At 44.3% G+C, this 72,089-nt stretch overlaps 1 protein-coding gene across 2 annotated transcripts; it reads right to left on the reverse strand.

The window, feature by feature from the left end:
- Positions 1-6,569: 6,569 nt before the first annotated feature.
- Positions 6,570-54,327, reverse strand: CLK3 (CDC like kinase 3). Of its 2 annotated transcripts, none has more exons than XM_073652822.1 (14): positions 51,868-52,221; positions 50,878-50,948; positions 49,320-49,465; positions 41,903-42,083; positions 39,437-39,530; positions 37,446-37,512; positions 36,965-37,081; positions 28,934-29,100; positions 21,789-21,883; positions 19,148-19,277; positions 18,535-18,617; positions 18,061-18,140; positions 17,094-17,184; positions 6,570-7,409 (listed from the first exon to the last, which is right to left on the reverse strand). In XM_073652822.1, exons 3-14 carry the CDS (start codon positions 49,463-49,465, stop codon positions 7,227-7,229), a joined length of 1,434 nt encoding a protein of 477 aa, XP_073508923.1. In that variant the 5' UTR covers positions 50,878-50,948; positions 51,868-52,221; the 3' UTR covers positions 6,570-7,226. The 2 variants fall into 2 exon arrangements, with proteins under 2 accessions (XP_073508923.1, XP_073508922.1); XM_073652821.1 differs by lacking the exon at positions 51,868-52,221 and adding an exon at positions 54,042-54,327 and having other exon boundaries at positions 6,572-7,409.
- Between the last annotated feature and the right edge of the window lie 17,762 nt (positions 54,328-72,089).

Genomic DNA, 72,089 nt, shown 5'->3' on the forward strand with positions numbered 1-72,089 from the left:
TGCGCTGTGTTGTGCACACACTGCAGCTGGCAATAAGAGAGAGTCTGCAAGAGAAGAGGGACATGCTGGAAATCTGATTTGTTATTGCCGCCAGAACCCCTAAAATTGATTCCATCTTGAAGAGACGTGCTGGGAAAGGGACAATTGTCGATCAAGCCACTCGGTGGGGCAGCACTTATTTAATGATTGAGCGATTGCTTGAACTAAAACAGTTTCTTATAGATATGGCGAACCCTCAGGTAACCCTAAATGAAGGTCAATGGACACAGGTGGCTGAATTGAAGGAATTGCTTAATCACCCATTTACCGTGACTAAAAAACTACAAGATGAGGATTTAACTCCTGGTATTTTCATAAGGGAGTGGAAGAACTTGCCATTTTGCCTGTCCCAAAGAGGAGGTTTAATCGCAGATGGCATTTCTGCTTGAATGAAACGGAGAGAGACACAGCTATTGGAAAATAATTTTTTTCTGGCAGCTGTTTATTTGGACCCAAGTCATCGTATACTGCTGGATGATCAACAGCTTACTAAAGGAAAGGAAGCTCTGACTGAGGTAGCAGTTAGGATGAGTGGCCTACAGGAGGACTGCCAGGCACAAGAGGACTTGGGTCCTGACAGTGCTACTGCTGCCATATCTTCATCCTCATCAGAAGAGGAGTTTGACTTTGAATTTAAAGATAATAAGGCCTACACCTTTCCAGTGATTAGAAATACAAGGACCACTGATATTGACCCTTCTTCTTCGGAAACTGAGGTATCGGAAACTGAGGGGAAGGGTAAAAATCACAAAATTAGGGGGAGAGGTAGAGGATTTAATCAGGGGAGGAGCTCCAGTAAGAGATCACCACAGAGGAGCAATTTTTTAGACCCACAATATCCTCTCAGAAGCAGATTCAACAACCCCAACTAGAGCTTCAGATTATTAATCTCTCTAAAAGACAGTTGTTAGAAAACGAAATGTGTGTCCTCAGCAAGGGCCTATCCTTCGTCCCTACTACCGATTTTGATGCTTTTGAAGTGGTTAAGGATTTACATTTGTTTGTTCGTAAATTAAAATGGAAAAAGCACTTTATTAGGGAAGGCAAGAAAAGTAGTAGGGACTTGGGGATTGAAGAAGATCTACTGGAGGACGTTAGACTTCTGTACCACTTGGGAGATTTAAACCCCAATATTGATGGAAAAGGCCCATTTACGGCCTTAAAGAATAGGAGTCAGAAGATACCACCATCATTTGGTGACATTTGCTCTATAGACGTATTTTTAAATCTAGTGACAAAAGACTTGGTTGACCTTGAATACGGTAGAAACGATCGAAGCCATAATCTATCTAAGGGGGAAATGGAATGTTTGCTGAGATTGGAAGGGGACAAAAATATTGTAATAAAACCGTCTGACAAAGGCGGGAATTTAGTCATCATGGATACTGACCATTATCGTGCAATGTGTTTGGGGTTACTCGAACAGAAGGAGGGTTATCGGAGACTATCACATAACCCAACTAAGGATTTACATAACAAACTTAGGGAGTTGGTACAGGAAGGTTTCATTAACAAAGTGATTGATAAAAATGAAAAGGACTATCTGGTCCCAGCCTACCCGATCACAGCGACTTTTTATGGTCTTCCTAAAGTCCATAAAGGTCTGGAACCACTAAAAGCAAGACCCATTGTGTCTGGAATTAACAGCCTCATACATAAGGCAGGCACATATATTGATAAAATTCTGAGACCATTTGTGATAGCTTTAAATTCGTATGTGCGTGACACAGCGGACCTCTTGAGGAAACTCGAGGGTGTTGTATTGGAGCAAGACATGATTTTGGGGAGTGTGGATGTAGAAGCCTTATACTCCTCGATCCCCCATGAATTTGGTTTAAGAGCCGTTGACTACTACCTAAGATCAAGGGGTAGACAATTCACTATGCATAATGAGTTCACCTTGAAACTCCTTGAATTTTGTCTCAATAACAACGTCTTCACGTTCGATGGGGAATATTTCCACCAGCTCAGGGGCACAGCAATGGGGAGCCCATGTGCTCCCTCTTATGCTAATTTGCTCCTGGGCTGGTGGGAAGAAACCATGGTTTTTAATGAGTGTGACCTAGCCAACGGGGTTGTCATGTGGCTGCGATTTATTGACGATGTTTTTGTGATATGGAACGGAACACCGGATAGTTTCCGTGAATTCGTCGTAAGACTTAATGACAACCCGATTGGTCTACTATTTACATCGGAAGTGAATAGAACAAAATTGGCCTTTTTAGATGTATTGGTTCACAGAGAGGCTAATGGCGAATTAAGGACAGAAACCTATAGAAAACCAACAGCAACTAATACCCTCCTGAGATGGGAAAGCAATCATCCAGTCCCACTCAAGAGAGGTATCCCAAAGGGTCAATTTTTAAGGCTCAGGAGGAATTGCTCTGATGTTAATGACTATGAAAGACAAGCTTGGGACTTGAGAAACAGATTTCTAGATAGAGGATACCCTAAAAAGGTTCTGAATCAGGCCTATAGAGAGTCTTTGGTGAGAGAGAGAAGTGAGCTATTGGTTCCAAAAGCCAAACATCAAGAAGAGTCTACAATTAGATTCATAACACGATTCTGTAATAAATCTCAACAGGTCAAACAGATTTTTAAGAAACATTGGGGTATCCTTCGTATGGATGAGGACGTTGGAGATAAATTGGCCTCACAACCACAAATTACCTATCGTAGAGGGAGGTCCCTTAGGGATCGTCTCGTCCATAGTCATTTTATGTCTGAGCGTAGTCCCACATGGTTGGATCGAGGGGTTTCTGGCTGCTATCGGTGTAATAACTGCAAGGCATGTTCTGCCATGACCCAGGGTAATACTTTCAGGAGCTTTGTCAAGGGGAGGGAGTTCAAGATTAGGGAACTCATAAATTGTCGATCAAAGGGAGTGATATACAAAGCGACTTGTATATGCAAATTGGAATATATTGGGAAGACACGAAGGGAGTTTAAGAAAAGGATATTAGAACACTTACGTGATATAAAAAACAAGAAAGATACCCCAATAGCTAATCATGTAAACACTATGCACCAGGGGGATGCCAATGTCATTAAATTTATGGGCATTGAAAAGGTGACACCTTCGATAAGAGGAGGAAACTGGGATTTACGCATTTTACAAAAGGAAACTCGTTGGATCTTTACCCTGGGCACCACTACCCCACTTGGTATGAATGAGATTCTTTCCTTTGCCCCATTCCTTCCAGAATAGGGACAGAATAGGGTTAAGTAGATAGGGAAAGCCACCGTAGAGTGGGGGCGCCATTTGCGCAGGATTTGTAGGGTGCCAACCTCCACGTAGGTAGGGTAAGCAGATTAGTTATCACTATAGTTGTTTCATTAGGGCCTCCCCCCCACTTTTTCTTCTGTTTCTCTTGAGAGGTCCGCTGTGGCTTTGGTGATTGATTAATATATTATTCTTTGAAACTATTTGTCCCACGGGAACCCCCATGTAACATACCGAAGCATTGCACTTATATGGTCTTTTCTATCTCGATAAAAACCTTTTTAATCCATGATCTATTTGTATAAATTTATGGAGAGAACTGTACGTGTTTACTTAGACAATTAGGCAGTTTTTCTGGTGACTAACAGATAGAGCCTTCTTACACATTATTATTATTTGGGGTATTTGTTTTGATAGAGATGTGGACAACGGAGGGTGGCCTTTTCCCGCTGTTGAAAATCCTTTATCCCACTTAATATGATTGCTGGATCGCATGGGGGAGGAACCTGTGGGTTCCAGCATGGCGTGAGGCGGCACCACGTATTGGTAAGGTGATGCGTGTTTCCTAGCAGCACGCTTGCGTTCCATATCCATGGGAACGCGTGACGTTGACTTCCGGTAACGGGGTATTCTGGGACCGGAAGTGCGTTCCATGCCCATGGTAACGCGTGATGTTTACTTCCGGCAGTGTGGTATTCTGGGACCGGAAACACGTCACGGTCAGCGCGGTAATTATGAAGGAGCGCGGCTTAACGCACGCATATAAAGCAGGGCATAATGTGTACCCACTTGAGGCATTAGGATATGATTAAGGAACCAATGCAGGAATGAGGAATGATATACCCTTAATGAAGAGGAACTATATACCCCTGATGAAGGATTGAAACGCGTCGGAATGTTCCGTGGACAAACTGATCACCTATAATGTAAAGGGGGAGCAGACATAAAAAGACCCCGGGTGAGATGTTTCCATGTTCTATGAGGATTTAAATGCCTGGATGGTAATAGAAGGCTCCTCATAGTTCTATTTCTGTATACATACCTACCATTTAATAATGGCTTGTTATGTCTATGGGTATATGCAGATATAGGTATGATCACCGTATATATTGCTATATGGGTATTTGGTGAGGTATACCTCGGCTTGGGATGTTCCATGGATTAACTCATCACCTGGAATGTAAAGGGGGAGCAGATATATATAAAAAGACCCCGGGTGAGATGTTTCCATGTTTTATGAGGATTGAGTGCCTGGATGATAATAGAAGGCCCCTCATAGCTCTATTTGATTGTATACTTATTTACCATTTAATAATGGCTGGTTTTGTCTATGGGTATACACAGATATAGGTATAATCACCGTCTATATTGCTATATGGGCATTTGGTGAGATATACCTTGTTTTTTTGCGTATCTGTGGGGTTCTCTTTTTGGACTTCATAGCTTGAATACCTTCATTATTCTTACTTATGCTGGACCTAATAGGGCCTGATATTCTGTCCAGCTATATCGTAGATATTTATATCTTTTTACTTATGATACACCATATGGGCATCATGTTATAAATTTCTTTTTAGACTTTTCATTAATAAAAGTTATATTTTATGTACTTATTTGCTATATCGAGTTTGACTTTGACAAGTATTTGGATGACATGGAGCAGGCAAAGCGTTACCGCAAGGAAAAAGATTTCACGCCGTCTTCTATAGCAAGCAGATTGACCATATTTCAGCAAAATGTTTCACTTGCTCTCAAAGAAATAGAAAAATTCAACCATTCATCAAAACTGACTGCATGAGGCAATTCCTTTATACCTGGAAATTGTTCAACATGTTGCCCATGTGGTTACGGCTTTGCCTCCAACCCAAGTTAGTGTAGAGAGGTGGTTCTCTAGCCTTAAAATTATTAGGTCAGATTTGAGGTCATCTATGAAGGAGGATCTGATGGAGGCAATTCTATTTCTTAGAACAAATTCATAGACTGCACAAATGTTATTTAGTATGTTTTTGTTGAAAACTTTTTTTTTGCCACTTACATAGTGTTATATATATATATATATATATTCGATATTACATAGTGTATGACATTTACAATTTATTACAGTTTTGTGTTCTAAAGTTGTATTCCAATAAATATTATGTTCTATCTAAATATCTTGATTATTGTATCATAAAAATGATTAAATCTCTGATGTTCACATTGTACTACAATAATTTTTTCACTTAAATATAAGCAATATATGTGGGAGTCAGTCGTAAGGGAAATTGAGGAGTCAGAGTCACAGGTTTGGCTTACCGACTCCACAGCCCTGGCACAAACGGTTAGAAACCAACTCCATGAGGATGGTATGAGGGCCCGTACACAGATGGGGGTTGTGCTCACAGCCCAACACCGTGCAGGACGCTTGGCATTTGCCACAGAACACCAGGATTGGCAAAGTCGTTACTGGCGCCCTGTGCTCTTCACAGATGATAGCAGGTTCACACTGAGCACGTGACAGAGTCTGGAGACGCCGTGGAGAGTGATCTGCTGCCTGCAACATCCTTCAGCATGACAGTTTTGGCAGTGGGTCAGTAATGGTGTGGGGTGGCATTTCTTTGGAGGGCCGCACAGCTCTCCAAGTGCTCACCAGAGGTAGCCTGACTGCCATTAGGTACCGAGATGAGATCCTCAGACCCCTTGTGAGACCATATGCTGGTGTGGTTGGCCCTGGGTTCCTCCTAATGCAGGACAATGCCAGACCTCATGTGGCTGGAGTGTCAGCAGTTCCTGCAAGATGAAGGCGTTGAAGCTATGGACTGGCCCACCCGTTCCCCAGACCTGAATCCGATTGAGCACATCTGGGACATCATGTCTCGCTCCATCCACCAACGTCACGTTGCACCACAGACTGTCCAGGAGTTGGAGGATGCTTTAGTCCAGGTCTGGGAGGAGATTCCACAGGAGACCATCCGCAACCTCATCAGGAGCATGCCCAGGCATTGTAGGGAGGTCATACAGGCACGTGGAGGCCACACACAATACTGAGCCTCATTATGACTTGTTTTAAGGACATTACATCAAAGTTGGATCAGCCTGTAGTGTGTTTTTCCATTTTAATTTTGGGGGTGACTCCAAATCCAGACCTCCATTGGTTAATAAATTTGATTTCCATTGATTTTTGTGTGATTTTGTTGTCAGCACATTCAACTTTGTACAGAACAAAGTATTCAATGAGAATATTTCATTCATTCAGATCTAGGATGTGTTATTTGAGCGTTCCCTTTATTTTTTGAGCAGTGTATTTGACTCCACATCCAAGTAGGGGCAGGAAATGCAAGCTCATGTGATTGGCAATTTGAGAAAAACATTCTTATATGGTGATAGGCAAAACATTCATCACTTCCTTTTTTTAAAGTGTGAAAAACATGTATATATCTTTTCCAGGTTTATTTATAGCAAGTAGCACAATTACAAAAATATTAAGACGGCTCCAAATAACTGTCACATTTGCAACAGTGGGATTTTCATACAAAGTAAAATCACTGTATCCATGATCAGTCTAAACATCCCCCATATATCCCTGAGTTTACAAATGTACACATATATACAGTAGACTTACACAATATATCAAGTGTTCCGCATAGTCTTCTCTATATGCTTTCCAGCACAAGCCGTTGAAGACAAGTAAAATAGTTTAACAGTTATTTTTGAAGGGTGCATGGTTCACTTGGCAGTCTTCACATCTGAAATACTGAAAATAATGCTTCTAACAAGCCTTCCCTTAAAAACATTGCAAGTTTTTAGGATATTTAGAAAAGTTTAATAGAAGAATGCTTGGAGGAACATGTCATAGCTGATTCTTCTTCCCACAGTCTGCTGAAGAGAACGTGTCCGAGAAGTACCAAGATTTTTTTTAGAATACTTGTAAACTGTAATGCTATAAAAGGTTAGCAAATTACAAGAAACCAACGGGTCATGTTCTTCATCTGCTAAGATCTCTGGATGTTCTGCTTCCTAGTTTCCTTTCTTCTGGTGTCATTCTAGCAAAGAAGGGATGTTTGAGGGCTTCATCAAGCGTAATTCTTAGTGTGGGGCTATATTCCAGCATCCGTCGGAGCAAATCAAAAAACTGTGTGTGCTCCGGGGAATCTTCATTTTTGTATGTCTAACAAAAGAAACAGATGGAAATGAAAATAAATGTTCTGAAAGTAATAAAAGATCTGCTCAAAACCAGCTTATGACATTTTCCTACATCTTTAAGGAGGTTGTCCACTGCAATAAATAATGCCATCATCGATTTAAACAGTAGAAAGAAGTCTTTTTGTAAATGCCTTCAATTGTCATTTTTGCCTGTGAGCGGCGCTATTGCTGACCACTCACAGGCATCACATGACCCCGGCTGCAGCCGGCTCCGACATCCGCTGATGTCACGTCAAGTTCGGGGAACCCAGAGGTGTGACCCAGTGGACAACCTCTTTAAGAGTCATCATATCTGCATTACAATTATTCTGCCTTGATTCTTCCCTCTACTTGTTTTCACATTCAGAATTTTTTTTTGGTGTTTACATTATCATCCAGATTAAAAATATTCTACCTCCCATTATATAGGCAAACGGTGACATTTATATTGTACCTGTATGGTGCATTTTTTAACTAGGTACTTCTGTAATAGAACAGCAGTCTGATCTAATCCATGCAACAGAAAAAAGTAAATAAAGTATAAATACAGTGTGAAAGCAGACAAAGCTTTATATGTAGGGGGTTGAGAAAAAAGGCTGATTATATTGCAGATGCAGTCAAAGTTATTCAAACCATGTAGATTACATTTATTAGGAAAATTTACTGCGGTTTGCAAGAACAATTTAAATACCTAACCACAACTAACAAGTGATTTCTCCAAATTCAACACAAAGTGCCACTTTTCATGACTACTGAGGTCTCAGAATTATTCTACCCCTTCAAAACAAACGTCTTTAGCACTTAGTAAAGCACTCTTTGGCTGTTATGACCGGCTGTATATGTAATGCATAGCAAGACACCTGTTTCTGGCAGCTGAGAAATCTTAGCCCATTCCACTTCGACAATGGTCTCCAGTTCATTAACCCCTTCACGACCTTTGACGTACATATACGTCATTGGCATCATTTTGGGGTTTATAACAATTAAACTTTTGTTAAACACTTTATGGAAAGGAATATAAACAAAAAGATAATAGTTCAGCAATTTTTTTTCCATTGTACACATTACACCATGCTGCATAAATGTGTTCTGTTGATAAAAAAAAATAAAACTATGTAAATTTGTTATTACTTTTGTAAAATGAATACACTTAAAAAGAAAAATCATTCGTGTTTGGGTCACCAAATTCTGAGAGCCACAAGCTTCACAATTTTCCGTCAGTGAAGATATCTGTGTGGTACATTACTTATTGATCACTTTTTATTAACTCTTTCAGAGGCAAAAAACACCAATTTTTTTTTGAACATCAATCACTGTTTAATATATCTTTATTCTGTGGTTCGATAAAATCAAGGCAATATCACAATTATATAGCTTTTTTTTATGATTTTCTACTTTTGAACAAGAAATTGCTTTCTAAAAAAAATAGATTTTTTATCATCATTCGGACACTCTTAACACTTGTATTTTTTTCATACATGAAGTTGTAGAAGGGTTTTCTCTTTGTCGAACAAGCTGTAGTTTTTTTTTTTTAATGGTACGAGAGCCAGATTATAGATCAGAGAGCCAGATTATAGATCAGAGAGCCAGATTATAGATCAGAGAGCCAGATTATAGATCAGAGAGCCAGATTATAGATCAGAGAGCCAGATTATAGATCAGAGAGCCAGATTATAGATCAGAGAGCCAGATTATAGATCAGAGAGCCAGATTATAGATCAGAGAGCCAGATTATAGATCAGAGAGCCAGATTATAGATCAGAGAGCCAGATTATAGATCAGAGAGCCAGATTATAGATCAGAGAGCCAGATTATAGATCAGAGAGCCAGATTATAGATCAGAGAGCCAGATTATAGATCAGAGAGCCAGATTATAGATCAGAGAGCCAGATTATAGATCAGAGAGCCAGATTATAGATCAGAGAGCCAGATTATAGATCAGAGAGCCAGATTATAGATCAGAGAGCCAGATTATAGATCAGAGAGCCAGATTATAGATCAGAGAGCCAGATTATAGATCAGAGAGCCAGATTATAGATCAGAGAGCCAGATTATAGATCAGAGAGCCAGATTATAGATCAGAGAGCCAGATTATAGATCAGAGAGCCAGATTATAGATCAGAGAGCCAGATTATAGATCAGAGAGCCAGATTATAGATCAGAGAGCCAGATTATAGATCAGAGAGCCAGATTATAGATCGAGAGATATATATAAAAAAAAAATTTTTACACATGAAAAAAAACAAAACAAAAAAACGTTATATTAAGAGCCTTTTTCTGTTCTAGACCAGTATTACAACTTGTATTAGGTGTCATGAGCTGTAGTTTTTATTGGTACCATTTTGGAATACACATGGAATTTTGATCACTTTTTTTTTTTTTTTTGGAGCCAAGATGAACAAAAATGGAAAATATGGCACGGTTTTTGATTTCTTTCTTTTATAGCATTCACCGTATGGGATAAACATGTATATATAGTTTCATGGTATGCAGGAGCGTACATAGAAGTCATGGGGCCCCATAGCAGAAGCTCTAATTGGGCCCCCCCCCCTACAAAAAAATACTTATTTGTCAGTGTCACAGAAGAGCAGATCTCATAACTTTCCAGCCTTTACATAGTAATTTACCTCCTTCTGAAGTCGTAGATTCCTCCTTCATTGCCTCCATAAAGTATGATGCCAACAAAAGTGCCCCCCAAACAGTATGATATCCCTATGGTGCATTCCTCCACATGCACAGTATAATGACCCTATTGTACCCCACTTCAACTCCCACGGTAAAGTATGGTGACCCTAAAGCAGTATAATCCCCCAACTGTGAACCCCACAGAGCCCTCCATACACTCTCATGGCCCCCACACAGCCCTCCAAACAGTATAATGACCCCACACAAACATTCACACTGTATAATTGCTTTCCTACAGTATAATGCGCCCCCCATAGCCCTCAAAATAGTATAATGCGCCCCCCATATAGTATAATGCGCCCCCCATAATCCTCCATATAGTATAATGCGCCCCCCATAATCCTCCATATAGTATAATGCGCCCCCCATAATCCTCCATATAGTATAATGCGCCCCCCATAATCCTCCATATAGTATAATGCGTCCCCCATAATCCTCCATATAGTATAATGCGCCCCCCATAATCCTCCATATAGTATAATGCGCCCCCCATAATCCTCCATATAGTATAATGCGCCCCCCATAATCCTCCATATAGTATAATGCGTCCCCCATAATCCTCCATATAGTATAATGCGCCCCCCATAATCCTCCATATAGTATAATGCGCCCCCCATAATCCTCCATATAGTATAATGCGCCCCCCATAATCCTCCATATAGTATAATGCGCCCCCCATAATCCTCCATATAGTATAATGCGCCCCCCATAATCCTCCATATAGTATAATGCGCCCCCCATAATCCTCCATATAGTATAATGCACTTCCCATGGTCCTCCATAGAATATAATGCACTCCCCATAATCCTCCATATAGTATAATGCGCCCCCCATAATCCTCCATATAGTATAATGCGCCCCCCATAATCCTCCATATAGTATAATGCGCCCCCCATAATCCTCCATATAGTATAATGCGCCCCCCATAATCCTCCATATAGTATAATGCGCCCCCCATAATCCTCCATATAGTATAATGCGCCCCCCATAATCCTCCATATAGTATAATGCGCCCCCCATAATCCTCCATATAGTATAATGCGCCCCCCATAATCCTCCATATAGTATAATGAACTTCCCATGGTCCTCCATAGAATATAATGCACTCCCCATAGTCCTCCATACAGTATATTACACACCCCATAGGGTAAAATGCAGCCCCCATATAGTATAATGCACACCACAGTCCTGCAGTATTATGGGCACCACGTACTCACTGATTTTAAAATACCGTATATTTTAAATAAGCCGACCCGAATATAAGCCAAGGCCCCTAATTTTACCACATAAAAATGGGAAAACCTATTGACTTGAGTATAAGCCTAGGGTAGGAAATGCAGCAGCTACTGGTAAATTTCCCCATCCTGGTATGTGTGGCCCCCACAATCCCCCTGGTATGTGTGGCCCCCACAATCCCCCTGGTATGTGTGGCCCCCACAATCCCCCTGGTATGTGTGGCCCCCACAATCCCTGGTATGTGTGGCCCCCACAATCCCTGGTACGTGTGGCCCCCACAATCCAAGTATCCTGGTACGTGTGGCCTCCTCAATCCCCTAATCACTGGTACGTGTGGCCTCCTCAATCCCCCATTCCTGGTACGTGTGGCCTCCTCAATCCCCCATTCCTGGTACGTGTGGCCTCCTCAATCCCCCATTCCTGGTACGTGTGGCCTCCTCAATCCCCCATTCCTGGTACGTGTGGCCTCCTCAATCCCCATTCCTGGTATGTGTGGCCTCCTCAATCCCCTAATCCCTGGTATGTGTGGCCTCCTCAACCCCCCAATCACTGCACACAAAACAATAAACACATACTCACCTTCCTTCCTCACCTCTGCTCCAGCGCCGAGTCCTGTCTGCAGCAGCTCATGTCGGCATCTGAGCTGCGCACGCTCTCAGAAGCCGAGGTCACAGTAAGCTGCTGCCGGCACATTCACTCCTCTGCACTGACAGCAGGAGATGCGGCTCAGCGCTCCTCCGTGCCCGCTACTAAAGAGAATGAATATTCCGTCTTCTCCACGCCCATGGGAGTGGAGAAGAGGGAATATTCATGTCCCTTTAGCAGCGGGGACACGTGGGGCTGCAGCAGCCGGCTACTGCATGTGCACCGCTCCTCTGCCGCCGCAACCTCCTACTCATCTATCCTCCTCACCTATCCTCCTCGTTCCCATGCTGCTTGGGGGCCTCACGGGCCCCCTTCCGGCCACAGGCCCCATAGCAGTGGCATGGTCTGCCACCATTGGCGGTACGCCACTGATGGTATGGGTCGTTACGAATGTGGGGATTCCAAATGTGATGTTTTTTGTGGATGGACCGGAGATCCTTTGATTGAATTGATGATACAGTTTAGTACTTATGTCCTACAGCATCTGATTGGCTGAAAGGAAAGCCTGTCAGGCCTCCCTGTTGCCATGGCAGCCAGCAGCACCTTGAGATCGTGCTGTGGGGGCTGACAAAGGGAGTAAACTCCCTTTGTCAGATCCCTCATACGCTGCTGTCACTACTGACCGCAGCATATGATGGATTAAAGTGCTGATATTGGCATGATGTCCGGTCTCTGCACATACAGCTAAGCTCCTGCTGCGGATAACACGGTCACGTGATTTGTCATGTGGCCTTGCCATTCATCAGACATAGCTATATGTCCAATTGCAGGAAATCACCCAAGATATGGACATACAGTACAGACCAAAAGTTTGGACACACCTTCTCATTTAAAGAAATTTCTGTATTTTCATGACTTTGAAAATTGTACATTCACACTGAAGGCATCAAAACTATGAATTAACACATGTGGAATTATATACTTAACAAAAAAGTGTGAAACAACTGAAAATATGTCTTATATTCTAGGTTCTTCAAAGTAGCCACCTTTTGCTTTGATGACTGCTTTGCACACTCTTGGCATTCTCTTGATGAGCTTCAAGAGGTAGTCACCGGAAATGGTTTTCACTTCACAGGTGTGCCCTGTCAGGTTTAATAAGTGGGATTTCTTGCCTTATAAATGGGGTTGGGACCATCAGTTGTGTTGTGCAGAAGTCTGGTGGATACACAGCTGATAGTCCTATTGAATAGACTGTTAGAATTTGTATTATGGCAAGAAAAAAGCAGCCAAGTAAAGAAAAACGAGTGGCCATCATTACTTTAAGAAATGAAGGTCAGTCCGTCCGAAAAATTGGGCAAACTTTGAATGCGTCCCCAAGTGCAGTTGCAAAAACCATGAAGCGCTACAAAGAAACTGGCTCACATGAGGACCGCCCCAGGAAAGGAAGACCAAGAGTCACCTCTGATTCTGAGGATAAGTTTATCCAAGTCACCAGCCTCAGAAATCACAGGTTAACAGCAGCTCAGATTAGAGACCAGGTCAATGCCACACAAAGTTCTAGCAGCAGACACATCTCTACAACTGTTAAGAGGAGACTTTGTGCAGCAGGCCTTCATGGTAAAATAGCTGCTAGGAAACCACTGCTAAGGACAGGCAACAAGCAGAAGAGACTGGTTTGGGCTAAAGAACACAAGGAATGGACATTACACCAGTGGAAATCTGTGCTTTGGTCTGATGAGTCCAAATTTGAGATCTTTGGTTCCAACCACCGTGTCTTTGTGTGACGCAGAAAAGGTGAACGGATGGACTCTACATGCCTGGTTCCTACCGTGAAGCATGGAGGAGGAGTGATGGTGTGGGGGTGCTTTGCTGGTGACACTGTTGGGGATTTATTCAAAATTGAAGGCATACTGAACCAGCATGGCTACCACAGCATCTTGCAGCGGCATGCTATTCCATCCGGCTTGCGTTTAGTTGGACCATCATTTATTTTTCAGCAGGACAATGACCCCAAACACACCTCCAGGCTGTGTAAGGGCTATTTGACCAAGAAGGAGAGTGATGGGGTGCTACGCCAGATGACCTGGCCTCCACAGTCACCAGACCTGAACCCAATCGAGATGGTTTGGGGTGAGCTGGACCGCAGAGTGAAGGCAAAAGGGCCAACAAGTGCTAAGCATCTCTGGGAACTCCTTCAAGATTGCTGGAAGACCATTTCCGGTGACTACCTCTTGAAGCTCATCAAGAGAATGCCAAGAGTGTGCAAAGCAGTCATCAAAGCAAAAGGTGGCTACGTTGAAGAACCTAGAATATAAGACATATTTTCAGTTGTTTCACACTTTTTTGTTAAGTATATAATTCCACATGTGTTAATTCACAGTTTTGATGCCTTCAGTGTGAATGTACAATTTTCATAGTCATGAAAATACAGAAAAAAATCTTTAAATGAGAAGGTGTGTCCAAACTTTTGGTCTGTACTGTACATACAGTTACGTCCATTTGGAGGAATGGGGTAATAGTGTCATTTTGTACTGAATTTGAAAAAATCACTTGTTATATTAGTTATGTTGAGTTATTTAATTTTATTAAACAGTAGAAAGTTTGTAAAATGTGCTATGGGGGATGAATAATTTAGATCTATGCAAATATTAGGACTGATATTTTTGGCATTTTAGCTCTTTACCAAAATATTCAATATACAGTTATATTAATATGGGCTTAAAGTGAAGACTCTCAGCTTTAATTTGAGGGCATCTACACCCTAATTGGAGTAAGGGTTTAGGAATTGCAGCTCTCTAATATGTAGCGGCCTCTTTTTAAAGTGTCCAAAATTAATCGGACAGATATCTCAAAAGCTCTTTAAAAGGGCTGCATGGGCGATTCTCTCATTAATCCATCATCAATTAAGCAGGTAAAAGGTCTGGAGCTGATTCCAGGTGTGGCATTTGCATTTGAAAGCTGATGCTGTGAACCCACAAGCAGCGGTCAAAGGAGCTCTTCAATGGAAGCGAAACAGACTGTCATTAGGCTAAAAATACATAATAAAAAAAAAGAAGAAATCCATCAGAGAAACAGCAGAAATGTTAAGAGTGGCCAAATAAAAACAGTTTGGTACATTCTGCAAAGAAAAGAGTGCACTGGTGAGCTTGGGAACTCAAACCTAGACGTCCACGGAAGACAAGTGGTGGATGACTGCAGAATCCTTTCCATGGTGAAGAAAAACCCTTCACAACATCCATCCAAGTGAAGAACACTCTCCAGGAAGTAGATGTTTTAGTATCTAAGTCTACCATAAAGAGAAGACTTCATGAGAGCAAATACAGAGGGTTCAACAAAAGGTGCAAACCATTAATCAGCCTCAAAAATATAAAGGCCAGATTAGACTTTGGCAAAAAAAAAAAAATCTAAAGACACCAGCCCAGTTCTGGAAATGCATTCTTTGAACATGTGAAACTAAGATCAACCTGTACCAAAATGATGGAAAGAAGAAAGTAAGGAGAAGGTTTGGAACGGCTCATGATCCAAAGCACACCACATTGGTGGACGACGAGGTCACTTTTGGTGGCCAGTGTCAGGCAGCTGCTGCAAAGGCAAATAATATAATGGGATGCATTAAAAGAGGCATAGATACTCATGAGGAGAACATAATTTTACCTCTATACAAGTCACTAGTGCGACCACACTTAGAATACTGTGTACAGTTCTGGTCTCCGGTGTATAAGAAAGACATAGCTGAACTAGAGTGGGTGCAGAGAAGAGCGACCAAGGTTATTAGAGGACTGGGGGGGGGTCAGCAATACCAAAACTGGTTATTACACTTGGGGTTATTTAGTTTGGAAAAAACGAAGGCTTAGGGGTGATCTTATTACTATGTACAAGTATATGAGGGGACAGTACAAAGACCTTTCTACTGATCTTTTTACTCTGAGGCCTGAGACGGGGACAAGGGGGCATCTTCTACGTCTGGAGGAAAGAACGTTTAATCATAATCACAGACGCGGATTCTTTACTGTAAGAGCAGTGAGACTATGGAACTCTCTGCCGCATGATGTTGTAATGAGTGATTCACTACTAAAATTTAATAAGGGCATGGATGCCTTTCTTAAAAAGTATAATATTACAGGTTATATATACTAGATTACTTGATAGGGCATTGATCCAGGGAACTAGTCTGATTGCCGTATGGAGTCAGGAAGGAATTTTTTACCCCAATGTGAAGCTTAGTGTTTGCCACGAGGTTTTTTTTTTTTTGCCTTCCTCTGGATCAACATGTTAGGCTATGGGTTGAACTAGATGGACTTAGTCTTCCTTCAACCTTAAAACTATGTTACATCCTCTGTAACATGGTGAAACCAGTGTGATGGCATTGGGCATGCATGGCTTCCAATGGCACTGGGTCAATCGTGTTTATTGATGAGATGACCGAAGAGAGAAGAAGTCGAATGCATTCTGAAGTGTACAGGCCTAAACTTTCTGCTCAGATTCAACCAAATGCAGCATGGTTGATTGAACAGCGCTATATAGTACAGATGGACAATGACCCAAAACATACTGCAAAAGCAACCCAGGAATTTTATAAGGCAAAGAAGTGAAATATTCTGCAATGGCCGAATCAATCACCAAATCTCAACCCCAGAAGCATGCATTTCATATGATTTAGATAAAAGGTATGGCAAAAAGACCCATAAACAAGCAACAACTGAAGTCAGCTACAGTAAAGGCCTGGCAAAGCATCATAAAGGAAGAAACCCAGCGTTTGGTGACCATGGTGGTCAATAGCTTCCAGACTTCAGGCAGTCATTGCCTGCAAAGGATTAAAAATTAACATTTTATTTTGGTAAAGTTAAATTTGTCCAATTATTTTTGAGTCCCTGAAATGAGGCGTCTTTGTAGAAAAATGGTTGCAATTCCTAAACGTTTCAGAGGATATTTTTGTTCAACCTTTATAATTAAACCTGAAAGTCTACACGTCAATTGTATCTCAGTTATTTCATTTTAAATCCAACATAGTAGCAGAGCTGAAATCACGGGGACTCTGTCACTGTCCAAATATTTTTTGGACCTAACTACAGCTGCTATTTCATATAATAAGAAAAAGTGAGACTATAAGCCTAGCTCATAAAAGCGCAGTCCTGACATAGTAAGAAACCAAGTTACTGCTTACCTTCAAAGGATGGCAATTTTTATTGACGTATCGACCATCAGCAGATGTCTCATCCCAGATTATTGATCCATTTTGGAAATATTTTTGTTTCCTTTTAAGAGAAAGCAAAAAGGAAAAGACACTTAAAATTTAACATGTTCTACAACATCACTACTTCGTTTGGTATCCGTAATGTTTTTACTTCTTGACTTAAAGAGATTCTCTTCCGCTTTTTACTTCTGCATTGGGAGGCAATAGATGCTAATGACATTGTGTTCACAATTGCCTGCCAAGATGCATGAGCAATAATGGCCACAATACATGAAATATAACAGGCAAATTTCGATACATTCTCAGCACCTCACGTATTTAATCTTTGTAGGTATAATGAAGTAATTTGAGTATGTATTAAACAATAAGGCAGAAAATGTTAGCATAGTATCTATAGTTGCAAACAATATTAAAATCAACCACATTGAAAATTAGGTTAATTCGCAAAATGTACAATTTGTTTGCAATACACCAAATCAAGCAATAGAAATGTAAGTAGCTTAAAGAAGCATTCCAATGAAAATTTTTATTGGCTAAACCTATGTAAGTGTTTATGTTGTGTAGTGAAGGTGCATTAATATACTCACCGCATTCTCCAGTTTCCAGCAAGTCATAACAGCCAGGTATTCCTATACTAAGTACTAAAGAGACTGGTCATGAAGGGGTTGAATAATTCTGAGGCTGCAGTAGCCCATAAAACTGGCATTTTGTGATGAATTTGGAGAAACCACTTTTTAGATTAGTTGTATTTTTTGTTTCATTGGTTACTTTTAATGGAAGCTACATGAAGTCAGCAGTTTGCTGTGTCAGGCATATTGTTTTGGTTAGCTGCAAACAGCAAAAATTTACAAACGTTGTGCTAATAAACCTAATTTGCAATGGAGATTCATTAATTTTTATTGCAACTGTACATTATTTAAGTTTACTTTCTACTTACTTTGTTTTGTACACCATGCGACGAGGTAATAGTCCAAGGACTTTCTCCATCATAACCAAGTGTTCTCGATTATCATGTGTCTATTCAAAGAAACAATGATGATTCAAGATATTATATGCATGTATTTAGATAGAGACATACAATTTGTAAAAGTGTGCACATATACGTGAATACATACACACATTTTTACAAATTGGATCATCTAGAGCAGCTTTATTCATGTGCAGGATGTGGAATGTTACAACTATAGAGTCACCACTTCAAAACACATTTAATATGCACTTTTGAAGTACTGACCCAATTAAGTTATGCTCTCGGAAATCTGTTTCATCACACTACAACAGACATGCAGCATGTCCATGTATATTATATGAAAATTACAGAGATTGATATGTGATTATGTAAAGATATGATTGCTCATATAGGATCTGTAATTGTATTAGGTTTTCTAATGACACCAGACAGATAAATTACCTGGAAGAGCGTAGATCCAGTGTAAAACTCAAACAAGATGCACCCCAGGCTCCACACATCACAGGGTTGAGCCCAGCCTAGCTCTGAAGTAAAAGAAAAGCAACTTAGAAAGCGCTACCCTATTACATGCCAATTGAATATACCATGGACAATTAGGGTGACATAAGATTGACTAAAACACAGAATATAGTTAAAAAACATCTAAATTCTATTTAGTATTCATCAATTACCTAATGGACAAGAAGAGTTCACTGCAGGAAATTACAGGGTGAGAGTTATTTGGATAATTTTTGGATAACAACAATACTTTCTAAACGATGCACAGATCTAACATGATAGACACCAGCAAAAATGGGGCATATGCAACAGAAAACAAGATGGCTACTGATAAATACAATTTTATTAGTAAATCTACTACTCGTACAGGTTACCTTATATCAAAATCCATTTAAACTAGGTCAGGAGCCGATGCTATAGAAATCCATTGCAGAGTAGTGAGCAAACAAGAAATCTAGACAATTATGGCATTTACTATTGTTCTGAATCCTTCAGTTCTAGATCAACATAAAAGAAAAAAATAATAATAAAAAAAAATAAAATGATAAAACCTTACCCAAAATAACCTCTGGAGGGCGATAATGGCGTGTGGCAACAATCGTGCTATGATATTCATGGTCAAAAGTAGCACTGCCAAAATCTACAACCCGGATGCTGGAATTTGTTACACATTTTTCTTCACAGTTCTGTTATAAGAGGAAAAATGATTTGATATCTGTCTTCCAGTGTGTGTTTTTTTTTTTCATACACAATATTTCATTTGAATTAGGCTAGGTTTACACAACTACTTCACACAGTTGATGCATACATTTTTTAAATTTGCTATATACATATATTAAAATACTGTTTAAACTATATAAATTACAAAAATTTTAATATTTTCTATTGTCATGTCAAAAAAAGTCTGATCAAAAATCATTTAATTCATACGTTAAACGAAAAAAAAAAAAATAGTTGTGGCTCTTGAAACAGGCGAAGAAAAAAACAAAAAATTCCGTGGTCCTTAAAGGACTAAATGTATTATGACTGTCAAACTTTTTTTTTTTAACCCCTTAATGGCCAGGCAATTTTTCGTGGCCATACATTTTTTTATTTTTACATAGACAGCTATATATGAGGGATTGTTTTTTTGTGGGAATAGTAAATATTTTGAATGACACCATTTACTTTATCATATTGGGGATGGAAAAAATGGCAACAAAAAATTTCAAGTGAGGTGAAATTGTAAAAAAAATAAGCAAGCAATTTTTTGGGGCTTTGTTTTTATGACGTTGTATGGTAAAGATGACCTGGCAACATTATCCTCCATGTTAATACAATCAACGACAGAAATACAAAATGTGTATAGTTATTTTATTTGAGAGGCTTAAAAAATGTTGAACTTTGTAAATCGAAAATAAAAATTGTGTGAATCTCCATTTTTTGAGACTTATTCTTTTTCCATCAATAGGGCTTGTTTTTGCGTCCAGGGCACCTCAAAATAGCACCATTAGAGAACGTTTTGAACACTTAAAACAGCATTTTTTGTTGATGTGGCGACCAAAAAAATGGAAATGTTAAAGAGTTTCGCTATTTTTTTTCCCCCTGTGGTCAGTACTTGCTATTTAAAGGGTTAACAGCAGTGATTGGATCTTGTTTGATAAATGCTGTTATAACCAGATACAGGCTGCTTCATTTTTATTTTATTTTTTTAAACCCGACCAGGAAAATTCAATGTGATCATTCTTAAGCGCTTTAGAATACCAAATCAACATTGCATATTAGTGTAAAACTGACATTCAACCTCTTTAGGCCTGATTAGCATATAGCCATTGCAGGCCTAGGGGCTCATGCCTGCCGGGATAATCAACAGAAACCCACATTCATGTTTGGGCAGGGGTGAAAACCACAAGCATCTAAAAGAAACAGTTGGAATCCGATTTAGCTCCAATACCTGACTGTCAGTCAATCACCGATTTGCTCTCCCACTCAGTGCATGGGGCACATGAGCCCATGTAATGACCGTGATGTAATAGTATGTCTAGGTGCAGAAACTACCTCAGCATCCTGATGAACTGTTATCAAGCTGTTATAAATTGTTAGTATGATATCCACTACCTCAGTATTGGCAGAGTTCAAAGCAAAATGAGGGATACAGTGTTGTCTGTGGAAAGGCTAAGGCTGGTTTCACATGTCCGTACATTTCCGGTACCGGAGATATCCGTATCTCGTGTCCATGTGTGGAACAGTGTGCCGCATCAAGATCACACGTACTGGCGCTTAGGAATCAGCGCAACAGTTAGCACTGTTCCCAAGCGCCAGGTGCTGAACGCTGCACTCATTATGGTTCCCTGCCGGCGCTGCGATCAGCACCAGCAGGGACAATGATGAGAGTAGTACTGTCTGCTCCTACAGTGTCCCCACTGTAAAAATAAGAATACAATAAAAAAAAATCCTTATACTCACCTGTCCCAAGTGTCCCAAGCTGTAAACAATGCGACCGATCAGCACAGGAGAATGAGCCGCTGCAGTGAGCGGTGTTCTGTCACTCACTGAACACAGCTCGCTGCAGCGGCTCATTCTTCCCGGCTCCTCTGCTGAGCAATTGCATGGATTACAGCGGGGACACTTCGGACAGGCGAGTATATGGATTTTTTATTTTCTCCTCATCTTCACAGGTGGACACTGCGGGAGCAGAACACTACTACTCTCATCATTGTCCCTGCTGGTGCTGATTGAAGCGCCGGCAGGGAACCATGATGAGGACAGCGTTCAGGGAACATCGCTAACTGTACACTGATTCCCAAGCACCGGTACGTGTCACACGGATGGCATCCGTGTGCAGTACATGTTTACACAGACCCATTGACTTGAATGGGTCCATGTGATCAGTGCGGTCGTCCAAAAACGGACATGTCTGTGTGTGGAGCACACGGACACACAGTCCGTGTAAACACATTGACATGTGCACAGACCCATAGATTTGAATGGGTCTTCGTGTGTCAGTGTCTCCGGTACGTGTGGAAACGGTCACCACATGTACTGGACACACGGCCTAACAGAGTGGCAAAAGGTAATGCTAGCCCCCTACACCCCACATGGCACAAAAACTCCTATACACTACAGTGATCAATCCCACAGAAATAGACCGGCTCTGCTGACCCTGATCTAATCTGTATGACCAGCTTTAGGCCCTGCAGGAAATAATTTCAACTCACCTTTGCTTCATTGTAGGAAGAGGTAAAATCAGAATTCACAAAGAGAATATTCTCAGGCTTTAAATCTGTATGTGTCAGTTTGTTCTCGTGCAGGACTGAAAAATTAAGAGATGTAAAACTAAGTGCCCAAAGTCACAATGTAAGTTAGCTATGAATTTGCATTTTGGGGTAAACTTAAAATAATTTGTTAGCACCATTTGATATTGAACTATACAAACAACACCTAAGAAGAGAAAGGGAATAAAGAATCATAGGAGATAAAGGAGGAGAATATTTTCAAATACACGTAATTACAAAATCAGATGATTTCGCACTGTATGAAAAGATGCAGGTTTTACAATTTTTACTAGTGAGCAAAAAATATCTGGTTCTCTCTTTTACAAGAGATACCAACTAAAAAGGGGAGCTAACTATATGCAGCATCAGAATGAAAAGTGGAAATGTGGCAGGATTTGGCCTATTTTGTGGTTTTATTAACTCGTTTGTCCATAAAATATAAAGGGAGTATTGATTCACCCACTTTTTCATACTCACCAAAAAGAAAGTCACAAACATAGTAAATGTACCACGACATCCCAATGGGCAGTGAATCAGAGAACTGCAAATCAGGCGATGATATACCTCGCCTCCAGTCAGAAGCCTGAACTTCATACAGAATTTTTATCATCCATGTCATAAGAGGTCTAGGTTTTACACGGAAGTATGTAGTCATTCTGTATGACTGCAGACTTGTGAATCCTCACAGCGCTCACATCACATGATGTGAGGATTCTCCGGTGCTGGCATTGAAACAGAGTGGTCATGTAACTGCAAGTATGCGAGTTACATACTTTGGGCCACATTCCCACTAGAAATGCACAGCCAAGCTCAATACAAGTAAATTGAGAGAGGCCAAAACATGTCTAGTCAGAATGCCTAGACAGCCCCTTTATGACGTGGTACATAATAGTACGCACTTCGCTCAGCCCGCACTGAATCGGGCACATGTCAGTTGATTTATACAGCTGACATGTGCCCGCAACAGCTGCAGGTGGAATCACGAGCCACCCGCAACTGTTAACTAGTTAAATGCCGCTGTCAATCTGACAGCAGCATTTAACAGCGCTGTGCCAGAAGCATGTCACTTATCTCGCCCATCGGTGACCATGTCACATGATTGCGGGTCACTGATGGGTTGGCATGACAACTCGGGGTCTCCAGTAGACCCCTGTGGGTGTCATGTCCAGATTGCTATGAGCAAATCTGCTACATACAGGCGATCTGCTCATCGCCTGTATGTAGCAGAGCCGATCAGGTAATTGCTGCTTCTAGTCTCCCATGGAAGCAAGCAAAAATAAAAAAAGTTGAAAAAATAATAATATATATTTGGTCAGTATTTTTTCTCAGGAGTGGAAGCCAAAACCATGAGTGGGTGGATAAATGCAGAATTGGTGACTTGTTTCTATTATCACCCACTCATGGTTTTGGCTCCCACTCCTGAGAAAAAATACTGACCAAATACTGATAGTGGGGCCATGGCCTTACATAGTTTATATTTTGATCTCTATTTCATGAACTGTTCCGGGAGGGGATAGTCATTATCTGGTTAAAGACGACCTAAGTGCTGTAAATTTATGCCACCAAGTCCTGGGATTTAACCATGTGCCACTGAAAATTTCGGTGTGTGTGGGGGTTAAAGCTCCTGCAATCTAGCAGGAGCATGTCCGGTCGCCAGTTGTTAGATGCAGACAGGGACCTTGGGGACAAAATAGAAGTGGTTTATTACTGTTTCTATATTCTCTTTTGCCAGCTACATCACGCCCCACAAAGCCTGATCTCAACATCTTCAAGACTCTCTGGGATTACATGAAGACACAGAAAATTTGCGTAAGCGTACATCCACAGATCAGAGGTTAGTTCTCCAATATGTTTGCAACAACCTCCCTGCCAAATTCCTAGAAAAAACTGTCAAGTGTACCTTGAAGAATTGATGTTGTTTTCAAGGTAAATGGTGGTCACACCAAATACTGATTTGATTTAGAATCCTCTTGTTCATTCACACTGCATTTTGTTAAATAATTAAGAAGTTTTTTTCTAACACCTATTTTTTCAAAGCATTTATATGTTGCAGCATTTTTTCCACATCGGCCTAAAACTTCTGCACACTACTATACATACACAGTTCATGTGACACCCCACTGCTCCCTTTAGAAACACCATGAACGTTAACCCCTCAGTGACTAGGCCTTAATGACTTTTTTTTATTTTTTGCAGCATAGAAAATACTTTTATTTTTTTGACATGGCTGTATTAGGCTTAGTTTTCCACATGAGAAATTGTATCATATTTAGCGTCTTTTTTGGGTACGCATTTTTTACAGACTGTAAGATGCACTTTTTTCCCCCAAATTTGGGAGGAAAACGTTCGGACCATAAGATGCACGCACCAAAGTTTACCAGGGAGTTACAGTGGTGGTGGAGTGGGATTGCAGGGTCCTTCCCTCAGGAACCCGGAAGCGGCAGAAGCGTTGAAATGCTGCAAGGCCTGTGTCAGGTGATCAGGCAGAGCGGCATGCATTGCTTTTCTGGCGACTGCGGCCATTTTCCTGAAGCCGGGATCTACAGGGAAACGGCCGCCTGAGATGGCGCATGTGCAGACGGCAATATCCCTGTAGATCAGGGCTTCAGGAAGATGGCCGCGGCCGCCGGAAAAGCGATGCATGCTGTTCTGCCTGACTGCCGACACCAGCCCAGCAATATCTCACTGCTTCTGCAGCCGGCTTCCTGAGGGGGCATGCCTCCCTGTGACCCCCGATCCACCGCCCCCCAGGTAAGATACTTATTCGGACTATAAGACGACCCCCATCTTATAAAAAATTTTTTTTTCCCTATTTTGCACCCCAAAATCTGAATAGAAAAAGGGATTTAAAAAAAAAAAAAAAAAAAAAAAAAAAAATGCTCGTCCTGCAAAAAACAAGCCCTCACATGACTCAAGCCATCACAAATATAGAAAAATTACATCCTTCAAAATAGTTTTTATTGTGCAAAAGCGGAAAAACAAGATTTAAATGTGGTATCTCTGTAATCGCACAGACCCGGAGAATAAAGTTGCCTAATCACTTATACAGCACAAGGAACAGTGTAAAAACTAAATACAACAAATTCTTGAGCTGCTTTTGATTTGTTCATTCTGACTCCCAAAGATCGCTGTAAGATGCACATTTATCCTGCACTCTGCGCTTACACCGAGGTTTCCGTTTAAATTTCTGAAATATGTGATTCAGACAGAACCCCAGGCGGAAGATTCCCTATAATGAGGCAGATGAAGACACTGTGGACGCCGTCTGGCCTATGATCTGGTGGTGTCTCTTTTTTTAAGCATGCATAAGTGCCCTCGGCCACAGTTTTGTGCACCTCTGAAAAGAAGGACACCATTGAACAGAGGCCAGACAGAGTCCAAAGTAACTCTGCTGCCTCATTATAGTGACTGGATCCGTCAAGGGAGTTTCATCTGAATCACATCATTCGGAGATCTAGATGGAAACCTCAATGTAAGTGCTCAGTGTAGAGCGCCGGATAAACGTGATCCAAAATGTTATGTAAAATATTCCCAACAAAAACGTCAACACAACCCAAAAAAGCAAGTGGTCCGTCATATGTTAACGGAAATATAGGGGGCTTCCATGTTACTAGTACAAAGGCTCTGGAAAAGTGAAATGGCACCCCCCCCCAAAAGAAATTCAGCGAATTCTGTGCTTCCAAATCCAAATGCCCCATCCCTCCTGGGCCCCAGTGAGCCTAAACCACATTTAGCGTTCACGTTTGTCATTTCCGCAGCGATGAGAGCCCGCCTAATTTACGGGTGCACGTCTCCAGAAGCACAAGCGGAATATAACGTACTGAGCACTAAAATGTACGAGCACTACATTGTCAGATTTGCAACATTCACTGCTGCTTGTTTCTGGAAAACACCCATGGAGTCAAATCACCACTACACATGTAGATAAATTCCCAAAGGGGTAGAATTTCCAAAATGGGGTCTCTTGTGCTCTTCTAGTACTTAGGGACTCTGAATATTGAGTCCGCAAACTATGCTAGGAAAATCTGCGTTTCAGGAGGAAAATAGCACTCCGTCCCTCAAGAGTCTCGCCGTGTGGCTAAGCAGTATTGTACAGACACATATGGGGTATTGCTATAGTACAGGCCTTATATAAATTAAAAATTTGGGGCCAAAACAACATTTTAGTGGTAAAAACTTAATTATTCTTTCCTCACCGCCCACTGGTATAAAATTCAGTGAGGCACATGTGGTGTCACAATAAATTCACTGCACCCCTAGATGAATATGAATTATTTTGAGGGGGTGGGGGGGGGGGTAGTTTGTAAAATGGGGTCAGTTATATGGGGTTTCGCTGTTCTGGCACATCAGGGGCTATGCCAATGTGACATGGCACCCTCAAAGCATTCCAGCAATAGCTGAACTCCAATATGGCACTTCTTCCCTTTTGAGCTTTGCAAGGTCTCAAAAGTAGTTTTTGATGACATATGTGGTACTGGTGCACTCAAGAGAAATTGCGTAACAAATTGTACCATTCAATTTCTTTGAAAATTAAAAACTTGGGGCCAAATCAAAATTTTAATGGAAAAAAAATGGTAATTTTCCATCGACTCGGCCCAATGTTATAAAATTCTGAGAATCGCTTGAGGGTTGAAAATGCTCACTACACCACTAGATGAATTCCTCAAGAGGTGTAGTTTCTAAAATGGGGTCACTTGTGGGGGTTTCCATTATTTTGGCATGTCACTGGCTCTTCAAATGTGACATGGCATCCACCATCCATTCCAGCCCAAATTGTGCTCCAGAATTCAATTGGTGCTCCTTCCCTTCCGAGCCCTGCCACGTGTCCAAACAGTAGTTTTACGTCACATATGGTGTATCGGTGTACTCCGGAGAAATTGCACAGCAAATTGTATGGTCCATTTTAATCTGTTACCTTTGTGAAAATGAAAAATTTGGGGCTAAAGCAACATTTTTTGTGAGAAAAATGCATTTATTTTTTTTTTCATTTTTACGGTTCAACGTTATAAAATTCTGTGAAGCACCTGTAGGTTTAAAGGTGCTTACCACACACCTCTAAATAAAATTCCTTCAGGTTATGTCAGTTTCCTAATTGGGGTCATTTGTGGGGGGCTTCCACTGTTTAGGCACATCAGGGGCTCTGCAACCACAATATGGCATCTTCTATCGATTCTAGCCAATTTTGCACTCCAAGAGTCAAATAGTGCTACTTCTCTTCCAAGCCTTGCCGTGTGCCCAAACAGTAGTTTTCCTCCACATATGGGGTATCAGCATAAGCAGGAGAAATTATATGGTCCATTTTCTCTAGTTACCCTTGTGAAAATGTTAAATTTATGGGATAAAAGTAAAATTTTCATTTTTTCTCTTCCACATTGCTTTAATTCTTGTGAAGCACTTGAAAGGTAAATAAACTTCTTGGACGTGGTTTTGAGCACTTTGAGGGGTGCAGTTTTTAAAATGGGGTTACTTTTGGGTACTTTGTCACATAGGCACCTGAAATTTTGATGGAAAAATGAGACTGGATACATTTAACCCTTCTAACTTCCTAACAAAAAAAAAAGTTTTTAAAAAAATGATGCGGATGTAAAAGTACACATGTGGTAAATGTTATTTTTTAACTATTTTGTGTGATAACTATCTTGTTTATGGGCATAAAAATTAAGTTTGAAAATTGTCAAATTTTCACCAAAATTCCGATATTTTCACAAGCAAAACGCAATAAATATCGACCTAAATTCACCACCATATAGTACAATATGTCACAAAAAAACACAACCTCAGAATCACTGGGATACCGTGAAGCGTTCCAGAGTTATTACCTCAAAGTGACAGGTCAGAATTGTAAAATTTAGCCTGGTCAGGAAGGTGAAATCAAGGGTTAAACAAGAAGAAATTTTCTGATGACATATATTAAAGTTAAAGGGAATGTGTTTGTAAGAGCAAGTCAGACGTTTCTCACTACTAATTTCACCCCCTTTCATATGTCCCAACTCTTCCAAGCCATCAATTTTCTAATATACGTCTATTACCTGCCCAGCTTTTGTAAGTTCATCTATGTTGCGATTCTAGCTCTGCTATTTCAGATCCGGGAACCGGAATCGGACGAACTGAGTAGTGCACGTCATTGGTGGGGTCGAGCTACCTTGGCGAGTGACAGCAGTCTTACCACGCATACTCAGATCAGACTTCACTCTCCTCTGCACTGATCATGCCGATGCTATGGAGTGCTGTGCATTCAGATGACAATAGCTGTCATGTGCTACTGAAAATTAGAAAGCATATCACAGGGTTTCTCAGCTGAAGGGACGGAAGTTCAAAGCATCTGCAGCGACAGTCTTGAACAATGCATTACCGAGCTCAGATCAGGCTTCACTCCTCTGTTTGGATCCTGCTGAAGCTTTGAAGTGCCATCCCTTCAGCTGACAAGCGCTGTGATATACTTTCCAATGATCAGCAGCACATCGCAGTGCTTGTCAGCTGAAAGCGATGTCATCACCAAACTACTTGGGCTCTTAGCTTTGATCCAGTGACAGCTGCTCGTCTTTGGATGGTGCCTTGGAGCTTTAGGCATAAACTAGGTGCTGGCAGCCCACCACCATGTGTAGATCAATTCCACACAATGGATTTTTGACCACTAATAAGTATAAATACTATATGACAGAGAATATGGAAGATCAGAGTAGAAAACATTGCACAGTCTCCTTATTGTGAATGTAAACAAGATTGGGCCAAGCAGTGTACAGGATCTCATTTGTGTAGGCAGTCCTCAAAAAAGAAAGTTGGTGTGAACAGAGGACCATTAAAACACCTCTATTTCACCTCAATTGCTTAAGGGTTTGGAGGAACTATAGCAATAGTTGTATGTAGTTGGCACTGCAAGAAACCCTTGTGATTACCGAGCTAGCATTTTGAAGGAGCAAGAAGTTTCGTTTTCTTATTTTTAGTTTATTACTTTTTCCAAACATGTTTATACTTAGTTTACAGATATAGCCAATTTAGTTATGTACTAATAGTTAAAAACTGGTAAAATCAGAAATCGTTACAATTAAGTCAATATGAATATCATCATAAAAGTGTAGCCAACTTACACTTTATTGCGTGAAAGAGCTGGAAGGCCATGTGCCGAATCTGCTGCAGTGGAAATGGTAGATAATTGTTCTCCTTCTGGAAATCAAAAGTGCTTTTCCCAAGCAGCTCAAAAGCAATGCATGCATGTCCATGGTAGTCAAATGAATCCCACATCATTACACACAAGCTAGGGACAGAAAAACACGTTAAAACAGCCATGGCAAGTCATAACAGGTTTGATTAAGTTAACAGAAAATAACCACTAACTGGTCACATGAAAGCCCAAAAAAATCCAATGAGATTTTAGGGATGCTAAAGGATACTAGTGTAAGCAGTCAACTACTTTACTGGGTTTGCTGATCCACGGTCAAGGATTCAACAAGTACATAAATGTGGAGAGAAAAAAAAAAGGAGCACGTGCAGATGACCATTTAACTTGGACGAGAGCCATCTGTCATTTTGACGTATAGCACACGCTCCATGTTATTCAAGCACATGTCCTATTTTTTCCTCGGACTGAGGGGTTGAAAGAAAAAAAAAAAAAAAATATCGGATTGCACTCAAGTCTATGCGTCCGTGGAAAACATTAGACCGGACTCGGATGACATTGAGTGCGGTCAGATTTTTATGGACAGACTGAATAGGGGAGGTGAAAAATTAAAATGACAATCACTCTAATGAAACTGGAGGCACAGAAAATCAGCAGTAATAAATATGGGTGGGATGGGGGTCGGGACTAAGATGTAAAACATGATGACAGCATTTTTAACTGTTACTAATGCAGAATGTATAAATGGCAACTGCATCCCACTGCATATATTTTGTGGAAATACAAAAGAAAAGTCAAAGATTTTAAGATAGCTACTGCATCTAGGCAGGGACAGAATAGAGATGGGGGTACATGCATCCCAATAAATATACATTTATGTCAGTCAGTGAGAAACACAAGTAGGCCTGGAAAAGGTTTAGAAGTCTTCATTTTAATACACTTAAGTTGCCTTAGCCTCCATCCCTATGTTTTTTTGGAGAAAAATAATGACTTGAAATCATAGGTTAAATAGCTGTTTCTTTAATCGCTTCATTGGGGGGACACAGGTTACCATGGTGTACACCCACCGACTGGCACAAAGCTCACCAGTTTAAGCTTAGTGTCAGTAGGATGCAGACCTGGATCTGTCTTTTCCTTTTCAGGTCACTGTGTTTTTTATTAATCTTTTCCCCTTTCTCTTTCAGATCTTTCTTCAGGGTAACAGGGTGTAATTTCTCACACTGTTTTTACCGCACACGAGCGACTGAGAAAACATTGTGAGGTCACCCACATCATCCACTCTTGGTCTGTTAGGCAGAACCTTATCCCGTGACCTCATGGTGATTACCGGTGGCCGGTCCTTGCCTGTTCCCCACCCCTCTCCTCGGAGTGGGCCGGGAGGAAGGCTGTGGTCACTGTTCGTGATCTTCCCCCCCCTTTTAGGGGTCGACAGTCTTCTGCACTGCCTGGGACCATGGGGGTGCGGGAAAGAGTATGCCATTTCATTTCAGCGACCCCCCCCCTCTCCCCGAGGGCTCTTGATGACATCCTCATACATGAGAAGGAGGAGCCGGGGCTCACAAAATCAAGGTACAGACCCTCCTTCTCCACAGTCCCTTTTCTAGGCAGTGGGGGCGCAATCAGCGGAGTCCACATCCAACCCCTTCGATGCGGCACATCAGAGGCTCCATGACCATACCTAATCCCCAGCTTTGCCTGGAGCCTTCTCGTATAGGTACGCCACTTCCCCATTACGCCAGCCAATCAGCACGCGGCTCCCTGTTCACGCGCTTTGTCTCCACCAACCACAGCTACTGTCTCTCCCTGTGGCTGAATCACGCCCCCTCCAGCGTCTCCCAACCCATCAATGCGCACGAGACTCGTGCGCGCTTTCTGGCCTTTTTTTTTTTTTTCCTCTTGCCAAGCGACGCCCCCCAGTGGTCCTACAAATCAGCATGCGAGGCTTAGCACGCGCCTACTATAAGCCTATTGCACCACTCGGCTCATATACGGGGATGTATTTCTTCAGCAGAACGCTGCCTGGGCCCGCCCACCGCTTCCCCTACACATCTTCGGCTCAGCTAGTCACAGCCCTACTGCAGCCCCAGACTCAGCCCGCACCTCTGGACCTATTCCAATGTATCAGCGCGTTTTTTTTTTGTTTGTTTGTTTTGTTTTTAATATATCAGGACCGGGTAGGCTCTGTCAAGGCTGTATATTTACTTTCCTCACAGGCTTAGCCCTCCTCAGCAGTATTCTTCAGACCCCCTACATATGCCCAGACCCAGGTAGCCTCAATCCTGCCCCTCCTCCACTATCATTCACTATGCCTGTGGCCTCTTCAAAAAGAGGTGGCCCACAGGCCAGACCTCGGCCTTCTGCTTATTTTGCAGTCCTTCCACTATGCTAGCATCACAGGAGCTGCCCAGGATGAGAGCACACCCTCTCCTCCGAAGCAGGATGTTGCTATTTCTCAATCAGTATCTGACCTAACCAAGGTGTCAGTCCCTGGTTCAGGCCCTGGAACGTTTACCAAACCTGTCTGCCGCCACCAGTGCGCCGAACATCCCGCAAGACAATTCGGACGTACCTCACCACCACTCTCAGAAGGGCACAACAAGGACTAGATTCAAGAAGGGGGCTCACTCCAGCTCCTCAGACCCGTCTACATCCTCCAGGATGCCCACAGTATCCCATGCCTCCTCCCTGAGGTGGCACTGGGATCCAAAGCAGAGTCAGGTTCAGATTGGGAGTCCGACACAGATCAGACCTCCAAGATCCAGGACATGGTCAGCAGCCTCATATCGGTTGTTAACCAGAACCTTAATATTAAAGAAGGAGGAATAGTGTTCCTCCCAGGACCACTCTGTCTCATTCAAAAAAGGTAAAATGTCCCTCCCGGACGTTTTCCAATCACAAAGAATTTGAGGGAATCTTTACTAAACATTGGGAACATCTGGAAAAGCGCTTCCCCCTTAGAAAAAAATTTGATATTCTATATCCCTTTAGTCCGGACCTCATTAACAAGTGGACTGAGTGGTGAACCGTCGATCCGCAGGTCTCCCATCTGTCCGCCAAGACAGTTCAGTCTCTGCCAGATGGCTCCTCATGCAAGGACTCCAACAGGCAGATTGAATCTCTAGGCAAATCAGCCTTTGAGGCTGCTGGCGCATTCCTCTGCCCCGCTTTTGCTTCCACGTGGGCATCTTATCAGCCGCCTCCCCAGGCGAACTGGCTGACCTTGTGGACCAAATAGCCCATGCAGGAAAATATTTACTCTAAGCATCTATGGATGTTGCCAACCGTTCAGCCCGTGTTACTAGCAATATGGTTGCCATAAGAACAATTCTCTGGCTCAAGGCCTGGAACTCAGGCCCAGCTTCCAAGAAGTCCCTTACCAATCTCCCCTTCCAGGGTTCAAGACTGTTTGGGTCTAAGCTGGATCAGATCATTTCAGACACTACCGATGGTAAAAGCACCTCCCTCCCTTAGCCCTAACCAAAACGCCCTTTCACAAGGAGATGTTTTCTGCAGTTTCGTCTTTCGTCACTTCTCCTCCCAACAGAAGAGAAGAAAGCAGTCCTTCAAGTCCGCTCCTAACTGGCGCACAAGGGGCTGTTCTTCAAAGCCCTCAGGGTCCCGCTCTAACAGATTCTCTTCTGCATGACGGGTCACCCCCACCTGGGAGGCTTCTACTCTTCTGGGACGCATGGCTATTCGTAGGTCGAAGATGCCTGGGTCAGAAGATCGTGACCACTGGCTAAAAGATGGAATTCCCTACCCCTTCATCCCCCCCCCCCCCATGAAAACTTTTTTCAGGGCCCAGGCTTCTTTCACGCAATCTCCTCTCAAGAATGCTTTTCAAGTTTTTATTCCAACCATTTCGGGGTTCACTATCAGATTCTGGACCACAAAGCATCTAAACAGAGGGGTCCGTCTCCATCACTTCAGGATGGAATCCCTTCACTCGGTGATCGTCTCTATGGAGCCCGAGGAGTTCATCTGCTCAGTGGATATTCAGGATGCCTATCTTCACATTCCGATGTGTCCCACATCAGAAATTTCTCAGGTTCGCGGTTCAGGGAAATCACTACCAGTTCCACAGCCCTTCCCTTCAGTCTGGCCTCTGCCCCCAGGATATTCACAAAGGTGATGGCAACAGTCATCGCCATTCTGCCATCCAAGGGGATAGTAATTATTCCCTATCCAGATCTCTTGATCAAGGGTCTGTCCTTTCAGGACTGCTACCAGAACCTTCAAATCACTCTGGACACCCAAGCCTGTCTCGACTGGATGGTTAACACAGCAAAATCTACCCCGATTCCAACTCAACTCCTAGAATTCCTAGGCATGTGGTTAGACACCACTCGTGCCCTAGTACTCCTCCCAGAGGAAAAGATCTCAGCTCTCTATCAGGGGATTCGTTCTCTGAAGCCCCCATCCCCACACACTCTGCATAAGTATCCTGGGAGGACGATTGCTGCAATGACCTTTGGCCAATTCCATACCCGTCCACTTCAGCTAACCCTCCTGTCCGCTAGGGACAAGACGATCTCTTCCCTTGACAGTCCCATTCTCCTGCCTCTTCGTGCGAGACAGTTGTTGACATGGTGGATTCTCTCTCCCTCCATTCGATTCGGGAGATCATTTCTCCCTCTCCACTGGCAAGTTGTCAAGACCGATGCCAGTCTCCTCGGATGGGGCGCAGTCTTCCTTCATCACACAGTCCAGGGTCGCTAGAATACTCAGGAGGTCTCCTTTACCATTAATCTTCTAGAGATCAGGGCAATTTACCCCCCTTCTTCACTAGCAGGATTTCCTGGCAGGGCATCCAGTTCGCCTTCAGTCAGACGTGATGGCAGTGACATACATAAACCAGGGCGGAACACGCAGCAAATCCGTCATTACGTAGAAAGCACAGATTCTGGTTTGGGCCGAGCGGCACGTGCCAGCAGTCCATATTCCGGGGGGTGGACAATTGGGCCGTTTACTTCCCAAGTCATCAGGGTCTTTCCTCGGGCAAATGGTCGCTCAACTCCCGACGTGTTCGATCAGATCTGTTAGAGATGGGGCACCCCGACATCGATCTAATGGCGTCTTGGATGAATCAAAGTGCCTCGCTTTGTAACCATATCTCGCAACCCCCTGACTGACTTATGACACCCTGCTCATTCCGTGGTCTCAATTTCAGCTTCATTACCTCTTTCCACGGATGCTGAGAGTCATCAAAAAGATCAAGGTAGAGGGAGTTCCAGTAATCCAGGCGGCTCCAGAAAGGCCCAGAACGGCCTGGTACGCAGAGTCAATCTGCTCGCATACGTACCCTGAAAACTTCTAGACCTACTTTCTCAGGGCCCTCTCTTCCACCAGAATTTTCAGTCTCTGAATTTAATCGCATGGCCATTGAGGCTGCGGTTCTGAATGAAGCAGGGTTTCCATCCCAGGTCATACAGACCATGATCAGCGCAAGAAAGCCCGCATCCTCACACATCTATCATTGGACTTGGAAGGCCTTTTTTCGATGGTATGAAGACAACCGTTCAAGCTCTGGCTTTTCTACAGCCGGGCCTCAACTCCGGGCTTTCCCTTAGCATACTCAATGGTCAGATCTCGGACCTTTCAATTATTTTTCAACAAAATTTGCCATCTCGTCCCCAGGGAGTTACTTGCCTGGTACCACCATATCGCCCTCCTGTAGACCCTTGGGACCTTAATCTGGTCTTCAGTATTCTTCAGCAATCCCCCTTCTAATCCATCCATGACATCACGTTGTCTTTTCTTTCCTGAAAGGTTGCCTTCTCAGTAGCCATCATGTCCATCAGAAGAGTTTCTGAGCTGGCAGCACCACCAGGCCTCGGCAACCCACCATTGCAAGGCTGCTACCTGGTCACTCTTCACACTTTTGCGAGGTTCTACAGAGTACATACCTATGCCTCAGCCGATGCTGGCCTGGGTAGGAAGGTTCTGCGAGCGGCGGTTGCCCACCGTCCGACCTGATTTGTCCAAGTTAACCTGTTCACTCCCTTAGGGACTGCTGTCGGACGTCCCATGGTTACCTGTGCCCCCCAATGAAGCAATAAAGTGGGATTTTTGGTACTTACCGTAAAATCTCTTTCTAGAGCCTTCATCGCTGGACACAATACACTCCCGGGCTTTGTGCCTATGTTGGGTTTATGTGCCTTCGTTGGGCTTGTACACACACTGTGTTCTGAATTATTAGGCAAATGAGTATTTTGATCACATGATACTTTTTATACATGTTGTCCTACTCCAAGCTGCATAGGCTTGAGAGCCAACTACCAATTAAGTAAATCTGGTGATGTGCATCTCTGTAATGAGGAGGGGTGTTGACTAATGACATCAGCACCCTATATAAGGTGTGCTTAATTATTAGGCAACTTCCTTTCCTTTGGCAAAATGGGTCAGAAGAGAAATTTGACGGGCTCTGAAAAGTCCAAAATTGTGAGATGTCTTGCAGGGGGATGCAGCAGTCTTGAAATTTCCAAACTTTTGAAGCGTGATCACCGAACAATCAAGCATTTCATGGAAAATAGCCAACAAGGTCGAAGCGTGTTGGCCAAAAAAGGCACAAAATAACTGCCCATGAATTGAGGAAAATCAAGCGTGAAGCTGCCAAGATGCCGCTCGCCACCAGTTTTGCCATATTTCAGAGCTGCAACGTTACTGGAGTATCAAAAAGCACAAGGTGTGCAATACTCAGGGACATGGCCAAGGTAAGGAAGGCTGAAAAATGACCACCTTTGAACAAGAAACATAAGATAAAACTTCAAGAATGGTTCAAGAAATATCTTAAGACTGATTTTTCAAAGGTTTTATGGACTGATGAAATGAGAGTGACTCGTGATGGGCCAGAGGCTGGATCAGTAAAGGGCAGAGAGCTCCACTCCGACTCAGAAGCCAGCAAGGTGGAGGTGGGGTACTGGTATGAGCTGGTATCATTAAAGATGAACTTGTGGGACTTTTTCGGGTTGAGGATGGAGTGAAGCTCAACTCCCAGATGACCTACTGCCAGTTTCTGGTAGACAACTTCTTCAAGCAGTGATACAGGAAGAAGTCAGTATCGTTCAAGAAAAACATGATTTTCATGCAGGACAATGCGCCATCACATGCATCCAACTACTCCACAGCGTGGTTGGCCAGTAAAGGTCTAAAAGAAGAAAAAATAATGACATGGGCCCCTTGTTCACCTGATCTGAACCCCATAGAGAACCTATGGTCCATCATAAAATGTGAGATCTACAGGGAGGGAAAACAGTACACCTCTCGGAACAGTGTCTGGGAGGCTGTAGTGGCTGCTGCACGCAATGTTGATCGAAAACAGATCAAGCAACTGACAATCTATGGATGGAAGGCTGTTGAGTGTCATCATAAAGAAAAGGTGGCTATATTGATGACTAATTATTTTGGTTTTTGTTTTTGCATGTCAGAAATGTTTATTTCTAAATTTTGTGCACTGATATTGGTTTACCTGGTGAAAATAAACAAGTGAGATGGGATTATATTTGTTTTTTATTAAGTTGCCTAATAATTCGGGACAGTAATAGTTACCTGCACAAACAGATATCCTCCTAAGATAGCCAAATCTAAAAAAAAAAAAACACTCCAACTTCCAAAAATATTAAGCGTGGATATTTATGAGTCTTTTGGGTTGATTGAGAACATAGTTGTTGATCAATAATAAAAATAATCCTCTAAAATACAACTTGCCTAATAATTCGGCACACAGTGTAGTTGTGTTGTTATTGCTTCTCCTACGGCTTTTTCAATAACTGACAAGCTTTGTGCCAGTCGGTGGGTGTATACTGCTGAGGAGGAGCCAATTCTTTTTTTGCCTAGTATCAGCTTCCTAGCGACAGCAGCATACACCAATGGTTACCCGTGTCCCCCAATGAAGGCTGCAAGAAAGATTTTATGGCGAGTACCAAAAATCCCTATATTCTGCAGTCAGCCGTATGAAATTTTTCAGATATTTTGAAGAGCTTTGTGGAAAAAAAATTCTTACTTTTTATTTTCTTTATCTTGTTCTTGAATTTTCTTCAGAACATTAATCTCCATCTGAGCAGCCTCCCGATACTTTTTTATATTCCGGATGATCTTTAGAGCAACTCTGGTGTTTCTTCTAAGACCAAACGAGAAAAAAATGCCAGCTTAAGGTTGCTTTGTACAGAACAGTAATGGATCTTAGTAGTTTTTCTTATTATTGAGGTGCATGAGGCCTCTATTGTACATCAGTATCCCTCCGATTTCGTATTGGGGCTTTTTTGTCGTATCTCAGAAGCATGTGCCATAAGACACTGAATTGATTGAAGGTTAACACAAATAGAAACTATGCTTCTGCAGAAGACGATCTATGTACATATGGCACAAAAAGAACCCTGTGTGACAACACATGGAGCCATTGCAGCCTTCACTCACTACCATTTCAGGTTCTGCACATTGGGTTCTGTCATGTAGCCATAAGAGGATGTTTCACCATGACAAACCTGTGATGGTCCAAGCACTCCACCACCCTGCCGAAAGTCCCCTCGCCTAGAATTCTCACAACTTCATCTGAAAGACACAAAAAGCAGGGGCTAGATTTTATGACACTGTAAAAAGTGAGAGAAAGGCTTTATATAACAGACTGACCAATTCCTTTACTGCTGTGCAGATTTCCAGAGTCCATCTATCAACTATTCAATTTCCATATATTGCACCAGAAGCCACCAGATAAGGTGAACACTCATTTAAACTAAACTTATCTTAAAGGATTTTTTTTCTTAAATAAAAATGGGCCCATAGGGATATTAAAATAAGTCCAACTACATTTCTTCCCCACTGCTGCCTGTGTGCCCCCTGCAAGTTCCATGGTGTCCTCTTTCTGCGAGAGACATAACGTGCAGCAAATCAGCAGTCCCTGATCGGCTGCAGCCTTTGCATTGGAGGGAAGACATTGTTTTTTTTTTCCAGCCAGGACGGCACATGAAGGCCACAGACAAGCAGTGACAGCTGATTGAGACCAGGAGACGAGAGAGTAACACAGGCAGCAGTGGGGCAGAATGACGGGAGTCTAGTAGGTATCAGTTCCCTTTTATCGCCACCACGGGCCAAATTTGTTTGCAAACAATAATAGCTGCTTTCACCTTTAAGTAATTAACTAAAATGTATGCTTTTCATTATAGATCTTGGTTAAGAATACTACTATTTTTATACCTTTACCATCAAACCATTAACAGTTAGAGACAACTTCATATATGCCAATTGAGTTTTCTCCATCTGCTGCGGTGATGGCAGAACATATCGCTACACTTTCTGCAGATTAGTAGTGTAATATTCTGCTATGTATACTACAGAGGACTAGTTCAAAAGTGGACAGTTTTTTACTCTTACTTTATTCCCATTGCTCCTGAGTACGCAGGTTTTTTTGTAAATATCATATGGTTACAGGGATACAAGCCTTTTTCTTTAGTGCTAATTCTTATGGTCGTTACCAAGGTTCTTCCTCAAAGGGTAATTTTTCAGACCAGCCTAACGACACTCCCAGAGAATCCTGTAAGCCACATCTCCTTGTTAAAATAAGAATTAGCATAAAATAAAGGCCCATATCGCTGGATCTGTATGGTGGATTTAAGTAAAACAAAAAGCAGAATAATCAGTGGGAATAAAATAAGAGTAAAAGCTGGCCACTTTTGTCCTGGTGACAGGTTCCCTAAGATTAAATGTGAGTTAGAAGACCTCATGTCCGTAACAGAACAATAGTTTAGCTCTACAAAGTAGGTAAATGGATTGCGTCACAATTAAATATGACATCTCTATTGAAATCACGCAAAACATAAAATTATGTCGGTACAAAAGCAGAGTAACTCAACCACACCACCAAAAACCTCATATATGGGCAGGAGAGTAATTTGTTCTTGTGTAGGCCAAGCAAAATAGATCATAGAACTAATGGTGAATTCATATGTTCAGCAGCTTTGAAGATCTGTTCCATAGATCTCTTTTAGAGGCAAGCACATTCATTTCTGCAGGTCACATTCAGATGAATATGACAGACCTAGAAATCAGTAGCAACAAATCTGACGTATGCGAGTTCACCCTTGTATCACCTTCTTCTTGCCAGTACTGAGCTCAGTAGGTGGAATGTTTGAGAAGGGAATAAATTGTTCTGCGTGATCTACCAGAGAAATGTAATATTTCATTTATGAGAAAATCCTTGAAAGGCAAAAAAGATAACTCAAAGTGTACCTATGGTGGAAAAGACCTCACGGACAATTATCTTTCTGCTAAGGAAATAACATAGCTGCCACAGGGACTCTGCAGTTCTGCCAAGTAGTGAAAGGGATAAATGATTATACAAAGCATACTACCCTGATCTGACCCTGCCTCTCCCTTCATGGTCATTAGCCCTGCAGTTATCTCATGGGGTAGGGAAAGTCAGGGGAAAAAGCTGAGGAAGAGTAAGTATGTTAAAGTTTTACGGAACAGGCTTCAGTACATCTGTCCAAGATGCGGTCTCCAATCCGGCACACCAGGTGCCCCTCCTTGTCATCTTCAGTAGTCTGGCTGTTCTTAGCACTTCGATGACTCTTCTGCTCGCCCAACAGTCACAAACAGGAACAAGGAGTAGGTTTCATTGCCGATAAAAACCGAAGGTGGTTACATTAAGAAGACACGATCCACGTCCGTGTAGGTGAATGGTGTGCAGTCATATAAAAACATAGAACGATAGGGGATATTGCAAAGGGAGACGTGCAGGTTAGAGACGCCTCAGCACTGAAGCTGGACTAAATGCGCATAAAAATTCTCTAAAATGTAATTTCTCATATTTTATTACTACTACATCTATGTACATAGAGGAAGTTTAGGGGGGGAATATTCTCGATTATACATATGTTTACAAGATAACTACAGAGGACGTTAACTTTAAGCTCACCATAACCCAAAGAGTATCTTGTAACATTCACAAACACGGTAAACCATTAATACGCTCTTCACTCTTAAGAGCGTTTACCTTAGATGACAAATATTTAAAAATAATCATTGTAAATTTTTATTGTACCTGTGTACAAAGAACTAGGTTTTACTTATGCAGCTTCACAGAAAAAAAAATGAAAAATTTAAAAATCATTCATTTATCCAATGTTCTTGCATTAAAAGTTAAAGTTTGGTGTAAAGGAGTATTCACACTAAAATTTAGTAACTTTGAGTCCCTGTGTGACAGCTCCATCAATTTTCTAAAAAATGGACGATTACCTAACGGGGGTATGGCCAACTGCAACAGGACAAATTTACAATTATGTACACCAAAAACTGGTGTAAACTGTACCTGAAATCTCCATAGGTTAAAGGGAATCGGTCACCCCCTAGGACTTACCGGACCTCTAATATGGGCATACAGGTGATACAAATGTGAATCTATACTTACCTGTATGCCCCATATTAGAGGTCTATTTGCTGTGAAATGGCTTTTTTTCAGTGAAGATTCCGGTGCTTGCAGGCCAGGCCTACTGTGTTAATTTAAATATTTCCCCCCTCCCCTGCACTGTGACGTGCAGACGAAATGTCCAAATTCTGCTACAGTGCACTTTGCTTTTTACAGAAGGCACAGTTGTACTGTGTACTATGCAGTCATAGTAATGCAGGGATCTTGTGCGCTGGGAAGTCACAGTGACTCGCCTGAGCACAAGAATACATTTGGAGCACCTCACTTCAGTGGGCACTTGGTTTAATGGTTTATCAAATGGTATGAAATACAAATGCACAGGCACTGCAGCAACTCAGTCCTTGTGCAGAGACTCAAGAAGCTCGACCTCATCAGCTCGAGCAATCAATCTTACCATCGGGTGCAACTCCCTCCAGAAACAAAGTCACAATTCATACATGAAGAAAGCGAGGTGGCACACCGATGTAATAAAATCTTCTTTTATTCCATTTCCATTAAAAATGCAGGGAAGCGGCACCTTTTGCGGACTAGGAGGCAAAAGGTGCCGCTTCCCTGCATTTTTAATGGAATAAAAAAAGATTTTATTACATCGGTGTGCCACCGCGCTTTCTTCATGTATGAAAAATGGTATGAAATGCTAGTCTTGATAAATTCCTGCATAGTTTTTTTTATTTGTATAGGAAGAGACCTATCAAATCAGGAAGACACTTGTCCTCATGCTAATCCCAAGCTGCAGTGGTCACAAGTCAACATGACGTTTGATCACTGGAGGTCAGGAAAAATAGATTGTCGGAGAATCAGGCAAGAGTTTAGCAAATCGATTTTGTGACAACTTACCCTAAGGGCAATCGCACACCAGCGCATTTTCTCTCATCCGAAAGAATCAGCCCGATTATGCTGATCAGATTTTCTCGGATGAGAAAAAGAAAAAAAAACAATTTCTCAGTCTTCTCCATTCTGTGAGGCCATGAAAATCAGACTGCATTCAGATGTGATGCGAGTGCAGTCCGATTTTTTGCAGACTCATTGACTTGCATGGCTAAGTGAAATAATCGGATCCAACTCTTCTGTTTTGTCGGATCGCACTCAGACCGAAAATATTGTCATGTGCACAAGCCCTTATAGTGTGGAGCCCAGACCGTTCTTAAAATGCCTATAAAAACAATGAAAAGTATGAATATGGATCATATGCACAGATTTGTAAAGTGTCATCTATTTATAGGAAGGCCATTAATTCACTTTAATAGATCAGTTTGCTTACAATAATGTATTAGATCCCTAGAATTAAAAAGTTATGGTTAGTTTTATGAATGTTACAATATACTTCAAGAGAATATTCAGCTTCAAGTTTTAGTGCTGTCTTTCTCTGGTTAAAAAAAAAAAAAAATCATGTGACAAATTTACTAATATTATATAGCTGGTAATGAAGAAAAGTCACCACATGCTATAAATTACATAATAGTGAATGCTACAATACGGCCAGATAGGAGATCACTCACCCACGTACTCTATACTCACCGAAGAAAAGCTGCCAGATCTAGAGCGATGTCTGCGGGAGGTGCGATGAGGATGATACCTTCTTGATCTAGATTTCTCTACAACAGATGATTTTGTAGAATAACTCTCGCTATGGAATGAAATGCTTTGAGTGCCGCGGTCATTTCTCGACCATGCCCTAAGCGATTTCTCCCAGTAAGCCCTTGATAAATAATAAAATGATCACATTACAAAAGATGCATCTAATCTACCTTAACAGCTGAAGTTGGCCATATGGGCCATCCGCCTTCAAACGTAGAAAACATTTTACCGAAATAAAGCGGTTTTCATTGCAATTTTACCACTGGACCAAGATCACATTACAGCAAAACCATCATCTTCATGGTTAGGTTTTAGGGTAATATGACCTTGTTAGTGGGAGTAGTATTCTGATTTTATATCCAATTTTTCATGATAAAGTGAAACATAATATAAATTGATAGAAAAATCAAGGCATCAGCCTTCAAATATTTATTCCACATCCAGGGTACAAACTGGTATTTTTATTTAAGCCATACAAATCCTTTCTAAAACCATTAAATAACCCACTATGAAATATAGTTATGCAGGAGAAAATAGGTGTTTGTCACTTTTACACAATAAAAACAATTTTATAAAAAAAATAATTGTTTTCGCATCTCTATATTCTGAGAGCTATAGCTGTTATTTTTCCACTGATGGGAGCTGTATCGCGACTTGTTTTTTGCGGGACAAGATGATGTTTTTTCAGCGATGCCATTTTTATTTACATTCGTCTTTTTGATCACGTTTCATTCCACTTTTTGTTCAGCGACATCACGAAAAAGCATGTTTTTTTTTGCCAATTTTTACGATGTTCACTGATTGGGCTTAACTAGTGTGACAATTTAATGAGTCGGGTCATTCCGGACACAGCGATGCCAAATATGTGTACTTTGTGTATTTTAGTTTTTACATAAATATATGTATTATTGAATTCATATTTATTTTTTATTCTTTACTTTGCTTAAAAAATATTTTTACAATTTAAAACTTTTTTTGCAGGACATTAGATCAACATCTCGCAGACAGGGAGGAGGCGTTTCAGCTCTTGCACTGAGCAGGAACTTACAGGCCACCATACCTGGGTGACCACACGGCCATCTACCTGGGAGACCATCGGCGCAATGCAATAGCAATCGCGTTGTGCGGATCGGAGCAGAGAGGGAGCTCCTCACTCTATAACCCGATTGATGTCGCTATTGACAGAGGCATCAGAGGGGTTACACGCCCGCAATCGGTGCTAGCACCAATCGTGAGCGTTGCTGCAGGGTGTCAGCTTTCATATAGCACTGACACTCGCTTATGATTGCGCCTGCAGTGAGCCCGCATGATTGTCACACCATACATGAATGACAATTTACTTCTTCCAGTCTTTATTTACCGTATTATGGATTATAAGGCCCCCCCCCCCCCCTCCCGTTTTATAATCCGAATGTGTCACGGGTGTGTCAGAGGTGACAGTTGCCCTGCAGTTGGTTGCAGGAGATCTCTACGTTTGGCATTACAGACATTTTCTTAGAGGCTGTCTCTAGGACCCAGCGGCTACCCCCTCTGGCTAATTAACACCCTGCCTGGGTGTATAAATACCTGCTGTTTCAGAGGGAGGTGCCGGCAATATTCATTAGTACTTGTGAAGGCTTTTGCAAGAGCAGTACTTCGTCCTCTCTAGAGCTTAAGGATGTGTGAGCATTTGTCTGGATTTGTCTAAAGCTAAGCAATTTCACCTGTTTGTCCACCCTTGCTGTCTATAGTGCTCATTTCCTCCCTTCCCTAACCTTAGCCATACACCAGGGAAAGACAGGACGAGGCACGCGTGCGCCGATTGGTGAAGAGCCAATACAGGGACGTTAGGGAAGACAGGGTGACGCTAGATCAACCTAGGAGGTCTCCACTTTCCCCCTTCCCTTTGTGTTGCACTAAGGCTTTCCCACACCTTGCATGACAGAATGTAGATAACAGGGGAAGGCTACAGTGGAGTGAGGTCACAAGAGGCAGAGTCTCTGCTGCAGGAACCTGGCATTGGCAGGAGTGGGGCGATGCTGTGAACCCCTGGCTTAGAGGAGGGGGGTGTTCGGTAGTGCGAGGATTCCCCTGGCCCCAGACGTTCAGAAAATGTAAGCAGAGTCCCAGCACTTCCCATTGTTTTCACTGCAGTGGGCTTCTGAAAAATGTCCGCCAGAGGCAGCGCACGCGCAGATTGAGATCTCGGGAGACAAGATCTTAACCTGCACATGCGCTGCCTCCGGCGGCCATTTTCCCAAAGCCCACCGCAGGGAACTCCTAATGAGAGCCCAGGAACCGCATTGCCCCACTCCTGCCGCCAGCCTCCTGAAGCAGCGTCCCTGCCTCCTGTGACCCAGTTATACCATGCCTGAGGAAGAGGCTTAGGAAGTCATAGCTTGCTTTGTAACACCTTTTAATGGCTAACAAAAAAATCTATCATAAATATAAGATTATCTTGTTTTCCCCACTGACCGCAACAGATTATAAAACACACCATAACTATTTTTTTCCCTTATTTATAGATATGGATATATACATATCTATAGATTCTAGAATGAATAAAACAATTTTTATCTAAGTCTCACCCCCTGTAATTGTTACATAATGATCTGTAATAAAATAAAAATAGTTTGTTTTGATTGAGTTTAAAAGGTGGACATGCGGATATTAAGCGATTCACTGTGCGGATGGTACCCGGGTCTGGAGAAGAGGAGAATCTCATTCAGACCTGGGTACCATAGTACCCGTAAACAAAAAAAAAAAAACATTATACTCATTTTCTGATGGCCCCCGGTAAGGTGCGTCCTGGCTCCCGGTGGTGTAAAAGGACCTTCCATGACGTAATTTAGTCATGTGACAGGTCACGCAACCGCCGACGTCAGCGTCACATGACTAAAGGACGTCATGGAAGGTCCTCTTACACCACCGCGAGACGCCGAAGACACCAGAGAAGGAGATCGGGGGCATCGGAAGGTGAGTATAATGGGGTTTTTTTACTTTTTTTTATTTTTTTTTTTAACTTAACTTGGTCACACTATATAAATCCATGCCGGTTGCATGGATTTATATAGTGTGACCAAGTTGTCGAGCACTTTTCCAAGTGATGCTAAAATCGCTTGGAAAAGCGCTTGACAGCCCGCATGCGAAATCGCATGTGCAAAACACTTGCAAAACGCTTGTCCCTGGCTGGAAAAACGCATGTAAAATCCGCATGCGTTTTTTCTGCCAGGGAGATGCAGAAACGCTCAGGAAAAATCCAGAGCATTTCTGCATCGTGGACACAGCCTTACAGTTGGAAAGGATCTACAGGGTCTTAGTGTCCAACCCTCTACTCAATGCAGGATTCATTAAACCATCTCAGACAAATGTCTGTCCAGCCTCTGTTTGAAGACTTCCATTGAAGGAGAACTCACCACCTCTCGTGGCAGCCTGTTCCACTCATTGATCACCCTCACTGTCAAAATGCTTTTACTAATATCTAATCTGAAGCTTCTCCCATTCAGTTTCATTCATCCCATTGCTCCTTGTCTTTCTTTGTGCAAATGAGAATAAAGCTGATCCCTCTATTGTGACATCCCTTAAGATATTTGTAGACAGCTATTAAGTCTCCTCTCAGTCTTCTCTTTTGCAAGTTAAACATTCCCAAATCCTCTAACCATTCCTCATAGGACATTGTTTGTAGACCGGTCACCATCCTGGTAGCTATTCTCTGAACCAGTTTTTCAATGTCTTTTTTAAAATGTGGTGCCCAGAACTAGGCACAGTAATGCAGATGAGGTCTGACCAAAGAGCAGTAGAAGGGGATAATTACTTCATGTGATCTAGACTCTATGCTTCTGTTAATGCAACCCAGAATTGTGTTGCATCACAATGTTGACTCCTGTTCAGTCTGTGATCTATTAGCATACCCAAGTCTTTTTCACATGTGCAGTTACTTAGCCCTATTTCTCCCATTCTGTATATGCTTTTTTTTATTTTTCTTGCCCAGATGTCTTTGCATTTCTCCCTGTTAAAAAACATTCTGTTAGTTGCTGTCCACTGCTCCAGTTTGATTAGATCTTTTTGAATCCTCTCTCTCTCTTCTCTAGTATTAGCTATCTCTCCTAGCTTTGTCTCATCAGCAAATTTAATCAGTTTACCCTCAATTCCTTCATCTAAATCATTGATAAAGATGTTGAACAACTCAAGGCCCAGGACAGAGCCTTGTGGTGCCCCACTTGAGACATTCTTCCAACTGGATGTGCAACAATTTATTTATTTAGTTTGGGTCCGATCACTAAGCCAGTTATGAATCCACCTAACAGTTGCCTTGTTCATTCCATAGTTGGTCATTTTTTCATTAAGGATGGTATGAGATACTCTGTCAAATGCTTTGCCAAAGTCAAGATATACTATATCTACTGTGGTTCCCTGATCCACCCAGTCAGTGATTCAGTCAGGCTGGGTGCCCACGTAGCGTTTTTCAAACGTTTATGCTGCGGAATTTCCTCAGCATAAACGCTTGTGAAACGCTAGGTAATCCGCACCCCATGGTCCCCAAGGGGATTCCGCATGTTCTATGCACATGCTGCGGATTTTTCCGCAGCGTTTATGCTGCGTACAAAAATCCGCAGCATGTCATTTAATTTTGCGGAAGCGCAGCGGAACTCCCGCCATTGACTTGCATTGAGACGCATAGAAACCGCGACTGTACATTTGTACAAGCGGCTTCTATGCGTCTCTATGTGCGGATGGTACCCAGTTCTGGAGGAGAGAAGACTCTCATCCAGACCTGGGTACCATTGTACCTGTAAAAAAAGAATAAAATAACAAATAAAGTTATATTCACCTGTCCGGCGGCTTCTTTCTGAATGCCGGCATCGCTTGAGGACCTGCAGTAACGTCACAGTCGCAGGCCCTTCACCGCTCTGTCTCGCGATATGCCGGCATCCAGGAACCAGACAGAAACGAGCGCTGCAGCCACGCCGGGCATCGGGGGGTGAGTATAGCTTTATTTGTTTTAATTTTTACGGTTCACACTGTATAAATCCATGCTGTTTGCATGGATTTATACAGTGTGACCTAGTTGTCCAGCACTTTCCAAGTGATGCTATCGCCTGGAAAGCGCTTGTCAATCTGCATGCGGAAACGCATGTGAATCCGCATGTGGATCCGCATGTATTCTGCAGGAAAAATGCATGCACAATCTGCATGCACAATCTGCATGCGTTTTTTCTGCCAGGGAGATGCAGAAATGCTGCAGAAATTTTCTGCTTCATTTCTGCATCGTGGGCACATAGCCTCATAGAAGGAAATTAAGTTAGTCTGACATGACTTGTTAGTTACAAACCCATGCTGGCTCTGGTTAATCACTTCATTCTCATAAAGGTACTTGCATACATGTTGTTTAATAATTTGTTCAAAAATCTTTCCTAGTATAGAAGTGAGGCTCGCAAGTCTATAGTTCCCTGGGTCCACCTTCTTCCTCATTTTGAAGATGGGGACAACATTCACTCTTCTTCAGACTTCTTGGACTTCTCCTGACCACCAAGAATTTTCAAAGATTATGGAGAGTGGTTCAATAATTTCCTCTGCTATCTCCTTCAGTACCCTAGGATGTAATTCATCTGGACCTGGAGACTTGAATTCATTTATATTAGTTAAAGGGGTTTTCCCATGAACGAAAGTTGATTTTAATCAATAGATCTTGGAATAACAACTTCCACAATTGGATTTGTTTGCATAAAATGTTCTTGTGCTGAGATAATCTTGTAAATGTTCCCCTGAGCAATGGCTGTGTCTGACCGAGTACAGAACACGGTCTGCTCATACCACTTCTCCTGGGCAGGGGAGAAAGCAAAAGAGTATACAGACAGGACAGCATGGGATCACAGCTGATTCTTTTTGTCAGGTAAAACATATTACTGCCTGTTTTTAAACAATGTTTTACATCAAAGAAAGAATCAGCTGTGATTCCCTGCTGTAATGTCTGTATTGTCTTTTGCTTCCTCTCCTGCCCAGGAGCTGTGGTATGATCAGACCGCGTTCTGATCATACCACACGGTCAGACACAGCCATTACACAGTACACAGCAGGGGAACATTTATAAGATTCTCAGTACAGGAACATTTTATTTAAATACATTCAAATGTGGAACTTATTATTACTCAAAGATCTATTGATTAAAATTACTTTTGTTCCTGGGAAAACCCCTTTAAGTATTTCCTTACTATCTCTCTGTTTACAGATAGTGTGGATTTTTTTATTCCTTCAATAGTACAGTGAAGATCAGTTGATGTTACATTTACTTTGAGAGAAAACAGATGCAAAATAGGAATTTAAAAGTTCAGTCTTCTCAGCATCATTTTTCACCACTTTACCATTTTCATCCTGTAAAAATCCTATAGCATTTTTGACGTTTCTTTTACTTTTGACATACCCCAAAATCCTTTCTTATTGCTTTTGACATCTCTTGCAAGCCTTAATTCATTATCAGCTTTAGCTAATCTGATACGTGTCCTGCAGGTTCTGCAGACAGCATCTTCCATGTCTTCTAATGTCATTTTCCATTCCAGTTGAAAACTTTGTTTTATCCAGTTGATTCCAGGCAGCCGAAAATCTCTAAAACAACTTTATATTTGGACCTGTTGATGTCCGTCACAATTTATCAAACACGCTTGCAATAATTAGCTTCTGAATGTGGGGCCTACACGGCAAACTCAGTAGTTCTCTCTGCAGTTTCTGTTGCAAAAGGACGCAAGCACGGGCCTGTGTACCAGTGTTACTAATGGTCGTATCAAATGATAAACTTCACTTTCACCTAGTTGCTGCAAATAACCCTAATATCGCTCATCAATACTTGCAAATTACTATTAGAAATTAAAGTGAATTTCAGGCAAAAATTTTGTAAAAGACACAATGGGAGCGGTGTAGACTGCTGCGTAAATATTTAGAGATTAGACTTGCCTAAAACAGTGAATACTGAATGTTGTCTGTAATCTGGCAAGTTTACTTTGAAACACGAAATATAAACTAATAAATAATATTAAATATTCTTTACAAATTAGCAAATTGTAGAGGTTTTATTTAACAGCTATTAAGTGTTCAAGGGCTGACATTGAGCCACCTTTTAAACTCAACCAAAATAAGCTATTTTTTGAAAGGATATTACAGATCATTATGGGTAACAATTATAGGCGGTGAAACTAATTTTTATTTTTTCTACAGAACGGATTGTCACACTAGTGTGTGGGTGTTGAGATAAAAACACAATTATGGTATTGCTATATTTTTTCATTCAGACTCACAAAAATTGGAATAGAAAGCAATCAAATATTATGTAACCATGTTTTTCAACGACCTAAAGTTTTCGCACAGTAATGTACATCTGTCATACCTCCTGGATCGAGATCTGGCTGGTGATTTCCAGTATGGAGAAAGTCTACGTCGTTCATGTCCCTCACGTTCCAAACTTCGACTAAGTCGTCGTCTTTTCCTCATCCTGGAGTCTTGACGCGACCATTCCCTCTTCCTCCGATGCATCTAGTAGTTTATTAAACAGATATATTAGAATACTACTACTGCCCATCCATTGTCTCCTGACTGCAGGCCAACAATTTTACATGGTGGCCATTTAGATGAAATGCCATGTAAATTCATGGACAGACTGAGAAGGCTCTCTGTTTATGACATAGAAAGGGACTATGCTCTAAGAAATCTATATTCCTTAAGACACATATGGAAAGGAGTAGCCTTCGTAAGACTACTTTTAATCCAGATCTAGGCCCTAAATACACAGTTCAAAAAGACAACATAGTATAATCAGTGGCTGTAACCGCACCCCCGGCACTGAGTGACAGCCAGTTCTAATGCAGATCCTGCTATCAGTCAGTGCCAGAGGTGCAGTTACAGCCAACACTATCTACTGAGCGGTGACTGAAACAGTGCCAGAGCCACCCCTTATGATTGGACGCCAAACACTGCCAAGTTTATTTCCTCCCGGCAGTGGGGCTCTCTGTGCAAGCGCCACACTGTCAGAACGCTATTAACCTACAGATTAACCCCACATCTGCAGGTTAATAGCGTTATTTTACACGACCGGTTCCCTTTAAGAACGTTAATACCTTGCTATATATGCAGGGGAACATGCTAACAAACAGTAAAGGGGTTGTCCTGTCTTATGGTGAAAGTCAGTCATTCGATGTGACTGCAGACTTCAGAATCCTTAAAAGCGTGCGCAACGTACGCTGTCAGTGTTGATGCCGAAACAGGGTGGTCATGTGAACTTAAGTATACGATTAGTATGCGGTCATATGCCAACTAAATGTGCTCAGCCAAGCTCAATACAAATGAAATGAGCGAGGTTGAGCACGTCAAGTCGGAATGTGTCCGGAAATGTTTAAAAATTGCATGCTTGCGTCTCAGCAGCAATACTGTAGACTCCTGACAGCATACGGTCCACACACACTATATGGATTCAGAAGTCTGTTGTCACAGAATGACTGCAGACTTTCACCACAAGACTAGACAACCCCTTAGAGAATGTGGGATTTTTTTGTCCCACCCCATTCTTCCAAGAATTTTTTCTTCTGTCCACATAGCTGTATGAGGGCTTGTACAATTGAATAGAAGCTAATTATTTAACATTCAATGAATTAGAAAACAGGAAAAAAAATCCAAGCGAAGTAAAAAATTGTGAAGAAAAATGCAATTCTTCCATGTTTTTTGGGGTATTTGTTTTTACAGCGTTCATTCTGTCACTAAAAAATTAATGACTGACATGATTCTACAGATCAGTACAATTAAGGCGATCAGAAACTTGCTTAATTTTTTATATTTATGTGGTGAAAAGTTTAAAGTTCGTAAAAAAAAAATTAAAAAAAAGTATACATTATCCTCATTAAAAAGAGCGCATGCTGCAAATATACATGTTCTTAAATTAATAAAACACTTACTGTAGCTTATCTCAGAAAGGAAAAGTCATGCTTCTTACGCTTTTGTAATCACATGGGAAGTTTTCAGAGAACTGAAAAAGAATACGAATTGTTTAATGTATTGGATATATTAAATGAACGGTTACTGTCTCGGTAAGTGTAACATACTGTGGTAGAGGGATTATGTGCCCTTATATGGCGGCCACAATAATGGCACCGCTCAGCTAAGCTGCAGAATAAATCAAAGCAGCCAGTTATAGCACAGAAACATGCCTTCTTGTTTTCTATCAGTCATAGCTTTTACTTTTAAGACTATATATGTATGCAGAACAAGCCATATTCTTTAGGAATCATTTCCAGGTAAATATATGATAGACTTTAACCTTTATGAATTTAGTAAAATACATAAAAATTAATCCGCCACAAGCACCATGTGCATAACACGACAGGTGATTTCAGCTTTTGATGTCAGTTATACTGGCACCCATGCGGCGAGTGTCCAGACCTCCTGGAGCCCACACTATCCCCAAGCTAAACCCTGAGGAAGGAGCAATCTGAAAACAAGCATGTCAACTGCATAAGTTGTACATGCTCAGTAGTGAGGACGTCCTGTGGAGTTGGAAGTCAGGGAAATTGAGGAGTCGGAGGCTTGGCTTACTAACTCCACAGCCGTGGAAGACAGAGACCCTGATTCCAGCGATGTCTCATTTAGGCCGCGGCCCCACTATCAGTATGTGGTCAGTATTTTTTCTCAGGAATGGGAGCCAAAACCAGGAGTGGGTGATAAATGCAGAATTGGTGACTTGTTTCTATTATACCTTTTCTCTGATTGTTCCTCACCTGGTTTTGGCTCCCTCTCCTGAGAAAAATACTGACCGAATACTGATAGTGGGGCCGTGCCCTTACTTGGTTGTTAGCTGTCACTATGATACAATCATAGGTTTCTCTGATGCACTTTATACATATAACAAAAAAATGACACAAATTAGGTAACCAAACAAAAGTAATAACCTGAATAACTCATATAACACCCCCACCATACTGCCTCTACGCTCGCTGGAGCACGTGCAGCAGATATCCTGCTCCTCCACACTCCAGGACACTGCGACAAATTTTAAAAAAAACAACGAAACATCAGTCTTCTAGCACTGCATGCCGCTTTTCTGTTCCCTTACGCAGCACTATGGTGGACTACGGTATTGTGTTTAAAAAAACAGCATCATACTGAAATCCTTCTTGTGAGTGCGGTTGATGTTCTACAAGTCCACTACTTGGCTCTCCCAGTTCAACCTGCAGCCCCTCATCAAAGCGGAGTGCACGCCATATATCTCAATACATGAATAATTCATTTAACACCCCCCGCGGCTACGCTCGACGTGACACCCCCCCACCGCTACGCTCGACGTGACACCCCCCGCCACCACTAGTTACGCTCGACATGACGCTCCCCCCCGCCGCCGCTACGCTCGACGTGACGCTCCCCCCCGCTGCCGCTACGCTCGACGTGACGCTCCCCCCCGCTACGCTCGACGTGACGCTCCCCCCCGCTACGCTCGACGTGACGCTCCCCCCCGCTACGCTCGACGTGACGCTCCCCCCCGCTACGCTCGACGTGACGCTCCCCCCCGCTACGCTCGACGTGACGCTCCCCCCCGCTACGCTCGACGTGACGCTCCCCCCCGCTACGCTCGACGTGACGCTCCCCCCCGCTACGCTCGACGTGACGCTCCCCCCCGCCGCCGCTACGCTCGACGTGACGCTCCCCCCCGCCGCCGCTACGCTCGACGTGACGCTCCCCCCCGCCGCCGCTACGCTCGACGTGACGCTCCCCCCCGCCGCCGCTACGCTCGACGTGACGCTCCCCCCCGCCGCCGCTACGCTCGACGTGACGCTCCCCCCCGCCGCCGCTACGCTCGACGTGACGCTCCCCCCCGCCGCCGCTACGCTCGACGTGACGCTCCCCCCCGCCGCCGCTACGCTCGACGTGACGCTCCCCCCCGCCGCCGCTACGCTCGACGTGACGCTCCCCCCCGCCGCCGCTACGCTCGACGTGACGCTCCCCCCCGCCGCCGCTACGCTCGACGTGACGCTCCCCCCCGCCGCCGCTACGCTCGACGTGACGCTCCCCCCCGCCGCCGCTACGCTCGACGTGACGCTCCCCCCCGCCGCCGCTACGCTCGACGTGACGCTCCCCCCCGCCGCCGCTACGCTCGACGTGACGCTCCCCCCCGCCGCCGCTACGCTCGACGTGACGCTCCCCCCCGCCGCCGCTACGCTCGACGTGACGCTCCCCCCCGCCGCCGCTACGCTCGACGTGACGCTCCCCCCCGCCGCCGCTACGCTCGACGTGACGCTCCCCCCCGCCGCCGCTACGCTCGACGTGACGCTCCCCCCCGCCGCCACGCTCGACGTGACGCTCCCCCCCGCCGCCACGCTCGACGTGACGCTCCCCCCCGCCGCCACGCTCGACGTGACGCTCCCCCCGCCGCCGCTACGCTCGACGTGACGCTCCCCCCCGCCGCTACGCTCGACGTGACGCTCCCCCCCGCCGCTACGCTCGACGTGACGCTCCCCCCCGCCGCTACGCTCAATGTGATGCTCCCCCCGCCGCTACGCTCAACATGACGCTCCCCCCCTGCCGCTACGCTCAACATGACGCTCCCCCCCCTGCCGCTACGCTCGACGTGACGCTCCCCCCCGCCGCCGCTACGCTCGACGTGACGCCCCCCCCCGCCGCCGCTACGCTCGACGTGACGCCCCCCCCGCCGCTACGCTCAATGTGATGCTCCCCCCGCCGCTACGCTCAACATGACGCTCCCCCCCTGCCGCTACGCTCAACATGACGCTCCCCCCCCTGCCGCTACGCTCAACATGACGCTCCCCCCCTGCCGCTACGCTCGACGTGATGCCCCCGCCACCACTACAGTTACGCTCGACATGACGCCCCCCACAACCATTACGCTTGATGTGATGCCCCCCCACAACTACCATTACACTTGATGTGATGCCCCCAACTACCGCTACGCTCGACGTGACACCCCCCGCCCTCCACCACCACTGCTACTGCCTCACCACGTCACGATCACACAGGCCACAGCAGCTGTTTTGGGCGATACCACCACCAGGGGAGGAGGCTGTGCAATGTTTCCACATCAGAGGCCCCGGCGCTCCATGGTACAGCTCACCTGCAGCAGCTTCGGTCCCAGACCAGCACTGGCATTATCCCAGCACCCCCGGGAGTACACGGGCACAGAGCCCGGAGCACAGCTCTAGTCAGCACTCCTCACACCACGACACTTCCCCGCTTCCTCAAGCACACTGCACCGGAAACCTAAAGCAGGAGGTGTGCGCAGAATCACAGGAACCAGTCACAATCCGTGTAATGGCCGCTATCTAGCTCTACCAGAACACACCGATGCCCGTACGGGGATTCCGTGACGTCAGAAGTACTAACCCCGCCCACTCCCAGACCGCATCCTGAGCCTTTAGTCAGACTCGCAAGCTTATTGGTGAAGAGTTAGCACGTGATGCGCACGTGATATGTGTGTTTTTGGCCAAGCAGTAGTGAGCCGTTCACATGGCGGGAAGTGGCTGAGTCAGTTGTTCCGTACATGGAGCAATGGGCGGAGCCGGCATTATTCAAACCTCCCTCTGGCAGAAACGTACGTGCAGTGAAGGAGAAGTGACGCAGCCGTGCTCAGACCCCGTGGCCGGCTTATTGGTGGCGCACAGGCATGGACGGCGCACTCCGCTCAGAAGACACCTACTAATGTCCGAGACGTGTTGTGCAAAACTGATTTCTGGCATTTTTACGTCAGTCCCAGCAGCACCAAAATGGGCGAAGCTGCTGCACGGCAAAGCCCTGCGACAAATTGCTCCACAGTTAGTAATGTACACATCGCCACAATGGTCCTGTGGTCCCTGAGCTGAAATTTCCGCAGCATGTGCACAGCACATGCGGATTATCATTGGGAACCATTGCAGACCTTCTACCATGCGTTTTTTAAGTTCTCTATAGGATCTGTGGTGTGCAGGTTTAACATCTCCCCTAGTGTGTAGTGTTAGGCATGTGTGCCCACGTAGCGTTTTTCAAGCGTATATGCTGCGGAATTTCCGCAGCGTAAACGCTTGAAAAACGCATGTATATCCGCACCCCATGGTCCCCAATGGCATTCCGCAATGTCAATGCCCATGCTGCGGATTTTTCCGCAGCGTATATGCTGCGGTCAAAAATCCGCAGCATGTTCATTAATTTTGCGGAAGCGCAGCGGAATCAATGTGCGGATGGTACCCAAGTCTGGATGAGAGGAGACTCTCATCCAGACCTGGGTACCAAAGAACCTGTAAAAAAAAGAATAAAATAAAGTTTATACTTATCTTCTGATGTTTTCCCTCCGTCGCGCTGTTGTCTGAAGGACCTGCCACGTCATTGAGTCATGTGACCCACCACATGACTCAATGACGTCACCGCAGGTCCTGCACACAACAGCGTGAGCCGCTCAAGCCTCCGGACGGGGCAGAGAATGCATCAGAAGGTGAGTATAAAGTTTATTTTTTACCATTCTGAACAAGTTGTCAAGCACTTTTCCAAGTGATGCTTGGAGAAGTGCTTGATAACCCGCATGCGGAAATGCATGCAAAGATGCTGCAAAGATGCCTCACAAACGCTTCTACCTGGCGGGAAAACCGCATGTAATATCCGCATGCGATTTTCCCGCCAGGGAGAAGCGTAAAAATATGCTTCAGGTCCGCAACGTGGGCACATAGCCTTAGCATTCAGTAGCTCATGGCCGACGGAGACGTTCATAGAAGATACTGATTTCTGCTGAAGCATTGCTATGTATTGCACATTTGGAGCTTCAAGTCTCCTAAGGGGATTATTAACCCATTCATCACCCAGCCTGTTTTGACTTTCCTGCCAAGGCCAATTTTTTCTATTCTGACCAGTGTCACTTCATGAGGTAATAATTCGGGATCGGTTCAACATATCCGAGTGATATCACTAGAATTAAAGCAATGTGGAAGGGAAAAAAATGAACCTTTTACTTTTTCCCACAAAAATATTGATTTAGCCTCAAATTTGGCATTTTCAAAACGGTAACCATGAGAAAATGGACTATACAATTTGTTGTCAATTTTTGTGGTGGAAAACTATTGTTTGGTCACGGCAGGGCTTGGAAGGGAAGGAGCACCATTCAACTTTTTGGAACACAAAGTTGGCTGGAATAGATAGTCATGTTTGCAGAGCCCCTGATGTGCCTAAACAGTGGAAACCCCACACAAGTGACCCCATTTTGGAAATTACACTCCCCTAAAGAAACTTATCTAGAGGTGTGGTGAGCACCTTGAACCCACTGGATAACAGGAGAAAATGGATCCTAAAATATGTTGTGCTATTTATCATGAGTTCGTTGATACCCTACATGTGGTTAAAAACGACTGGGTGCAGGTCTCAGAAGCCAAAGAGCACCAATTGAATTCTGCAGCGCAATTTTGGCTGGACTAGATTGCGGATGCCATGTCACATTTGAAGAGCCCCTGACATGCCAAAACAGCAGAAACCCTTGCAAGTGACCCAATTTTGTAAACTACACCGCTTGAGGAATTCATATAGAGGTGTAGTGAGGATTTTTAACCCACAGGCGAAAAAAAATTCTGGAATTCTATACATGCTATTTATCTGGTTCGGTTGTCTTTAGGTGTGTGATTGAGATAAGTTGAATTCAGGACTATGATATTGTCCCTTTGATACTTAGAGTAAAGACCAACCTGGGGGGAAGCAGCATTCTTGATCCCCCAGAATTCCTTAGCTATCCCTGACTCTCGGAGGATAAAGTTGGTGATGGCAGTCTCAGTCAGCAATGAGAATTGCATTGTATAAAATTGTCCATTGAGTCGGGATAGGGACCTCTGCAGTTCCGAATGGTGACCTATGTGAGGCACCCTCGGTCAGGGGAACGTTAAGTGTTTAGCCAGTCCTATGTCTTATCCCCAGTGTGTGTTCTGTTAATGTCATGCAATTCCCTAACCTGCCACCAGAGGTGACATATTGCAGATACAGAAAGATATTAAAACATTGACTTACTACATTGTATGTATGAGGACGATTGTTGACTAACCTGACTAGTAGAAACTGACAGACCGCATCTTTACCCCGATACATTCTAAGACACTCTGTCCTCACCACGGGACAGGTGCATTTATAGCTAAATTTCAGGCACAGTTGAAACCAGAAGTTTACATACTCTATATAAAAAGACACATATGCATATTTTTCTCAATATCTAACATGAAATCAGAATAAACCTTTCCTGTTTTAGGTCAATTAGGATTAACATAATTTTTAATATTTGCCAAATGCCAGAATAATGAGAGAGGGAGAGAATGTTTTAAGGCATTTTTATTACTTACTGCAAAGTCAAAATTTTACATACATTTCATTAGTATTTGGAACCATTGCCCTTAAACTGAATGACTTGGGTCAAACGTTTGGGATATCCTTCCACAAGCTTCTCACAATAGTTGGTTAGAATTTGGGCCCATTCCTCCTGACAAAACTGGGGTAACTGATCCAGGTCTGTAGATCGCCTTGCTCGCTGTAACGGGTCCGGGAGGCGGAACCTCTGAGCTACTATACAAGGGGGCGGCCCTTGTACGGGAGCGGGTGGCAGTCTCCGGGTGAACGGACAGGGAGTTACGGCAAGTGATCAGGGCAGTCTCTGGGTAAGGGGTAGGTACGACCTGTGATGGCAGAACCTCCGGGTAGGCTAGCAGGCAGATGGTAGACGTGTGCTCCCAGGTGAGCAAGCGAGAGTCTCTGGAATAGCAGGTGGTCACGGCACGTGACGGCGGAACCTCCGGGCTGGCAGGCAGGTAGGTAACGGAGAAGCGCTCCCAGGTGAGCGGGCAAGAGTCTCTGAGATAGCTGGTGGTCACAGCACGTGACAACGGAGCCTCCAGGCTGGCAAGCAGGCAGGTAGCGGAGAAGCGCTCCCAGGTGAGCGGGCAAGCTGGTCCATAGACAGACTGACCGGAGTTGTAAGGCAGACCGTCGGACCTCAGGCAAGCAGGCAGGTAGCTGATGTGCGCTCCCAGGTGAGCGGACAAGTTGGTCCTTAGACAGACTGACCGGAGTTGTAAGGCAGACCGTCGGACCTCAGGCAGGCAGGCAGGTAACGAGTATTCAGGCAGGAATCAGGCAGGTAACTAGCAGGAAACTGGCAGGAAACTGGCAGGTAACTGGCAACGGGACCTGAGGGCTGAAGCACAGGTGAGACACAGGTGCAAACAACATTGCTCGGGCACCTCCATTTTGGAGGAGGTGCCTTATATATGATGAAGTCCTCCGGCCATTGGCCGGGGACTCCTTAGGACGGCGCGCGCGGCCCCTTTAAGAGGAGGGGAGCGCGCGCGCGCGCCCTAGGCACAGGGGCCGGGAAGGAGCGCGCGCTGAGAGCAGAGCGGGAGGAGGACGCCGGGAAGGAGCGCGCGCTGACAGCAGAGCGGGGAGAGGACGCCGGGCACGGAACAGAGCGGTGAGGGGAGCAGCGTCCCTGCCTAGCAGAGGGCAGGGACGCCAGCGCTACAGTACCCCCCCCTTTAGGCCCCCCCTTTTTTAGGCCAGACAGAAATTTAGCTAGGATGAGAGGGGCATGGATGTTCTCCCGGGGCTCCCACGTTCTCTCCTCAGGACCAAACCCCTTCCAATCTACTAGAAAAAAGGTCTTTCCTCTTACCCTTTTGGTGGCAAGAATGTTCTCTACCTCAAACTCGTCCTCAGCAGAAACCGGAGCAGGAGGCGTACCTGTAGACTTGGAAAAAGAGTTAAGCACCACAGGTTTGAGGAGAGACACATGGAAGGAGTTAGGGATCCGTAAGTTGGCCGGGAGTTTCAATTTATAGGCCACCGGGTTGATCTGACTGATGACCTCCAGTGGGCCGATGAACCGAGGCCCTAACTTATAGGAAGGGATCTTGAGCCGGACATATTTGGACGAGAGCCAGACTTTATCCCCAGGGCGGAATTGAGGAGGGTCCAGACGTTTTTTGTCAGCGTGTCTTTTCATACGCTCGGAAGACAGAAGGAGTGCGGACCGGGTACTCTCCCATATGGAGGAAAACTTGTTAACAAGAGATTCCGCAGCCGGATTGTCCGCCGAGGTGGAGACGGGAAACGGGATCCGAGGATGCTGACCGTAGACTACAAAAAACGGGGATTTGGAGGAAGACTCGCTCTCGTGATTGTTGTACGAGAATTCGGCCCATGGCAGGAGATCCACCCAGTCAGAATGGTGGGCATTAACGAAGTGCCGAAGGTAACTGGTCAGGTTCTGATTGATCCGCTCCACTTGACCATTAGACTGTGGGTGGTAAGCGGAGGAGAAGTCCAGGGTGACGTCCAGCAATTTACAAGTGGCTCTCCAGAAACGGGAAGTGAACTGTACCCCACGATCCGACACGATGTGACGGGGCAGGCCATGAAGACGGAAGATGTGGCGAATAAAGTCTTTAGCCAGCTCGGGTGCAGACGGAAGACCTGGCAGTGGAATGAAGTGAGCCATCTTGGAGAAGCGGTCAGCGACCACCCAAATGACCGTACAACCGGCAGAGACGGGTAGATCAGTAATGAAGTCCATCGCTATATGCTGCCAGGGGGCAGCAGGTACTGGCAGAGGTAGGAGGCGGCCGGCCGGCAGGTGTCTCGGAACTTTGTTGCGGGCGCAGGACACACAGGCAGAAACAAAGTCTATTACATCCTTGTGCAGGTTAGGCCACCAGTAGTGCCGGGTAATAAGCTGGAGGGTCTTTTTCTGACCGGCGTGGCCAGCTAGTTTAGACGAATGACCCCAGTGTAGGATCTTCTCCCGATCAGGTACAGGTACGAACGTCTTACCAGGAGGAAGACGATTTAGACTCACGGGAGCCACCTGCATTACTCTGGCGGGATCGATGATATGTTTCGGATCCTCCTCGAGATCAGACACCAGAAAGGACCGAGACAAGGCGTCCGCCTTGACGTTTTTGTCAGCCGGGCGAAAATGAAGGACAAAATCAAAACGAGCAAAAAACAAGGACCACCGGGCTTGGCGCGGGTTAAGTCTCTGGGCATGCTGGAGGTAAGCCAAGTTCTTGTGGTCAGTGTAAATTATTACCGGGTGAAGAGCCCCCTCGAGCAGGTAACGCCACTCCTCCAATGCCAGTTTGATGGCCAATAACTCTCGGTCTCCTATGGAATAGTTGCGCTCAGAGGAGGAGAAGAGTTTAGAGAAGAAGCCACAAATTACCATCCTCCCGGAAGATGATTTTTGAGTAAGTACCGCTCCGGCTCCAGAGGAGGAGGCGTCAACCTCCAGGAAGAACTGTTTGTTGCCATCTGGGCGATGCAGCACCGAGGCGGAAGAGAAGGCCTGTTTAAGGGAAAGAAAGGCCTCCTCTGCTTCGGGTGGCCACTCTTTGGGATTAGTACCTTTACGGGTGAGCGCAGAAATTGGAGCCGTCCGGGAAGAGAAGTGTGGTATGAAGAGGCGGTAGTAGTTGGCGAAGCCCAGGAATCGCTGAATGGCCTTCAACCCCTCCGGTCGGGGCCATTTCTCGATGGCAGACAGTTTCTCAGGATCCATTTGTAGGCCGGTCTGAGAGATAATGTAGCCCAGAAACGGAAGCGAGGTCTGCTCAAAGAGGCACTTCTCAAATTTAGCGTAGAGATGGTTCTGCCTTAGCCTGAGCAGGACCTGACGAACGTCCCTCCGGTGAGTCTGGAGATCCGGAGAGAAGACCAAGATGTCGTCCAGGTACACTACTACGCAGGAGTAGAGAAGGTCCCGGAAGATGTCATTGACCAACTCTTGAAAGACGGCAGGAGCGTTACAGAGACCAAAGGGCATTACCAGGTATTCATAGTGGCCGTCCCGGGTGTTGAATGCCGTCTTCCATTCATCCCCCTGACGAATACGAACCAGGTTGTACGCCCCACGAAGGTCCAGTTTGGTGAAGATCCTAGCCCCCCTCAGGCGATCAAATAATTCTGGAATGAGCGGAAGGGGGTACTTATTCTTCACCGTGATCAGGTTTAGGCCTCTATAGTCTATACAGGGACGGAGAGAGCCGTCCTTCTTTTTGACGAAAAAGAAGCCTGCTCCCGCCGGGGAGGTAGATTTCCGGATGAATCCTCTGGCCAGATTCTCCTCAATATATTCGGACATTGACCGGGTCTCAGCAGCGGATAAAGGATAGATACGCCCACGGGGAGGAGTAGTACCGGGTAGCAGATCGATGGGACAGTCGTATGGTCTATGTGGTGGTAATGTCTCTGCCTCCTTTTTATTAAAGACATCTGCATAAGACCAATAAGGAATCGGAAGTCCAGGTAGATTAGCTGGGGTAGGAGAGGGACGGACGGGATGGACGGGAACCAGGCAGGTTTTATGACAGTCTTGTCCCCAGCGAAGGACCTCTCCGGTTTGCCAGTCTAGCACGGGTGCATGTCTCTGGAGCCAGGGCAGACCTAGCAAGAGGGCGTGAGAGAGTCCAGGCAGAACATGAAAGGAGATACTTTCAGAATGCAGCATTCCCACCTGCAGGGTAATGGATTCGGTGATGAGTTGAATGGGGCGAGGTAAGAGGTCCCCACCCACGGCAGCGACAGACAAGGGTACAGCCAGAGGTTTGGTGGGGATGCGGTATTTCTCAACCAGGGACTGTGAAATAAGGTTCCCGGCTGCTCCAGAGTCAAGTTGGGCTAGTTCGAAATAACGGTTCTCCCCGTAGATGATCGAAACTGACAACAGCAGGGATGGAGAGGATTTATTCTTGTCTAGGTGGACCTCTCTGAGCGAACCTAGACACAGGCGTTTCCCGACCTCTCCGGGCAGGCACGGATCCGGTGCTCCTTACTGCCACAGTAGAAGCAGCTCCCCTCGGCACGGCGTGAGTCCTGACGGGTTTTGACCATCTTGGTCTGGTCGACCTGCATAGGCTCAGGAGAGTGTACTTGGGGAGAGATGGAGGGAATGACGGGTTTCTGGAGAGTAGGAGCTAAACGTGGAATCCTTCTCTCACGGGTGACCTCTTTGGCACGCTCCTGGAACCGTAGGTCAATCCGGGTGGCAAGGGTTATTAGATCATCGAGAGAGGTAGGAATGTCCCGACCAGCAAGTTCATCTTTAATACGACCGGACAGACCCTCCCAGAAGACGGATACCAGAGCGTCGTTATCCCAGGCCAGCTCCGAGGCAAGGGTGCGGAACCGTATGGCATATTGGCCCACGGTGAGACCCTCCTGACGGAGGCGTAGCAGAGAGGATGCGGATGAGGTCTTCCGTCCGGGTTCGTCGAAGACTTTCCGGAAAGCCGAGAGAAAAGCAGGCAAGTTGGACACCAGGGGGTCTCCTCTCTCCCATAGAGGATTTAGCCAGGCCAGGGCCTCCCCGGTGAGATGGGACATGATAAAGGCAATTTTGGCCCGGTCGGAATTAAACTGATGGGACAAAAGTTCAAAGTGCAGGGTGCACTGATTTATGAAGCCCCGAGCCTGGACGGGGTCGCCTCCGAAGCGAGGAGGTGCAGAGAGCCGGGGTCCGGGGTAGGATACCATAGTATTAGTGGGCAGCGGAGCTGCCGGTTTGCAAGATATGGCACTGGCGGAGGTTGTTGGTGGATCAGACAGAGTGTTCAGGCGAGTATTAACATTCCGCAGGTGACCCAGGATGGCCTCCTGTTGGGACCTCTGACGGGACAGTTCAAGACAGAGGTCCGAGAGCGAGGGAGCTTGGGTGCCACCGGGTTCCATGGCCCGAGCAAACTGTAACGGGTCCGGGAGGCGGAACCTCTGAGCTACTATACAAGGGGGCGGCCCTTGTACGGGAGCGGGTGGCAGTCTCCGGGTGAACGGACAGGGAGTTACGGCAAGTGATCAGGGCAGTCTCTGGGTAAGGGGTAGGTACGACCTGTGATGGCAGAACCTCCGGGTAGGCTAGCAGGCAGATGGTAGACGTGTGCTCCCAGGTGAGCAAGCGAGAGTCTCTGGAATAGCAGGTGGTCACGGCACGTGACAGCGGAACCTCCGGGCTGGCAGGCAGGTAGGTAACGGAGAAGCGCTCCCAGGTGAGCGGGCAAGAGTCTCTGAGATAGCTGGTGGTCACAGCACGTGACAACGGAGCCTCCAGGCTGGCAAGCAGGCAGGTAGCGGAGAAGCGCTCCCAGGTGAGCGGGCAAGCTGGTCCATAGACAGACTGACCGGAGTTGTAAGGCAGACCGTCGGACCTCAGGCAAGCAGGCAGGTAGCTGATGTGCGCTCCCAGGTGAGCGGACAAGTTGGTCCTTAGACAGACTGACCGGAGTTGTAAGGCAGACCGTCGGACCTCAGGCAGGCAGGCAGGTAACGAGTATTCAGGCAGGAATCAGGCAGGTAACTAGCAGGAAACTGGCAGGAAACTGGCAGGTAACTGGCAGGTAACTGGCAGGTAACTGGCAACGGGACCTGAGGGCTGAAGCACAGGTGAGACACAGGTGCAAACAACATTGCTCGGGCACCTCCATTTTGGAGGAGGTGCCTTATATATGATGAAGTCCTCCGGCCATTGGCCGGGGACTCCTTAGGACGGCGCGCGCGGCCCCTTTAAGAGGAGGGGAGCGCGCGCGCGCGCGCCCTAAGCACAGGGGCCGGGAAGGAGCGCGCGCTGAGAGCAGAGCGGGAGGAGGACGCCGGGAAGGAGCGCGCGCTGACAGCAGAGCGGGGAGAGGACGCCGGGCACGGAACAGAGCGGTGAGGGGAGCAGCGTCCCTGCCTAGCAGAGGGCAGGGACGCCAGCGCTACACTCGCACCTGCCTTTTCAGCTTTGCCCATAAATTTTCAATAGGATTGAGATCAGGGCTTTGTGATGGCCACTCCAAAACATTGATTTTGTTATCCTTAACCTCTTTCTGACGTCGAGCGTAATAATACGTACCTGCTCCCTGGGTCTTATGGACCAAGTACGGATTATTACGCCCTGGCGATCGCGCCTGCACGGAGGCTGTGCTAGCGTGATCGCCACCGGATGTCAGCTGATTCTAACAGCTGGCACCTTGTACCATGTATCAGGAGCGGTGCTGCACCGCTCCTGGCACATTAACCCCCGAAATGCTGCAATCGAAGTCGAGCGCAGCATTTCCGGGGCAAGCAGAGGTAAGAACTTCCCTCTTAACTTGTATTGGCACAGCACGGGGTCTTGATCGTTGCCATGGAGACTCAATGTTGTCATGATGACAGCCGGGTCACCACACATCACGAAGTTAGGTAGATCGTGCTCAGTGCATGATCTACCTAACTTGTGTACAGGGCTGACAGCCTGCACATCATAGGAGATTCTGCTGCATCGCTATGCTGTGCAAGTAGCCAGCCTGCAAAGAATGACAGTCCTATAGTGGGACAAAGTATAAAAGTGTCAGAAAGTAAAAAAAAAAAAAAAAAAATGCAAAAATATTTTTTGAAAAAATAATCCAAAAAATAAAAGTACTGTACCCATAAAAAATATTATTCTGAAAAAAAACAAACAATAAAAGTACACATTTGGTATTGCCGCGTCCATAACAACCTGACCTATAAAACTGTCCCACTAGTTAACCCCTTTAGTGAACACGGTAAAAAAAGAAATAAAAAACAAAGCAAAAAACGATGCTTTATCATCATACCGCCAAACAAAAAATGAAATAAAACGCGAACAAAAAGATGAATGTAAATAAAAATGGAATCGCTGAAAACGTCATCTTGTCCTGCAAAAAATAAGCTGGCACACAGCTCCATTAGCCGACAAATAAAAAAAAGATAGCTCTCAGAATAAAGCGATGCAAAAAAATGTATTTTTTCTATAAAATAGTTTTTATTGTGTAAAAGCGCCAAAACATAAAAAAACTATATAAATGTGGTACAGCTGTAAACGTACTGACCCGAAGAATAACGCTGCCTTATCAATTTTACCACATGCGGAACGGCACAAAACCCCCCCCCCCCAAAAAAAAATTACTGAATTGTTGGTTTTTGTTTATTCTGCCTCCCAAGAATCGGAATAGAAAGCAATCAAAAAATGTCACGTGGCCAAAAATGGCACCAAGAAAAACTTAAACTTGTCCCGCAAAAAACAAGCCCTTACTTGACTCTGTCGGCCAAAATATGGAAAAATTATAGCTCTCAAAATATGGTGATGCAAAAACCTAGTCTTTGCAAAAAAAAAGCTTTTTTTAGTGTGTGACAGCTGTCAATCATAAAAACCCGATATGAATCTGGTATTGCTGTAATCGAACTGACCAAAGAATAAATTTGTCTAATCATTTATACCACACTAGGAACGGCGTAAAAAATAAACACTAGGGTTGTGCTATGGTTAGGGTTGTGCTAGGGTTAGAGTTTCGGTTGGGATTTTTTCAAAAGTAAAGAAAAACAAATGATGACGATATAGCGACTAGTGTTAAGCGCAAGTGCTCACTACTTGAGTTTTCATCGGGTACTCGGGTATGCACTGAATATCACTGCTCTAGTGACATGCTTGAGTCGCCGCCCCATATGTTTTGCGGCTGTTATACAGCCAAAAAAAACATGCGGGGATTGCCTGCCATGCACGGGGCAATCCCCACATGTTATTTTCCCTTCTGAACCCTGCCGTGCGCCCAAACAGTAGTTTTCCCCCACTTATGGGGTATCTGCTTACTTAGGAGAAATTGCACAACAAACTGCGTGGTGCAATTTCTTCTGTTACCCTTATGAAAATGCAAAATTGGGGGCTGAAAAACATTTTTGTGGGACAAATGTGAAAATTTTATTTTTACGGCTGAATGTTATATACTTCTGTGAAGCACCTGGGGGTTCAAGGTGCTCACTACACATCTAGATAAGTTCCCTGAGGGGTCTAGTTCCCAAAATGGTGTCACTTGTAGGGGGTTTCCACTGTTAAGGCACATCAGGGGCTCCCCAAACGCGACATGACGTCCGCTAATTATTCAAGCAGATTTTACATTCAAAAAGTCAAATCGCACTCTTTCCCTACCAAGCCCTGCCGTGTTTCCAAACAGTGGTTTTCTCCCGCATATGGGGTATCGGTGTGCTCAGTAGAAATTGCACAACAAATTTTGAGGTACATTTTTTCCTGTTACCCTTGCAAAAATAAAAAAAACTTGGGTCTACAGTAACATTTTTGTGAAAAAAAAGTTAAATGTTCATTGTTTTCTTCCACATTCCAAAAATTCCTGTGAAGCACCTGAAGGGTTAATAAACTTCTTGAATGTGGTTTTGAGTACCTTTTAGGGGTGCAGTTTGTAGAATGGTGTCACGTTTGGGTATTTTCTGTAATTTAGACCCCTCAAAGTGACTTCAAATGTGATGTGGTCCCAAAAAAAAAAAAAAAATGGGTTTTGGAAAACTGAGAAATCGCTGGTGAACTTTAAACCCTTATAACTTCATAACAAAAAAAATGTTGGTTCCAAAATTGTGCTGATGTAAAGTTAACATGTGGGAAATGTTATTTATTCACTATTTTGTGTGACATATCTCTCTGGTTTAAGGGCATGACAATTAAAATTTAGAAAATTGCAACATTTTCAAAATTTTTTGCCAAATTTCAGTTTTTTTCACAAATAAACGCAAGTCATATCGAAGAAATTTTACCATTATCATGAAGTACAATATGTCACGAAAAAACAGTCTCAGAATCAGTGGGATCCGTTGAAGCGTTCCAGAGTTACAGTATTACCTCATAAATGGACAGTGGTCAGAATTGTAAAAATTGGCTTGGTCATTAACGTGCAACCACCTTCGGGAGTGAAGGGGTTAAGCCACTTTGTTACCATTTTGGCAGTATGCTTCGGGTCATTGTCCATTTGGAAGACCCATTTCCACCCAAGCTTTAACTTCCTGGCTGATGTCTTGAGATGTTGCTTCAGTATTGTCATATAATCTTTTTTCATGATTCCATCTATTTTGTGAAGTGCACCAGTCCCTCCTGCAGCAAAACAACTCCACAACATGATGCTGCCACCCCCATGTTTCACAGTTGGGATGGTGTTCTTAGGCTTCCAAGCTTCTCCCTTACGTAAAAATGACCATTATGCCCAAAAAGTTCAATTTTAGTTTCATCAGACCACAGAACATGTCTCCAAAAAATAAGATTTTTGTTCCTGTGTGCAATTGCAAACATGAATCTGGCTTTTTTTTATGTTTTTTATGTAATGGCTTCTTCCTGGCAGAGTGGTCTTTCAGCCAATGTTGATACAGTGCTCTTTTCACTGTGGTTATTGACACAATCTTACCAGCTTCCACCATAATCTTCACAATGCCTTTTGCTTTTGTCCTTGGGTTGATATGCACATGTTGGACCAAAGCACGTTCATCTCTGGGACACAGAACCCGTCTCCTTCCTGAGTGGTATGATGGCTGGACATTCCCATCTTATTTGTACTTGCATATAATTGTTTGTACAGATGAACGAGGCACCTTCAGGTATCTTGAAATGGTACCAAAGAATGAGCCAGACTTGTGCAAGTCCTCAATTCTTTCTTATATCTTGGCTGATTTCTTTAGATCTTCCAATGATGCTACACAAAGAAGCAGTGTGTTTCAGGTGTGCATTAAAATACACACAAAGGTGTGTCTGTAATTAACTCAGATGGTGCCAAAAAACTATCAAAAGCTTCCAAACACTTGACATCATCATATGGGCAGTCCAGAATTGTTTACAGGTATAGTAATCTTAGGGTATGTAAACTTTTGACATTGTAGTAAGTAATAAAAATGCTTTAAAACATTTTCTCTCTGATTATTTTGGCATTTGGCAAATATTAAAAATTGTGGTAATCCTAATTGACCTAAATTAGGAAAGGTTTATTCTGATTTCGTGTCAGATATTGAGAAAAACATGCATATGTGTTATATAGTGTATGTAAACTTCTGGTTTCTACTGTATATGGGACTTGATGGAACCTGGTGCATTTATAAAAAAAAATTGATCAAACAGAGTAAAAGTCTTAACCATGACAAGGTGTATAGATGGTCCATAGCTCTAATGATTCATCTTTCTATGCGCCCAGACAGGTTTCAAATGACATGGGGAAGAGATTAGAAAGATGGGTGAACAAGGGTGCACCCTCTAACCCCTCCAATGCAAACTACAAAAAAGGAGCCTACATAGCTTTGTTAAATTAATATACAGGTGCAAAAATATGCTGTGGCCAATATACAAATGTATATACATACACTGCAATTAATGAATACATGAATGCCACTATCGTTACACGTAAAAAAAAAATGAGATACTTAGTTAATACTTTTTGATTAAAAAGAAACTCACCTAGTGTTCGGACGCACAGTGTATGTGTACTGCACACGCCCGGGCTGAGCGGCGTGTGCGTGTGATTGTAGTGATTCCACTGGACCGTGCCGGAGAGTGAATGCCTGGAGGGGCGTAACTAGGTATTCACCCGATCCGACCAGGGTCGCACGACGGCATACGACGCCAGTGCACCAAGGAGGAACCGAGCAGAGGGACCAGGTGCTACTCCAGGACAGACCCCGGACACGGCTGTTGACCCACACAGGGGAATACAGGAACAGACTGGTAGGCTGGCACACAGACTGGTGGGTATAGGCAGGCACGACTGGTATGCAGGCAGGCGGGTATGCAGGCAGGGGGGTACAGGCAAGCACAGCTAGAGTGCAGACAGGGAGGCACTAGCAGGTAGGAACACAGGCGGGATAGGACCCAGTACACACTGGGACTCAGGAACAATACAGGCAGAGGGGTACAGGCAAGCACAGCTAGAGTGCAGACAGGGAGGCACTAGCAGGTAGGGACACTGGCGGGATAGGACCCAGTACACACTGGGACTCAGGAACAGAACCACAGATGTGGCGGACAAACACAGCAGAGTGAGGCCGCCCAGAGAGGTGAGCGAGAACAGGGCAGGACAAGGCCGCCTGGAGCGGTGAGCAAGAGTAGAGCAGGGCAAGGCCGCCAGGAGCGGTGAACAAAGGGTCAGAGCTGAGCGAGACTGCCGGAGCAGTGAGCAAGAGTAAAGCAGGACGAGGCCGCCTGGAGCGGTGAGCAAGAGTGGAGCAAGACTGCCGGAGCAGTGAGCAAAAGGATAAGAGCGGAGCGAGACTGCCGGAGCAGCGAGCAAAAGGGTCCGAGCGGAGCAAGGCTGCCGGAGCAGCGAGCAAAGGAGTCAGAGCAGGCTAGAACCGCCGGAGCGGTGAGCAAAGGAGTCAGAGCAGGCTAGAACCGCCGGAGCGGTGAGCAAAGGAGTCAGAGCAGGCTAGAACCGCCGGAGCGGTGAGCAAAGGAGTCAGAGCAGGCTAGAACCGCCGGAGCGGTGAGCAAAGGAGTCAGAGCAGGCTAGAACCGCCGGAGCGGTGAGCAAAGGAGTCAGAGCAGGCTAGAACCGCCGGAGCGGTGAGCAAAGGAGTCAGAGCAGGCTAGAACCGCCGGAGCGGTAAGCAAGGCAGAGCAGGGGGGACAGGGCTCTGTTCACACGGAACAGACAGGAAGAGAAAGGCAGAGCCAGATACCCACAGGATACTTGCAGTGAAGTAGCGAGTGGACCACAAACTCACAAACGGGAGTACAGAGACAACAAGCAGGAGTTAGGTACGAGTTCAGACTCTGCAGAAAAAGGAAGGGAACGGACATAGAGGCAAAACAGGTAAAGGATAGGAAAGAGTTCAGACTGGAACTGAGTGTACAGAGGAGACCGACACTGCAGCGGGATACAGGAGCGGGTCTGGGAATACGGCCCCCAGAGAGGCGGGACGAACAGGCAAGGAGCGTGTTCAGACAGGACAGACAAGATACAGGAACAGGTCTAGGTAATCGGCCCCTAGAAGGCGGGAGGAACAGGCTAGGAGCGAGTTCAGACAGGCCTGGAAATACAGCCTCCAGGATAGGCAGACAAGAGAACACAGAAAGGACTCAGTTCAGACACGGGAACTGATACCGCAAGGCAGGAGACATAGACAGGACTCAGTTCAGACACGGGAACTGATACCACAAGGCAGGAGACATAGACAGGACTCAGTTCAGACATGGGAACTGATACCGCAAGGCAGGAGACATAGACAGGACTCAGTTCAGACACGGGAACTGATACCGCAAAGCAGGAGAAATAGACAGGACTCAGTTCAGACACGGGAACTGATACCGCAAAGCAGGAGACAAAGAACGGGACCTGGCACCTTCAGAGTGCAAGCACACACTGAATGAAACACTATGCTCAGGCAGGGATAGATGGGAGCAGCTGAGCTATATACCAGGTGACAGACAGCAATAGGCTGAGGACGCACAAGGGGTGTGACCCACAGCAGGTACAAAAAGCAGGAAGTGATCGGGCGCCGCCCTTAAGCAGCAGAAACAGACACAGACAGCATGGAGGGAAGCCAGAGAGACATTCTGGACTGGAGATCAAGTGCGCGCTCTTGCACAGTGGGAGATGGACCACCATGCAAGAACGCCGCCAGGTATGTTACAGTATGTATATACTTTTGTTTATTAGCCACAGCATATTTTTGCACCAGCATATTAATTTAACAAAGCTATGCAGGTCCCTTTTTCGTAGTTTGCATTGGAGGTGTTAGGGGGTTCACCGTTATTCACCCATCGTTCTAATCCCTTCCCCATTTCATTTGAAACCTGTCTGGGCACATGGAGAGGTGAGTCAGTAGAGTCGATACTCATAGTGGCCTTCCCGGGTATTGAAATCAGTCTTCCACTCATCTCCTTGGAGGATGCAGATTAAATTATAGGCTCCTCTCAGATCCAGCTTGGTGAAGATCATGGCACCTCTTAGGCGATCAAACAATTCTGGGATTAGAGGCAGTGGATATTTGTTTTTGATCATGTTCTGGTTCAGACATTTATAGTCGATACATGGTCGTAGAGTACCATCCTTCTTTTTTTCAAAAAAGAATCGCCAGCTTCTGCCCAAGAGGAAGACTTCTGGATGAATTCCCTAGCCAGATTCTCCTTTATATGCTCGGACATGGCTGAGGTCTCCGCTTGCGACAAAGGATAGATACGGCCTCGAGGAGGTAAAGATCCCAGGAGCAGGTCAATGGAACAATCAACACCTTTCGTGGCACGAGTGTCCCCATCGGAGCACTTCACCGGATCTCCATCTGCATCTAGCGGCACTTAAGACACAAACAATGACGATTTTAACACTTTAATGAAGCAATTGGAATCAAAAATGCTGAAAGAAACTAAAATTTGGTGGGATGCTATGACACTTAAATCATATATTTCTAAAAACATGATTCCACGTGGTCTGAGGTTGTGGAAAAATTGTACCTATATTTATTCTAAGGATTTTCAAACTGGAACAATATTTTATTTGCCTGTTCCGTTAAACTGATGACTTTGATAGTCAAATATAAGGAGATGGGACTGAATAAACTGAAAATGGAGATCAACAATATTCAGACCTCCCTTAAATCGTATAAAAATGCTCCTGATTTTGCTGCATGTATGGATAAAATCTTGCTGCATGTGGATAAATTGCATAAATCTATTGCAGCTATTAAGAAAAATAAATTTCTCAGAGACACTACTGATTGTTCTAACAACCAAATTTATACGTGGCATGTAAATAAATCCATTATGAAACATGGACATAAAAATCGTAGCAGGAGGGCACAAAGAAGAGTGAGCTTTGCTAGCCCTAACACGTCAGGTGGCTCATCATCTTTTTCAGGGGAAGATTCCTCTGACAATTTCACAGAAACTGATGAACGTACTCTCTCCACCAGTACTATCAGAACCTTTTATAAAAAGCAGCCAAAAAACGCAGGAGGGCTGGAAGGAAACACAAAAATAAAAAGACATTCTCCTCGTCTCAAGAATCATCACTAAACTGTCCAATTTGGAATCTTTCCCGCTACAGACTCTCAGATCTCTTTTTGAGCTTCTCTCCTACTAATAAATTTAATGTTTTCCGCACTATTTTAGATGTTAACAAATTTGCAAGAAACCTCACCTTGAAATACCATTTTATGGACGAGGATGATAACAGGAACATTGCACATGAATACACCGAGCAGGACATTACACCTTTTTATGGATCATTTGATGAACGGACTTCCATTTTCAACCTGAGATCTTTACAAGCTGAATCACTCATACTGAATTATTAAAAACGACGTTCTCTACATCCAACCTTTATTTCTATCCGGTACAATCCAGGCCATTGATCTTGGATTTGTTCCAAGAGTTAGTGGA

The sequence above is a fragment of the Phyllobates terribilis genome, unplaced genomic scaffold, assembly GCF_046119375.1.
Source record: "Phyllobates terribilis strain yellow unplaced genomic scaffold, ASM4611937v1 Scaffold_11__3_contigs__length_659146591, whole genome shotgun sequence".
Classification (NCBI taxonomy): Eukaryota; Metazoa; Chordata; class Amphibia; order Anura; family Dendrobatidae; genus Phyllobates; species Phyllobates terribilis.

Bases quoted from the DNA above. Each gene is read 5' to 3' on its own strand.
- CLK3 (XM_073652822.1), bottom strand. From the start codon at position 49,465: ATGCATCGGAGGAAGAGGGAATGGTCGCGTCAAGACTCCAGGATGAGG. The intron at 29,101-36,964 runs GTAAGAATTTTT...TTCTGTCCCTAG, and splicing joins CAAGATAAAGAAAATAAAAA to CTTGTGTGTAATGATGTGGG. The intron at 18,141-18,534 runs GTAATTTATCTG...TTCTTTGAATAG, and splicing joins CTGGATCTACGCTCTTCCAG to ACACATGATAATCGAGAACA.